Source organism: Nelusetta ayraudi, unplaced genomic scaffold (genome assembly GCF_046127955.1).
Source record: "Nelusetta ayraudi isolate G7.1 ecotype Tasmania unplaced genomic scaffold, CSIRO-AGI_Nayr_v1 ptg000128l, whole genome shotgun sequence".
Lineage (NCBI taxonomy): Eukaryota > Metazoa > Chordata > Actinopteri > Tetraodontiformes > Monacanthidae > Nelusetta > Nelusetta ayraudi.
This window is the reverse complement of record NW_027466178.1, coordinates 355535-425932: the sequence shown is the minus strand read 5'-3', so window position 1 is coordinate 425932 and position 70398 is coordinate 355535. Positions and strand designations below refer to the sequence as shown.

Below are 70398 nucleotides of genomic sequence, written 5' to 3'. Positions count from 1 at the left end.
ACAGTCGTAGATGAGACCTCATCAGTCGTACTTTCTCCTGTCGTTGGTTTTGCAGCTGATGTTTTTTCTGTAGTGGTTCTCACACGTGTTGTTATTTCTTCCCCTGTGGTTGTTTTGGCCTTCGAGACTGTAGTTTCTCGTGTCGTAGTAGTTGTAGTTTCCACAGTAATTGTTGAGACCTCATGAGGAGCAGTTTCTCCGGCAGTTGTTGCAGCTGGTGTTTTTACTCTCAAAACAGTTGTTGAGACCTCAGTTGAAGTTGGACCTTCAGTGGTTTTCACAGCTATTTCTGTTGTTTCAGCAGTTGTGGTTCTTTCCTGAGATGCAGTAGTTCCTTCAGCAAACGTTGCTTCCAAAGTAGTTGATGAGACCTCAACAGTCGTACTTGCTGCTGTAGTTGTTGTTGCAGCTGGTGTTATTTGTCCAGTAGTTGTCACATCAGTGGTGATTCTCTCCACTGTATCTGTAAAATCAACGGTTTTTGTTTCTCCAGCAGTGGTTGTCACAGCAGTTGCAGTTGTTTTTCCAGTTGAGGTTATGTCCTGAGATGCAGTAGTTTCTGATGCAGTTGATGTTGAATCTACAGTAGTTGATGAAACCTCATCAGTCGTTGTTGTTCCTGTAGTTTTTGTTGCAGCTGGTGTTGTTTCCGTGGTGGTCCTCACACCTGTAATTTCTTCCCCTGTTGTTGTTTTGGCCTTAGACACTTTAGTTTCTCCTGTAGTAGTTTTTACTCCCAAAACAGTTGTTGAGACCTCAGTTGAAGTTGGACCTTCAGTGGTTTTCACAGCAATTGCTGTTGTTTCAGCAGTTGTGCTTCTTTCCTGAGATGCAGTAGTTTCTTCAGCAGACGTTGCTTCCAAAGTAGTTGATGAGACCTCAACAGTCGTACTTGCTGCTGTAGTTGTAGTTGCAGCTGGTGTTATTTGTCCAGTAGTTGTCACATCAGTGGTGATTCTGTCCAGTATAGTTATAGAATCGGCATCTGTGGTTTTCACTTCAAAAGCAATTGTTGAGGCCTCAGTTGAAGTTCCTCCTGCAGTGGTTGTCACAGCAGGTACTGTTGTTTCCCCAGCTGTGGTAATGTCCTGAGATGTAGTATTTTCTGCTGCAGATGTTTCTTCAATAGCGGTGGATGAGATCTCATCAGTCGTACTTGCTCCCGAAGTTGTTGTTGTAGCTGGAGTTATTTGTCTATTCGTCACATCAGTGGTGATTCTCTCCAATGTATCTGTAGAATCAATGGTTGTTGTTTCTCCAGCAGTGGTTGTCACAGCAGTTGCTGTTGATTTTGCAGTTGAGTTTATGTCCTGAGATGCAGTAGTTTCTGATGCAGTTGATGTTGAATGTACAGAAGTTGATGAAGTTAATTTCACAGTAGATGATGGGACCTCATCAGTCGTAATTGCATTTTTAGTTGTTGTTGGAGCTGATGTTGTTTCTATGGTGGTTCTCTCCAATGTAGTTGTAGAATCAGCTGCTGTTGTTGCTCCTGCTGTGCTTTTAACATTAAAATCATTTGTTGAGAACTCAGCTGAAGGTGCTCCAAGAGTAGTTGTTACAGCAGTTGCTGTTGTTTCCCTAGTTGTGGTTATGTCCTTGGATGTAGTAGTTTCTGCTGCAGATGTTGATTCCACAGTAGATGATGGGACCTCATCAGTTGTAGTTGTTCCTGTAGTTGTTGTTGCAGGTGGTGTTTTTTCTGTAGTGGTTCTTATACCTGTTGTTTTTGCATCCCCTGTAGTCGTTTGGGCCTGAAACATTGTTGTTTTCCCTGTAGTAGTTGTGGCTTCCACAGTAATTGTTGAGATCTCATGAATTGTAGATTTGCCCACAATTGTTGCAGTTGGTGTTATTTGTCCAGTAGTTGTCACATCAATGGTGACTCTGTCCAATATAGTTGTAGAAACAGCAGTGGATTTTACTTCAAAATCACTTGTTGAGGCCTCAGTTGAAGTTCCTCCTGTAATTGTTGTGACAGCAGTTGCTGTTGTTCCCTTGGTTGTGGTTCTGTCCTGGGATGTAGCAGTTTCTGCTCCAGTTGTTCTTGATTGTATAGTAGTTGACGAGACCTCATAAGTCTTACTTGCTCCTAAAGCTGTTGTTGCATCTGGTGTTATTTGCCCAGTAATTGTCACTTCAGTGGTGATTCCCTCAAAAGTGGTTGTAGAATCAGCGGCCTTTGTTGCTGCTGTTGTGGTTTTTACTTCAAAATCTGTTTTTGAGGCCTCAGTTGAAGTTCCCGCTGCAGTGGTTTTCACAAATGTTGCTGTTTTTCTCCCAGCTGTGGTTATGTCCTGATATGTAGTACTTTCTGTTCCAGCTGTTGTTGAAACTACAGCAGTTGATGAGATCTCATCAGTCGTACTTGTTCTTGAAGCAATTGCTTCCCCAGTCATCGTTCTGGCCTGAGAAGTTGTAGTTTCTGCTTTACCTTTTGTTGCTTCCACAATAGTTGTTGTCAAGGCCTCACCACCCGTAGTTTTTCCTGCAGTTAGTTTCACAACTTGTTTTGTTTTTGCATTGATTACATTAGAAGTTGAACTGGTTTCGTAAATTTGCATTGGAGCCTCTGTTGTGGATTTTGCAGGAGTTCTTTTGGATGTTGTTGATGTTGTGCCCCCCCTTGATGATTTGTCCTCACTTGTTGTTTCAGAGGTTTTACGGGTCTGTAAACTGGTAACTGGAGTTGATGCTGTAGTTGCTGGGCTTGCTGTTGATAGTACAACACTTTTTGTCATACTGGTAGTTGATGAGGCCGTACCGACTGTGATGGATTCCTTTTCAATGCCAAATCCAATGACAGTTGCAGATGCATCAGTCAAAACTGCTCTAATCTGATTGTCATTTGGGACATTTTTGATATCAAAGTTGATCTTCATTTCAGTAATCACTGACCCACGCCTGTAAAAAGGAATAAAATATTATTTTTCAAAATGCAAATGAGAGCATTTTCTTTCAGTTGGAATACTGGTCTTCACACTTTACCTGAATGACAGCACTGTCAAGGTCTTGAAAGAAGTGAATGCTGCTTGGAATTTAGGTTCAAGCTGTATTGAAAGAAGCACAGTTTACTTTGTTATATTTTCTCTCAGACAATATGGGATAAGTTTTACAGTTGATAACTTCATGGCATTTAAAATAAAAACAAACAAACAATGAAAATAGAACATTGATGAGTAGTTTCTGTAAGAGTTTCAGATTTTCTATTGAAACCAGCCTCAGCCACAGGGCATTCTATTGTCATGTTCACATCACTAATAAAAGCGTTGGTCAAGGAGAAGGCCAAGCTATATATTTTAGTTTCAGATTCAGGGGTGAATTAAACTATCACGGCTTGATTGTTGGTGGACAGGAAAATAAAAATAAGACTTATGAATATAAGACAGACCTTCTTAAAATCCTAACTTTGCTGTCTGTGGTGCAACAGTGGTGAGTGAGCGAGTTAGAGAGCAAAATGGCATGCTGTATTGTGCATTTCAAATGACATTGCCCTTGATGATGCACATTCATTTATTTGGCTCAGTCAAGGTGTGTGTGACATTCATTATGCGCTGTGATTTAGTGTCACAGTTTGTACATTCTGGTCCCGTTTGGACATTCTGTTTCCCCACTTTAGTCTTTTCTGATCCCTTCCGTCATCAAAGAGACTCCATTCTGCGAATAAGATAGGAGCACTGGCCCAAGTCCATGTGTGCCTGTGTGCCTCTGACAACATGAGCAACGTCATGGCTCTGGGCCTGCCTGGTTATTGCGCAAAGCCCTTACATACGGAAATGATCAAGTATATTGAGACTAAGTTATAGATTCCAGTTCGCCACTGGAAGCTATCACCTACATTTGTACAATTTGGTTAGTGTTAAGGTGTGTCTTTAAATTCCCCCACAAATCATCACCTTAAGGTCTAGAAAAAATAAAACCTCTATAAGAATATTAACTAGGTGCATTTGCTAGCAACGTATTTTGTAATGACACCTACCTGTGTCTGTATCATTGATGCACGATTGATGAAAGCTTCAGAAGACGAATTCAGCAAATCAATTGTGAACGTGCTCTGCGAAGATGTGAAACCAACGCTCACAGTTGTAGTTATTGTCTCTTGTTGTGTTGTAGTAGTTGTGGCAAATTTGGCTGCACTCGTTTGGTAAGTTGTCGTTGGGGTGTCTGTTGTAGTTCCTACTGTAGTTGTTGAAGTTGATGCTACAGAACTTTTTGATGTAACCAGAGTAGCTGTTAGAGTGGTTCTGCTGTTTTGAGAAGTTGTGGTTGGAGTGTCTGTTGTGGATGGAATTGTTCTAATTGTTTGTGATGCTGTTAATGTTGAAACACTTGTTGATATTTCCGCAGTTGTTGGTGGAGAGGCCGTACTAGCTCTGGAAGTTGTGGTTGGAGCATCTATCGTTGTTACAGTAATTGTTGGTGTTGATACTGTAGCGCTTGTTGATGTTACCACAGTGGTTGCTGGGAAGACTCTACTAGTTTGGGAAGTTGAGGTTTGAGTTTCCGACAACATTCCCAGTGATGTCAATGTTGCAACACTTGATGGTTCCACAGTTATTGCTGGAGAGTCTGAACTGGTTTGGTGAGCAGTGTTTGGAGTGTATATTGTTGATAATATAGTCGTACTTTGGGAGGTTTTGGGTCTTGAAGCATTTGTTGGTGTTTTCACAACAGTTGTTGGTGATGTATCATTTTGGAAAGTTGTGGCTGGAGTTTTTGACATAGTTGTTGAGGATCTTGCTGTTGCAATGCTTGTTGATGTCACCACAGTTGTTGCTAGAGACACTAGACTAGTTTGGGAAGTTGTGGTTCTAGCACTTGTCGTAGTTGCTACAGTAGTTGATGGTGATGGTGTTAATACTGCAGCACTTGTTGTCACTGTTGTTGTCACCGTGGCTATACTTGCAGTTGTTTCTGCAGGTGTTGTCTCCCCAGTAGTTGTCATAACCTTAGATTTAATCTTTTCTTCTGTTGGTTTTTCTTCCACAGAGGTTGATTTTAAAACCTCAACAATCACAATTGCAGTTGTCTTGGCAACTTGTCTTATTTCTGCAGTTGTTGTTGCAGCTACTTTTGTTTGTCCAGTCCTTGTTACAGCAGTTGTGATTATTTCCAATGTAGTTGGAGAAGCAGTGGGTGTTGTTGCTTCTGCTGTGTTTTTAACATCCAAATCAGTTGTTGGGACCTCAGTTGAAGTTGCTCCAAGAGTGGTTGTTAGGGCAGCTGCTGTTGTTTCCCCAGTTGTGGTTATTTCTTCAGATGTAGTAGTTTCTGTAGCAGACATTGATTCCACAGTAGTTGGTGGGACCTCATGAGTCGTAATTGCTTCTGTAGTTGTTTTTTGACCTGGTGTTTTTTCTGTGGCGGTTCCCACACCTGTTGTTATAGCTTCTGCCTGAGTTGTTTTGGCCTTTGAGACTGTAGTTTCTCGTGTAGTGGTTGTGGCTTCCACAGTATTTGTTGAGACCTCTTGAGTCATAGTTTTGCCGTTGGTTGTTATTGTAGCTGGTATTGTTTGTCCAGTAGTTGTCACGCCAGTGGTGATTCTCTCCAATGTTGTAGAACCAACTGCTGCTGCTTTTGCTGTGATTTTAATATCAAAATCAGTTGTTGAGGCCTCAGTTGAAGTTGCTTCAAGAGTGGTTGTCACAGCAGTTAATGTTGTTTCCTTAGTTGTGGTTTTTTCTTCAGATGAAGTAGTTTCTGCTGCAGACGTTGATTTCACAGTAGATGATGGGACCTCATCAGTCGTACTTGCTCCTGTAGTTGTTGTAACAGATGTTGTTATTTGTCCAGTAGTTGTCACATCAGTGGTGATTCTCTCCAATGTTATTGTAAAATTGGCGGTTGTCGTTACTCCTGCTGACCTTTTTACTTCAAAATGAGTTCTTGCGGCCTCAGTATAAGTTCCTCCTACAGTGGTTGTCACAGCATTTGTTGTTTCCCCAGTTATGGTTATGTCTTGAGATGTAGTCGTTTCTGATGCAGTTGTTGACTCTGCAGCAGTTGATGAGACCTCATCAGTCGTACTTGCCTGTGCAGTGGTTGCCACAGCTGTTGCTGTCATCTCCCTAGTTGTGATGTACTGAGATGTATTAGTGTCTGCTGCAGACGTCAATTCCACAGTAGTTGAGGAAATCTCGTCCGTTGTGCTTGCTTCTTTAGTTGTTGCAGCTGGTGTTGTTTCTGTGCTGGTTCTCAAACCAGTTGTTATTGCTTCCCCTGTGGTTGCTTTGACCTGAAACAATGTAGTTTCCGCTGCCGTCATTGTTTCTGTGGTGGTAGTCACACCTCGTGTTTTTGCTGCCGCCGGAGTCATTTTGGTCTTTGAGACTGTTGTTTCTCGTTTAGTAGTTATTGCGTCAGCAGTAATTGTTGAGATCCCATGAATCGTACTTGCTCTTGTAGTTGTTGTTGTAGCTGGTGTTATTTGTCCAGTACTTGTCACATCAGTGGTTATTCTCTCCAATGTATCTGTAAAATCAACGTTTTTTGTTTCTCCATCAGTGGTTGTCACAGCAGTTGCTGTTGTTTTTCCAGATGAGGTTATGTCCTGAGATGCAGTAGTTTCTGATGCAGTTGATGTTGAATCTACAGTAGTTGATGAAATCTCATCAGTCGTTTTTGTTCCTGTAGTTTTTGTCACAGCTGGTGTCACAGCAGTTGCTGTTTTAGTTTCCCCACTTGTTGTTATGTCATTGGATGTCATAGTTTCTTCCTCAGATGTTGATTCCACAGTCGTAGATGAGACCTCATCAGTCGTACTTTCTCCTGTCGTTGGTTTTGCAGCTGATGTTGTTTCTTTAGTGGTTCTCACACGTGTTGTTATTTCTTCCCCTGTGGTCGTTTTGGCCTTCGAGACTGTAGTTTCTCGTGTCGTAGTAGTTGTGGTTTCCACAGTAATTGTTGAGACCTCATGAGGAGCAGTTTCTCCGGCAGTTGTTGCAGCTGGTGTTTTTACTCCCAAAACAGTTGTTGAGGCCTCAGTTGAAGTTGGTCCTTCAGTGGTTTTCACAGCAATTGCGGTTGTTTCAGCAGTTGTGCTTCTTTCCTGAGATTCAGTAGTTTCTTCGGCAGACGTTGCTTCCAAAGTAGTTGATGAGACCTCAACAGTCATACTTGCTGCTTCAGTTGTAGTTGCAGCTGGTGTTATTTTTCCAGTAGTTGTCACATCAGTGGTGATTCTGTCCAGTATAGTTATAGAATCGGCATCTGTGGTTTTCACTTCAAAAGCAATTGTTGAGGCCTCAGTTGAAGTTCCTCCTGCAGTGGTTGTCACAGCAGGTCCTGTTGTTTCCCCAGCTGTGGTAATGTCCTGAGATGTAGTATTTTCTGCTGCAGATGTTTCTTCAATAGCGGTGGATGAAATCTCATCAGTCGTACTTGCTCCCGAAGTTGTTGTTGCAGCTGGAGTTATTTGTCTATTCGTCACATCAGTGGTGATTCTCTCCAATGTATCTGTAGAATCAATGGTTGTTGTTTCTCCAGCAGTGGTTGTCACAGCAGTTGCTGTTGATTTTGCAGTTGAGTTTATGTCCTGAGATGCAGTAGTTTCTGATGCAGTTGATGTTGAATGTACAGAAGTTGATGACGTTAATTTCACAGTAGATGATGGGACCTCGTCAGTCTTAATTGCATTTTTAGTTGTTGTTGGAGCTGATGTTGTTTCTATGGTGGTTCTCTCCAATGTAGTTGTAGAATCAGCTGCTGTTGTTGCTCCTGCTGTGCTTTTAACATTAAAATCATTTGTTGAGAACTCAGCTGAAGGTGCTCCAAGAGTAGTTGTTACAGCAGTTGCTGTTGTTTCCCTAGTTGTGGTTATGTCCTTGGATGTAGTAGTTTCTGCTGCAGATGTTGATTCCACAGTAGATGATGGGACCTCATCAGTTGTAGTTGTTCCTGTAGTTGTTGTTGCAGGTGGTGTTTTTTCTGTAGTGGTTCTTATACCTGTTGTTTTTGCATCCCCTGTAGTCGTTTGGGCCTGAAACATTGTTGTTTTCCCTGTAGTAGTTGTGGCTTCCACAGTAATTGTTGAGATCTCATGAATTGTAGATTTGCCCACAATTGTTGCAGTTGGTGTTATTTGTCCAGTAGTAGTCACATTAATGGTGACTCTGTCCAATATAGTTGTAGAAACAGCAGTGGATTTTACTTCAAAATCACTTGTTGAGGCCTCAGTTGAAGTTCCTCCTGTAATTGTTGTGACAGCAGTTGCTGTTGTTTCCCCAGTTATTGTTATTTCCTTATAGTTAGTATTTTCTTCTGTGGTTGTTATTGATTCTATAGTAGTTTCTGAGACCTCATCAGTTGTGGTGGCTCCTTTCATTGTTTTTGTAGTTGGTGTTGTTTCTGTAGTGGTTCTCAAACCAGTTGTTATTTCTTCCCCATTAGTCGTTTTGGCCTTAGGCACTCTAGACTTTCCTGTATTTGTTGTTGCTACCACAATAGTTGTTGGGACCTCATTAGTTGTAGTTTTTCCTGCAGTTGTTTTTTCATCTGGTGTTATTTGTTCATGAGTTGTCACATCAGTGGTGATTCTCTCAAATATCTTTGTAGAATCAGCCACTGTTGTTGCTCTTGCTGTTGTTTTTACTTCAAAATCAGTTGTTAAGGTCTCATTTTTTGTTCTTCCTGCAGATGATTTCACAGTAGTTGGTAATATTTGCCCAGTAGTCATAATGGCCTGAGACGTTGTTTTTGCTGCTGTTGTTGATTCTGATGCAGTTACTGCAGCTGTATGGACTGTGATTGATCTTATATCAATGTCGAATCCACTGATAGTCGAAGATGCTTCAGTTAAAATTGCTCTTATTTGACTGTTAATTTGGAGATTAGTTTCCTCAAAGCCGATCAACAGATCATTGATGACTGACCCACTCCTGCAACATTAGAAAAATTATTATTTCTTAAAATATGAATCTGTTTCAGACGTTAGGTTACTGTTTCCAGACATTACCTGAATGACACCACTGTAATGAACTTGAAAGAAGTGAATGCTGCTTGGAATTTAGCTGCAAGCTGTATTGAAATAAGCAAATTTTTTGTAATTTCCGTGAACTGAGACAATATGCCATAAATTTTACATTTAATCATTTTAGGTCACTTAAATTAAATAGCAATGGAATAAGAATATTGATGAGTATTTGCAGCAAAAAAAATTTGTAATTATGCCTACCTGTGTCTGTATCATTGATGCACGACTGTTGAAAGCTTCAGACGATGAATTCAGCAAATCCTTTGTGAATGAACCTTCCGGAGACGTGAAACTAACGCTCACCATTGTGACTCCTACAGTTGTCCCATTAGTAGTAGTTTTTTTCTCTTGACTTGTAGGTTTTGTGGCAAATTTAGTTGTGCTAGTTTGGTGAGTTGTAGTTGGGGTGTTTGTCGTAGTTGCTACAGTAGTTGTTGGTGTTGATGCTGCAGAATTTGTTGTTGGAGTGGTTGTACTGTTTTGAGAAGTTGTGGTTGGAGCATCTGTTGTAGATGCTACAGTAATTGTTTGTGATGCTGTTGAAGCACTTGTTGATATTTCCACAATTGTTGGTTGAGAGGCTGTACTAGTTCTGGAAGTTCTGGTTGGAGCATCTGTCGTTGCAACAGTACTTCTTGGTGTTGATGCTGTTGTGCTTGTTGATGTTACCACAGTTGTCGCTGGGAAGGCTTTACTAGTTTGGGAAGTTTGGATTTGAGTTTCTGACATTGTTGTTGATGCTGTTGATGTTCCAGTACTTGTTGATTTTTCCACAGTTATTGTTGGAAAATCTGTACTGTTCTGGTAAACGGAGGTTGGAAAGTGTTTTGTAGATGCTAAAAGAGTCGTTTGGAATATTTTTGATGTCACAAAGCCTGTTGTCTTAGTGGCTGCTGGAGAGGAAGTACTAGTTCTGGAAGATGTGGTCAGAGCATATGTCACTGTTGCCAGAATAATTGTTGGTTTTACGGCTGTACTAGTTTGGAAACTTGTGGTCAGTGCATCTGTTGTAGGTGCCATAGTAGTTGTTTCCACAGTGGTTGTTGTAGAGGCTGCACTCATTTGGGATGCTGTTGATGTTACAGCGCCTGGAGCTTCTGATGTAGCTGCTGGTGACGTTGTTGTTGAGGCATTCGTTGTTTCTGCCCCAGTAGTCGTTGCGGCCTGAGATTGTATAATTCCTTCTGTAGCTGTTGCTTCCAAAGTGGTGATTGTTGAGACTTCAGCAGTCTTAATTGCTCCTGCAAATGTTGTTGGAGCTTGTTTTGCTTCTGTACTGGTTGTTATCGCCATAGATGTTGTTTCTGCTTTCGCTGTATTTGAGTCCACAGTAGTCATCGTTGAGGCCTCACTCGTCATAGTTTGTTGAGCAGTTGTTTTTGCTTCCAGAGTAGTCCTTATGGACTGAGATGTAGTAGTTTCTGTAATTGTAGATCTTGTTGCTTCCACTGCAGTCAAAGTTTGTCTGGCAGTCGCTGTTGCAGCTAGTGTTGTTTCTGCAGCAGTTGTCATAGAATCAACAGTTTTTGTTACACCTGCAGTGGTTGTTGCTTCATAGGAAGCTGTTGGGACTTCATCAGTCATAATTGCTCCTAGAGCTGTTGCAGCTTGTGTTCTTTCTGCAGTGGTTTTCACACCAGTTGATCTTGCTTCCCCAGTAGTTGTTATGGCCTGAGCTTGTGTCCATTCTGCTATAGTAATTGTTGCTTCCAGAGAAGTCATTGGTAAGACCTCCACACTGGCAGTCTGTACAGAAGATGTTGCTACTGGTGTTGTTTCTGCAGTGGTTGTCACAGCAGTTGTGTCTCCATCCACTGTAGTTGTAGAACCAGCAGCTGTTGCTGCAGCTCCTGCATTGGTTGTTTTTTGAACAGTAGCTGTTGAAGCTTCAGCAGTCGTGGTTGCTCCTCCAATAGTAGTTATTTTAAAACAAGTTGTTGAGATCTCATTGGTGGTAGTTTTTCCTGCTGTTGATGGTGTAGCCAGTGTTGGTTGTCTTATACTTGTCATAACAGCGGTGATTCCCTCCACTGTAGTTGTGGAACCAGCAGCTGTTGTTACACCTGTAGTGGTTATTGTTTCAACACTAGTTTTTGTGGTCTCATCAGTCGTAGTTGCTCCTGCAATTCTTGTCGCAGCTGGTGTTCTTTCTTTACTGTGTGTGACACCAATTGTTGTTGCTTCATCAATCGCTGTCATAGTCTGAGACTTTGTGGATTCCTCTGTAGCTGCTGTTGATTCCACAGTAGTTGTTAAGGCCTCGCTGGCCGTAGTGTTTCCTGCAAATAATTTTGCAGCTGCTGTTGTTGCTGCAGTAGTTGTCAAAGCCGTTGATACCACAGTAGTTATTTTAGTCTGGGATGTTTTTTCCGCTGTTGCTGCTTTTACAGTAGCTGTTGTTGAGGGCTCAGCAGTCGTAATTACTCCTGCAGTTGTTGCAATTGGTGTTGTTTCTGCAGCAGTGGTTGTGTACAAGGTTTTGTTTTCCTCCACTGTTGTTGTGGAATTTCTGGCTGTTATTCCTTCTGTTGTGGCTTGTGTTTCATCAGTAGTTTTTGATGTCACAGCTGTCTTAGTTGCTTTTGCAGTTGTTGTTGCAACTTGTGTTTCTTCTGAAGTCGTTCTCACAGCAGTTGATTTTGTCTCCCCAACTGTTTTAATAGTCGTAGCCTGAGATGTAGTTTCTGTTGTAGTTGTTGGTGCTTCCACAGTAGTAGTTGAGACCTTGATAGTCACGCTTGCTCCTGCAGTTGATGTTGCTGCTGGTGTTTGTCCAGTACTTGTAACAACAGTAGTGATCTTCCCCAATGTAATTGTAGAACCAGCGGCTGTTGTTACTCCAGTGGTGGTTGTCACGTCAACACTAGTTGAGGCCTCAGTGGTCGTACTTTCTCCTTTAGAGGTTATTGCATTTTGTGTTGTTTTTGCATTGGTTGTAACAGCAGTTGCTCTAGTGGTTATCGTTCCAACATTAGTTGCGGAGCCACCAGCAGTCAAAATTTCTCCAGCAGTTGTGATTGCAGTTGGTGTAGTTTCTGCAATAGTTGTCAATGTAGTTGTCTTTCCCTCCACAGTATTGGTTATATCATTTGTAGTTTCTGCTCTAGTTTTTGTTGCTTCCAAAGTAGTTCTTGTTAAGACCTTAGCAGTGATAATTTCTCCTCCAGTTAATGTTGCAACTGATGTTATTTTTTCACTAGTTGTCAATGCAGTTGTCAGTGCCTCCACAGTCATTGTAGAATTAGGTAAATTTTCTCCTGTAGTGGTTGATGTTTCAACAGTAGTCGTGTAGGCCTTTGCAGTCGTAGATGCTTCTGTAGTTGTTGTTTCTGGTGTTGTTTCTGCAGCTGCTTTCACACCAGCTGTTGTCTCTTCCTCAATAGTGATTTTAGCCTCAGAAGTTGTAGTTTCAGCTGTTGCTGTTGTTGCTTCATCAGTAGTCGCTGTTGAGGACTCACTTTTCGTAGGTCGTATTGCAGCAGTTGTTGCAGTGGCTTCTGTAGTTGTTTTCACTGCTATTGTCATTCCCTCCACTATTGGTGTAAAATCAGTAGCTGTTGTTACTGCTGCAGTGGGTGTTGCTACAGAAGTAGCTGTTGAGGACTCAGCATTCACGGTTGCTCTTGCATTTGTTGTTGCAGCTAATGTGGTTTCTGCAGTGATTGTCACATCAGTAGTGATTCCCTGAGGTGTAGTTGTCAAATCAGCACCTTTTGTTATTCCTACTGTGGGTGTTGTTTCAAAAGCTGTTGCTGAGGCATCACCAGAAGTAGTTGATTCTTCTGTTGGTATCACAGCTTGTGTTGTTTCTGTCATGATTGCAGGGGAGGCTGAACTTGTTTGGTAAATTGTTCCTGAAGCTTCTGTTGTGGATTCTACAGCAGTTCTTTGCCATGTTGTTGTTGTTGTTGTTGTTTGGAAAGTTGTGTCTGAAACATTTGTTTTACTTGCTACTGTAGGAGTTGGTGATGTCATTGAAGTTGTGTCCCTTGTTGATTTTTTCATAGTCTTTGTTGCAGAGGGTGTATGGGTTTGGGAAGTTGTGTCTAGGCTTGCTGTTGAGGTTGAATCGCTTGTTGATGTTTCCACAGCGGTTGTTGGGTAGGCTGAACTCATTTGGGACATTGTTGGTGTTACAGCGCCTGTTGTCAATGTGCTGTTTGTAGAGGATGTATCTGTTATGTTAATTGTGGTTGCTCGTGATTTTGATGCAGCTGGTCTTCTTATTTCCAAAGTGGTTGTTGGAGAGGCTGAACTAGTTTGGGAAGTTATAGTTAGAGCCTCTGATGTAGTTGCTGGTGACGTTGTTGAATTTGTAGTTTCTGCCCCAGTAGTCGTTGATGTAGTTGCTGGTGACGTTGCTGATGACGTTGTTGGTGACGTTGTTGAATTTGTAGTTTCTGCCCCAGTAGTCGTTATGGCGTGATATGTTGTTGTATCTCCTGTATTTGTTCCTTCAAGAGAAATCATCAAGACTTCATTAGTCATAGTTTGTGCTTCAGTTGTTTTTGGGGCTAGTGCTATTTGTCCATTACTTGTCAGAGCAGTGGTGATTCCCTCCACTGTAGTTGCGGAATAAGTAGCTGTTGTGGTTGTAGCTTCAACTTTAGTTGTTGAGGCCTCATCTGTCATAGTTGCTGGTGCAGTTCTTTTTGCAGCTAGTGTTGTTTCGTCAATGGTTATCACAACAGTTGGATCCGTAGTTGTCATTTTAGCGGGAAATGTATTTTCTGCTGTAGATGCTTTTGCTTTCACAATATTTGTTTCTGCAGTAGTTGTCACAGCTGTTGCAGTTCCCTCCACTTCAGTTGCAGAATCAATGGTTGTTGTATTTCCTAATATGGTTGCTGCTTTCACAGTAGTTGTTGAGGTCTCAGCAGTCATAGTTACTTCTCCAGTTATTTTTGCAACTGGTGTTATTTCTGCAGTGGATGTCGCACTAATTGCGTCACCAATCGTCACCATTACCTGAGATTTTGTCATTTCGGCTGTAGCTGATGTTACGTCCACAATAGTCATTGAGGCCTTACTCATCATAATTTGTCCTGTTTTTTCAGCTGGTGTTGTTGCTGCAGTTGTTATGGCTGCAGTTGTTGCTCCCTCCTTTGTAGTCATAGAATTTGTAGCTATTTTTACTCTTGCTGTGGTTCTTGCTTTGAAAATAGTTGTTGAGGTTTTAGCAAAAAAAAATTCTGCTGCAGTGTTTTTCATATTTGTTATTGTTGCTTCCCCAGTCGTCGTTTTAACTGGCAATGTTGTAGTTTCTTCTGTAGTTGCCTCAATAGTAGTTGTTGAGACCTCACTCATCGCATTTTGTCCTGTAGTTGATTTTTCGGCTGGTGTTGTTTCTGCAGTAGTTGTCACTGCAGTTGATCCCTCCACAAGAGCCATTGAATCTGCACCTGTTGTTCCCCTTGCCGTGGATGTTTTTTCGAGAGTGGTTATGGAGGCCTCAGTAGTAGTTTCAGTAGTTGTTTTTCCAGCTGGTGCTCCTTCTGTTGTGGTTGTCACAACAGTTGCTACCATAGTTGTCATTTTAGTCTGAGATGTAGTTGTGGAATCAGTTACTCCCTCAATGGTTGTTGCTTCGACGCAAGTTTTTGAGGCCTCAAAGTTTGTACTTGCCCCTGCAAATACTGTTTCTGCTGGTGTTGTTTCTGTACTAGTTGTTGAGACCTCAGCAGTTGTAGTTTCTCCTGCAGTTGTTGATGCATTTGGTGTTGTTTCTTCAGTGCTTGTCAATGCAGTTGTGATTTTCTCCACCGTAGCTGTGGAGACAGCAGCTGTTGTTACTCCTGCAGTGGTTGTTGTTTCAACAATATTTTTTGAGGTATCAATAGTTGAAGTTTGTCCTGCAGTTGTTTTTGCAGCCTGTGTTCTTTCTGCAGTTTTTTTCACAACAGTTGGTTTTGCTTTCCCAGTCGTCACTATGGCTTGTGATTCTGTCATTAAGCATAAAGCTGCTGTTCCTTCCAAAGCAGTCATTGTTGAGCCCTCACTAGTTGTGGTTTGTTCAGCATTTTTGGGAGCAGCTAATGTTGATTCAACAGTAGTTATTACAGCAGTTATGATCCCCTCCACTGTAGTCACAGAACCACCAGTTGTTTTAAGTTCTGCTATTGTTGTTCTAATAGTAGCTGTTAAGGTATCAGTAGTGCTGGTTGTTACTTCAGTTGTTGCAACTGGTGTTGCTTCTGCAGTCATCACAGCAGTTGTGATTCCATCCACCGTGGTTTTGGAATCAGCAGCTGTTGTTACTCCTGCGGTGGTTGTTTTTGGAGTTATTGAGGCCTCAGCAATCGTAGTTGCTCTTGCAGTTGTTTTTGCAGCTTGTGTTGTTTCTGCAGTGGTTGTCACAGCAGTTATTACTTTCATACTTGCCACTTTGTCCAGAGATGTAGTCATATCTTGTGTAGTCGTTATTACCTCCACAGTCTTTGGTGGGGCTTCAGAAGTCATAGTTTTTCCTTTAGTCATTATGGCAGTTTGTTTGTTTTTTGTTGTGGTTGTTTCTTCCACAACTGTTCTTGTCTTCGCACCTTTTGTAATGTCTTCTGAAGCCTTTGTGTTATAGTCATTGTCTACATTCATTCCTGAGGCTGCAGTAGCTGTAGTTTCTCCAGCAGAGGTTGTTGCTTCCACAGCTGCAGTTATGTTTTCTGATAAAACTGTTGAGGCTGATGTTGTTGCCAAGTATGTAATGTAAACAATATTTTAATTAGTTCATTCAACCATTCAATATTTTCATGTAATAACATGTTACCTGAGAGTATGCTTTATCCAAAATATGCACTCCCAAAAAAAACTAAATTTTAGCTGAGTTTTTTTTTTTTCTTTTTTTTTTTGAGATTAGAGAAGCAATGAGTGGTTCACCATAATGTTTTGGCTTCGCCCGTTTTTGGCTGTCCTCGTGTGCAATTGCAGTACAAACATTAGCAGTTTAATGCATACACTAATTTTTAAAGTGTGGGTGGAAATGGTCTGGAAAATGGTCTAGATTAGACCCAGTTAATGTCCCAGTGACACATAACCCTAGTGCAAATATGGAGAAGTTTTAAATAAGGTTTAACTAATGAAGCACATTGGATTTGACCAGTAATTGTGTTTTCATGTTTTTGAATCATGACACGTAGCAATGAGTAAAAATGTGTGTGGCTTACGACACAAATTGCCATATTTTAAATGATCAGTAGAAATCATAATGTCCCAAAGAGCTATATCTTTGTAATCACATTCACTTTTCACAGTGGATGTCTTTTGAAGACCATATGAAGACATTAAATGCGGATATATTATAATCTACTTCGGAAATTTTTAAACACAAACATCCACCAGCACCACCATCTAGAAAGGGCTGTTTGGCCATTTTTATGAACAGTCAACTAGTGCCTAGAGCACCTAGAGCTTGTCATGGCATTTCGAAATTTGTAATTTATATCATCTAGCTCGGTTTTAGAAGAATAAAGAAAAAAAACATGTCTACAAAATAGTTCCTGTGAGAAGACATCGCCCGGTTCACACTGGACCGTGAGCTTCCATCCGGCGCCCACGTCAATCTATGTGGTGGTTCACACTAGACGCGAACAGGCCCGCGGCTCGCGCCATGCATTTGTCGTTTCGCCGTCTGCGTCAGCGATCCTCGTCAATAGTACAGGAAGTCACTCAAAAAAAAACAGAAAATTTTCAAAATTTTCAAAATAAAAACCGAATGACAAATTCGATCATATTTGTATGTTATAGAGAGAGATTAAACAAATACACACACACACACACACACAGAGGAAGACTTGATCAAAATACGTCTGTTTGATCATTATGAAAGAGGTCTTGAGATGCACACCTGAGTGCGTGTTTCTATTTACACACACACACACACACACACCTACGAAAGTGAGCTACGGAGCGGGCTGGCTACAGGGCAGGGAGGGGTTGGGGGGGCGATGATGAAAATTATGTAAAAAAAAAAAAAAAGAAGCTCAAGTGGGAGCGAAAAAAAGACTGCAGCTGAGCAGAAGCGTTTGTTGACCGTTGCGGAGCTGTTCGCGGCTGGTGTGAACCAGTTCGAGCCTCACTCGCGAGTTTCGTCGGCGCTCCGCTTCTCGGCACTTCCGCTTCCATTGAAATGAATGGCACAAGCCGCGTGCCCTTTCGCGTCTGGTGTGAACAACTACATTGATTAACATGGGCACCGAACTGAAGCGCTCGGCGGCGCTTCCGTGTCCAGTGTGAACCGGGCATTAGTTTTCTCAAATGTAATCAGGATCTTGTCAATTTGGATTCGGATCTGATCTTTTCGATTCCATTTATAGAGCAAAATAAAAATGCCCGATGGTTTCCTATCAACACACAGCATAGGTATTCTGTGTAACATCACTGAGCTTACCCATGAAAATCAGGACGACTGATGCAATTTTTCCAAAATCCATCTCGTCTCCCTTTAGATTGAAACAGGCAAACAATTTTTGTGAGCAATACTTTTTTAGAAGGAACCTGTGAGAACCGTTTAGATTTAAAATGTAAACATTTAAATTTTGGAAAAAAAAATATTTCAAATTAAGCAAAACAAGACTATATGAGATGTACGTATGATATTTGAAAATGTCATTACATCCACATTTTACTTTAAGGTATACTATTAACACAATTACGATACAGTAGGAAGTGCAAAACTATAATTTTTTTACTAATTCACACATGACACAACATATCCTACATTATTGTTTTGAAAAGAATTATTTCCATGTTATAATTTATTAGTTGAATTAGAATGCATTCTGGTATAATGCACAAATTTGTGCTCATAAGTCTCTTATTTACAGCTAGAAAATTTAAAGACAACTCCATTTGTAATTGAATTATATAATTGTATCTAATTTGTAAAACACATTACCATATTTAAGATTTCTGTATTCTGCATTTAAATGTTCTCAAAAAGTTTAAATGTAAAAACAATAATGTACTTACTCGAGATGAAAAGATATACATTCCCACTTTGTCCTGTGAACTGTTTTCATTTAATCCATTTTCCTTTTTATTAATTCCTTTGCAATTCCTTCACAAGTGTGGTGTTCTCTCTCTAATGTGTTCTCCACCTTTTTTGGAGGCTTCATAAATATAGACAGGGAAGGAATCTAGTTGTGTGTCTCTGTCGTGACGCGTTCGGCTGTCATCTTAAAATTGCAAAGATAATTTGTACTTGTTTGTTTGCATTTTTTGCATTTGCTAGAAGTCTAACAAGTCCTTCTGGTCATAAATGACAAGTTGCTAAAAAGCTAAAGCTAAAGGTTGATTAGATAATTACTAAACAGAACAAAGAAAACTATATTCAACTATTTAATTCATTTAAAGAAAAATTGGAAGAAACAACTGTTTTGCTAATCCCATTGCAGTTTGTGTGTGCTATCAGTCAACCAGTCTTCCGTGTCTCTTTTGCATTCTTTGCATTTTCAAGAAGTCGAACAAGTCCTGTAGCTCATAAATGACAAGTTAAATGCTGTTGATGTCATTACTAAACAGAACAAAATAAGGCTATCAATTTGAGAAAAAAAAAGAAAATTGCTAGAAACGGCTGTTTTCCTTTAACCATTTCCATTTTTGTGTGCGGTCAATCAACCAGTCCTCTGAGTCCTTTTAACATTATATTATAATATTTGCATTTTCAAGAAGAAGAAGAAGAACAAGTCTTTCAGGTCTTAAATGACAAGTAAAGGTTAAAGAGTGATTAGGTAATTACTAAACACAGCAAATAAATGTTATTTTCTCCATTATTTATCTAAAGTATCTCATTGTAAAGGGAAATACTGTAAATGGTGCATTATGGGTGTAGCAAATAATGTCAGCGAGAACACATGAAATTAACTAAGCATTCCTCCCAGTTCATTGCAATGATTATATTTAAAAAAAATTTTTTCCAATAATCAGATATGAAATGATCATGACTTATTTTCATTGTGTTCCACAAAGTACAAATGTCATTTTTACATGTCCACACTAAATCTAATCAAATGACAATTAATTTTCAATATTAATTAATTGGTAAAAGCATTAAAGGTTGATGGAAAGTGCAAACCATATGGCTTCGTGCTACTCAACATTGAGTTTTAAAGCAGAGTTAATCCCCCAAAGGTAGGTGGCTCCTGGTGTAGCTGCTGTCTCGGCAGGGTGTGTGACGATCTGGTGCCGACGTCGTTTCCAAGCTCTGGCTCAGTAGCAAGTGTGCTCTGGTTTTTTAGACTTTTATTTGGATCCCCATTAGCGTTGCAAAACCATGACCATGACTTCAGATCTTTATTATCTTATCCCCCAGGGTATTATATCACCAGTATTTGCTAAATCCCTACCAACCCACACCCACAACCATAGCATAAGCAAAAACCTGGCAATTTTACCATAGCAAATATTAGCAATTCCTTGACAAACTATTCTGTTGGTTGGGATCAAAGACAGTTAATTATATAGTATAAATGGGGTTGAGAGACTAAAATATTTCAGAAAAATACCAGCGTGTCAAATTGACACATTGGTATACTTCTGAAATATTTACAAAAACATATCAGAAAAAAATCTTAAACTGTGAATGTCTAAGATTTTTTTTTAATAAATGTTAAGGGATTGTGGAGAACAGACATTTTGCAGTGTACACAGATATTGTTACGATTTTACTTGAGGCCAGTAAACCCCACTTTAATCAAGAGGGAAGGAAGGAAAAAAAGGAAAAGGTAGGCCTGACTCGTGCATGTGAGACTGAATTTTATGCTGAAGCCCGTGAAAAATGGTAAATGGACTGCACATATATAGCGCTTTCCAGCACCTTCATGGTACCCCAAAGCGCTTTATAATGGCCTCTCATTCACCCATTTACTCGCACACTCATACACCAATCAGTGGCTGCTGCCGTGCAGCCCCATTGAGAGCAATTTAGGGTTAAGTGTCTTATTGAAGGACACAACGGTAGACTGGGATGGAGTGGGATTTGAACTGCCTGAACTGCCAACCATTCAGTCAACCCACTCTACCTCCTGAGCTACAGTCACCCCTACAGTCGCCCATGAAGCTACTAAATCCTGGGCAATGGATTTAGTTAAGACAGGGACTCTTTTTTGAATATAAGAAGCATACAAATGCAACATATAATAAATATACAGTACCTTTTATCTCAAACAAAGTGTTGAGCATCATTATCATGATTATCACTGTTTAATTGTGTCCCGTCTGAATGCTCCAAGTTTATATTGTTGACAGTGTATGTATAATAAATTCTAAAGAGGTCTTATCAAGCTATCAAAAAACTTAGCAGTGAAAAAAATCAACTGTTATGGACTCTGTCTCCACTGAACGTCTTAATTATGCTCTATGCGTGTCGGCCCCATCAATGGTTTTCTCTTTGATGACAGTGCTGCTGCTTCCTGTGGTCGAAGATACAGCAGGAATAATCGGTTGCTCAAATAATTAGATTATCATAGACCTATCGCTGTTGCTAGCATATTGTCTGAAGATGTCTGAACAAATTTTCCTGGGAAGGATCAATAAAATAATTGTCTCAACGATTAATCAAATTGGCGTTAAACCCATGCATATATCATAAAGGAACTATTGAGTAACTAAAAGAGAGAGAATGAAACAGTTTATGTGCCTTTTAAATGCCTCTTGGGCAATTGATTGCGTGAATCATCGGAAATTATCAGAAATATTCAGTGTCCCTGAATATTTTGTCAGAATCCTGTCTTATATATCATGACCCGTCAAGTCTGTTAAATTAAGTAATGTCCAAATTTAGTGTTGTGTTGTTTGACTTTGTCTACTCTTGTCTGCAACTTCCTGTTTTATTTTATTAGCTTTATTTTGTTAGCTCTATAGCTTCTGATTCTGAATTCCTCAAATTCAAACAAAAATAGCAAAGATCACACATACAGAAGCTTTGCTGTTTTGACTGATCCATTGATTTAGATCTACTTTGGCCGTGTGAGTGCTCTCTCTGGTTGCTAACTTGTCTCTTTCTCACACATGACACAAAATGTTGCTTGACAACATTCTAGTTGCAGCTGGATGGCATGTTTGCATATATTTAGCCTTGGGCTATGCACTTAAGCAGTCTCATTCGAAGTTCCACTCTGCTCATTTAAGAGTTACAGTCCACGCACCATAAATCAGATGTCATTGTCTTGAGAGAAAAAAATGTAACCACCCATAAACTGGAAACAGGGATTTTTACTAAATCCCAACAAAAAGAAAAATAATTATTTTTGACCAACTGATAATGAAACTTATTATTATTCACTTATATGGATATATTATTATACTCTGGGCAAAGCAATCTATTGTTCACACGTTAAGTCACTGCATATGTTACGTAACCTGCATGCGCCGTGACGTAGATGTCATGGACGTGCAGAGTGGCGAGCGTAACCACAACAACAACAAACAAGGAGGAAAAAGAGGAGCGAGTTTTAGGACCATAGTCGGACAGATTTTTTAAGGGTTTTATTCTCTGACTTGGTTTGCCCAAAGAAAGATGTTGGGGTTAAAGTGGTAAATGTGTTTTGTTACTGTGTTCTGTTGGTTGTTGATTCATGCATTTGGCACTTGGATATGACATTAGCCTATTAAGACTATTTACAACTAAAACTACAAACCATTTAATGACAGTGGGTTGCGGGATGGGGCGAGTTGTAAAAATGTATGCCGTTGTGCTGGGATGAGTCAAATCAATAGTAACTATGGGACCCGCGATTCATCAAATACCTTGAGCCGCACACCGCTAATGCACGTCAGTGTCGAAACAAATGTAGATTTCATGTATTTGTCAAGGATCTCATGAAACCCATTGTTTTTCCACATCAATTATTGCCCATCCAGTTCATGTGACAAAACATTTGTTCTTAATTAGTTTAAAGATTTTGTAATCAACCTTTATTAATTGATATTCATGATGTTGGACTTCCCACATGTCTGGATGGGGAGAAAAGCAAAGTGGGAGTGAGAGTTTTCACTTAATTGTAAGCATCACAGATGCACTAACCATGTATGTATGTATGTATGTATGAACAAAATAAAAAAGAGGTATGCAATTTTCAATGCTTCAAGATAGTTTATTTTAGTATTAAGATCAATGACAGATTTCTGAAAGGTACAATTCTCACAAAATATAGAAGTGCAAGATAACAAAAATATGCTTTGTATAAGTACGAAAGTGGACAGTTGGGTCACACATCACATTGTCTATGACAATGAATAAAATGACAGTGCTTCATGAGTTCCTTCATTGAATTAAAAACATTTGAACCCTGTGATATATACTCCATATAGCTGATGCCAAAGAGTACTACATTGTAAGAAAAATACATTACAAGATTTCAGATTAGTTAAAATAAAATATTTTTTTTTAAATAATTTTCTACAAGTGCAAAATACCATTAATTTATAATAAGTTTGTTGAAGAATACATACATTGAGAGTCAATGATAGAAATAAACATCCATGATAGCAGCCTTTTAGTGTAAAGTCTACTAATCTCTACTGCTGGCTTGACAGTATCCAAGACAACAGCACTAGGCAAAATGCAGTGACGAGGCTGATCTTGTTGGTTGTTCCACTGGAAACTGTCAATTTAGGAGATGGGAGAGGAAATTAATGAATGTGTATCAAATCAACACCCAGTGTGAAGGCCCCCAGTGAAGAAACACTGGAGCTAAGAACTGAAAAACTCAACTAAAGGACTGAGGGATAAAAAAAAACTAAATGATAATAGAAGACAATAGAATAACCTAAATTCCTGAAGAAAGTAAAACAATAGTAGTTTAAAGCTAAAAGACAATATTTATTGCGAGGGTTTACAGAAATCAGTTACAGGCCAAACTAAAAGGATGAGTCCGGAGCATCCTTTTAAAAATGGGGTGTAGCACTTACCAATGCCGTTCACAATGATTGATGTCCCATCAATGTCGAATCCAGTGACAGTCGAGGACGCCTTAATCAAAACTTCTGCAATCTGAGTGTTGTTAGGCACATTTGTGCTTTCAAAGATGAGCTTCAGTTCATTGACTACTGACCCGGACCTGTGAAAAGTAATAAAAAACTAATTTGGTGAAATCCAAACAGCATATTTTTGCTTCAGGCATTAGATTGCTGATTTCCACAAGTTACCTGAATGACACTACTGTAAGGTTCTTCAAAGAAGTGAATGTTGCACGGAATTCAGGTTCAAGCTGTATTGAAAGAAAAATAGTTTGCTTCATTGTCAATTCAATCCATTCACAAAATTAAGGTGGCACAGGCGAAAACTTCATGATGATTAAAATATTGAGCAAAAGAAAAAAACACTATTGGTGAGTATTTGCAGCAAAGGTTTCAGAATTGTTTAAGAATGTTCCTTTACACATGTGACTAAAAGTTGAGGTATATATATATTTCAATTCCCAGTACTAAAACTTTCCTACCTACACAACTTGCTGTGACAACAAAAAGCAGCAACAAAAGCAGATTAATGAAACCTTTTTGAAATCAGATTTACCTGTGTCTTTATCATTGACGCTCGACGAATGAAAGAAGCAGATGATGGATCCATCAGGTCATTTGTGAATACGCTAAGTCGAGATCTAAAGCTAACGCTGACTGTTGTAAGAGCAACAGTTGTGGTAGTTGTTGCGGTTGTTGGTGTGGCAACTTTGCTTGTACTAGTATCAGAGGTTATGACTGGAACCTCTGTCATACTTGCTACAGTAGTTGTTAATGTTGTTGTCGGTGTTACAACACTTGTAGATGTTTTCACAGTGTTTGCTGCAGTGGTCATACTAGTTTGGGCAGTGGTGCTTGGAGTGAGTGTCACAGTTGCTATGTCTGCTGTTGGTGATGCTGTTGATGTAGCAGCGCTTGTTGCTGATTCCACAGTAGATGAAGGAGAGGCACTGCTGGTTTGGGAAGATGTGATTGGAGAACCTGTTGTACCCTCCACAGTTGTTGATAATGTAGCAATTGTTGTCACACTTGTCGTTGGAGACACTGTGCCAACTGTGACGGATTCCTTTTCAATGTCAAACCCTATGACAGTCGAAGATGCCTCCGTCAAAACTGCCCTAATCTCATTGTCGATTGGGACATTTGTACTGTCATAGGTCATTGCCAACTCATTGACAACTGACCCAGGGCTGGAAAAGATTTAAAAATATAGAAATATATATATGAATGAATATTGAAATAACATTTTGTTTCAAATGTCAAACCTGTGATTTCCACATTACCTGAATGACACCACTGAAATTGTCTTGAAAGAAGGGAATGTTGCTTGGAAATTAGGTCTAAGCTGTATTGAAAAAACACATGTTGATTTGTTATCAGTTTCCTCAACTGACATAATGGAGGAAAATTTATACTGTTCAAAACTTTCTTATTCTTAGATTATTGAACAACAGGAAAACGTTTCTGATTTTTTTTCTATGTTAAAATTGTTCATCAACAGTACAGCTATTTCTTTTACTTCCCAGGTGTATACCCCGCCAAAAAACACCTTAAAAACTGGAGAGTAAAACATCTTTGGAAATATTTTCTATAGAATTTAAAAAAAAAAAAAAATATTAGTATAATACGACCTACCTGTTTCTCTATCATTGATGCACGATTGATGAAGGCTTCAGACGACGAATTAAGCAAATCATTTGTGAACGTGCTCTGTAGAGATCTGAAGCTAGCACTGATGGTTGTGACTTTGACAGTTGTTGCTTTAGCAGTGGTTGTCTGCATGGTACTTCTTGTCGTAGATGTTATGGCAAATGTGGTGGTACCGGTTTGGGAAGTGGTGGTGGGGGCTTCTGATGTTGCTGGTGATGTTGATCTTTCAACGCTTGTTGATGTTATCACAGTGGTTGTTGGAGAATCGGTACTTCTTCTGGAAATTGTTGTTGGAGTATCTGTTGTACTTGCCACAGTGGTTGTTGGTGATGCTGTTGATGTTGCAGCACTTGTTGATGTTACCACAGTGGTTGTTGGAGAATCTGTACTAGTTCTGGAAGTTGTTGGTGATGCTCTTGATGTTGTAGTGCTTGTTGATGTTACCATAGTGGTTGTTGGAGAATCTGTTGTACTTGCCACAGTGGTTGTTGGTGATGCTGTTGATGTTGCAGCACTTGTTGATGTTACCACAGTGGTTGTTGGAGAATCTGTACTAGTTCTGGAAGTTGTTGGTGATGCTGTTGATGTTGCAGCGCTTGTTGATGTAACCACAGTGGTTGTTGGAGAATCTGTACTAGTTCTGGAAGTTGTTGTTGGAGAATCTGTTGTACTTGCCGCACTGGGTGTTGGTGATGCTGTTGATGTTGCAGCGATTGTTGATGTAACCACAGTGGTTGTTAGAGAAGCTGTTGTGCTTGCCACAGTGGTTGTTGGTGATGCTGTTGATGTTGCAGCACTTGTTGATGTTACCACAGTGGTTGTTGGAGAATCTGTACTAGTTCTGGAAGTTGTTGGTGATGCTGTTGATGTTGCAGCGCTTGTTGATGTAACCATAGTGGTGGTTGGAGAATCTGTACTAGTTCTGGAAGTTGTTGGAGAATCTGTTGCACTTGCCGCACTGGGTGTTGGTGATGCTGTTGATGTTGCAGCGCTTGTTGATGTTACCACAGTGGTTGTTGGAGAATCTGTACTAGTTCTGGAAGTTGTTGTTGGAGAATCTGTTGTACTTGCCGCACTGGGTGTTGGTGATGCTGTTGATGTTGCAGCGATTGTTGATGTAACCACAGTGGTTGTTGGAGAAGCTGTTGTACTTGCCACATTGTTTGTCGGTGATGCTCTTGATGTTGCAGCGCTTGTTGATGTTACCACAGTGGTTGTTGGAGAATCTGTAGTAGTTCTGGAAGTTGTTGTTGGAGAATCTGTTGGACTTGCCGCACTGGGTGTTGGTGATGCTGTTGATGTTGCAGCGATTGTTGATGTAACCACAGTGGTTGTTGGAGAAGCTGTTGTACTTGCCACAGTGGTTGTCGGTGATGCTCTTGATGTTGCAGCGCTTGTTGCTGTTACCACAGTGGTTGTTGGAGAATCTGTTGTACTTGCCGCAGTGGGTGTTGGTGATGCTGTTGATGTTGCAGCGATTGTTGATGTAACCACAGTGGTTGTTGGAGAATCTGTACTAGTTCTGGAAGTTGTTGGAGAATCTGTTGTACTTGCCACATTGTTTGTCGGTGATGCTCTTGATGTTGCAGCGCTTGTTGCTGTTACCACAGTGGTTGTTGGAGAATCGGTACTTGTTCTTGAAATTGTTGTTGGAGTAGCTGTTGTACTTGCCACAGTGGTTGTTGGTGATGCTGTTGATGTTGCAGCACTTGTTGATGTTACCACAGTGGTTGTTGGAGAATCTGTACTAGTTCTGGAAGTTGTTGGTGATGCTGTTGATGTTGCAGCGCTTGTTGATGTAACCACAGTGGTGGTTGGAGAATCTGTTGAACTTGCCGCACTGGGTGTTGGTGATGCTGTTGATGTTGCAGCGCTTGTTGACGTAACCACAGTGGTTGTTGGAGAATCTGTTGTACTTGCCGCACTGGGTGTTGGTGATGCTGTTGATGTTGCAGCGCTTGTTGACGTAACCACAGTGGTTGTTGGAGAATCTGTTGTACTTGCCAAAGTGTTAGTTGGTGATGCTCTTGATGTTGCAGCGCTTGTTGATGTTACCACAGTGGTTGTTGGAGAATCTGTACTAGTTCTGGAAGTTGTTGTTGGAGAATCTGTTGGACTTTCCGCACTGGGTGTTGGTGATGCTGTTGATGTTGCAGCGATTGTTGATGTAACCACAGTGGTTGTTGGAGAATCGGTACTTGTTCTTGAAATTGTTGTTGGAGTAGCTGTTGTACTTGCCACAGTGGTTGTTGGTGATGCTGTTGATGTTGCAGCACTTGTTGATGTTACCACAGTGGTTGTTGGAGAATCTGTACTAGTTCTGGAAGTTGTTGGTGATGCTGTTGATGTTGCAGCGCTTGTTGATGTAACCACAGTGGTGGTTGGAGAATCTGTCCTAGTTCTGGAAGTTGTTGGAGAATCTGTTGTACTTGCCGCACTGGGTGTTGGTGATGCTGTTGATGTTGCAGCGCTTGTTGACGTAACCACAGTGGTTGTTGGAGAATCTGTTGTACTTGCCAAAGTGTTAGTTGGTGATGCTCTTGATGTTGCAGCGCTTGTTGATGTTACCACAGTGGTTGTTGGAGAATCTGTACTAGTTCTGGAAGTTGTTGTTGGAGAATCTGTTGGACTTGCCGCACTGGGTGTTGGTGATGCTGTTGATGTTGCAGCGATTGTTGATGTAACCACAGTGGTTGTTGGAGAAGCTGTTGTGCTTGCCACAGTGGTTGTCGGTGATGCTCTTGATGTTGCAGCGCTTGTTGCTGTTACCACAGTGGTTGTTGGAGAATCGGTACTTGTTCTTGAAATTGTTGTTGGAGTAGCTGTTGTACTTGCCACAGTGGTTGTTGGTGATGCTGTTGATGTTGCAGCACTTGTTGATGTTACCACAGTGGTTGTTGGAGAATCTGTACTAGTTCTGGAAGTTGTTGGTGATGCTGTTGATGTTGCAGCGCTTGTTGATGTAACCACAGTGGTGGTTGGAGAATCTGTACTAGTTCTGGAAGTTGTTGGAGAATCTGTTGCACTTGCCGCACTGGGTGTTGGTGATGCTGTTGATGTTGCAGCGCTTGTTGACGTAACCACAGTGGTTGTTGGAGAATCTGTTGTACTTGCCAAAGTGTTAGTTGGTGATGTTCTTGATGTTGCAGCGCTTGTTGATGTTACCACAGTGGTTGTTGGAGAATCTGTACTAGTTCTGGAAGTTGTTGTTGGAGAATCTGTTGGACTTGCCGCACTGGGTGTTGGTGATGCTGTTGATGTTGCAGCGATTGTTGATGTAACCACAGTGGTTGTTGGAGAAGCTGTTGTACTTGCCACATTGTTTGTCGGTGATGCTCTTGATGTTGCAGCGCTTGTTGCTGTTACCACAGTGGTTGTTGGAGAATCGGTACTTGTTCTTGAAATTGTTGTTGGAGTAGCTGTTGTACTTGCCACAGTGGTTGTTGGTGATGCTGTTGATGTTGCAGCACTTGTTGATGTTACCACAGTGGTTGTTGGAGAATCTGTACTAGTTCTGGAAGTTGTTGGTGATGCTGTTGATGTTGCAGCGCTTGTTGATGTAACCACAGTGGTGGTTGGAGAATCTGTACTAGTTCTGGAAGTTGTTGGAGAATCTGTTGTACTTGCCGCACTAGGTGTTGGTGATGCTCTTGATGTTGCAGCGCTTGTTGATGTTACCACAGTGGTTGTTGGAGAATCTGTACTAGTTCTGGAAGTTGTTGTTGGAGAATCTGTTGGACTTGCCGCACTGGGTGTTGGTGATGCTGTTGATGTTGCAGCGATTGTTGATGTAACCACAGTGGTTGTTGGAGAAGCTGTTGTGCTTGCCACAGTGGTTGTCGGTGATGCTCTTGATGTTGCAGCGCTTGTTGCTGTTACCACAGTGGTTGTTGGAGAATCGGTACTTGTTCTTGAAATTGTTGTTGGAGTAGCTGTTGTACTTGCCACAGTGGTTGTTGGTGATGCTGTTGATGTTGCAGCACTTGTTGATGTTACCACAGTGGTTGTTGGAGAATCTGTACTAGTTCTGGAAGTTGTTGGTGATGCTGTTGATGTTGCAGCGCTTGTTGATGTAACCACAGTGGTGGTTGGAGAATCTGTACTAGTTCTGGAAGTTGTTGGAGAATCTGTTGCACTTGCCGCACTGGGTGTTGGTGATGCTGTTGATGTTGCAGCGCTTGTTGACGTAACCACAGTGGTTGTTGGAGAATCTGTTGTACTTGCCAAAGTGTTAGTTGGTGATGTTCTTGATGTTGCAGCGCTTGTTGATGTTACCACAGTGGTTGTTGGAGAATCTGTACTAGTTCTGGAAGTTGTTGTTGGAGAATCTGTTGGACTTGCCGCACTGGGTGTTGGTGATGCTGTTGATGTTGCAGCGATTGTTGATGTAACCACAGTGGTTGTTGGAGAAGCTGTTGTACTTGCCACATTGTTTGTCGGTGATGCTCTTGATGTTGCAGCGCTTGTTGCTGTTACCACAGTGGTTGTTGGAGAATCGGTACTTGTTCTTGAAATTGTTGTTGGAGTAGCTGTTGTACTTGCCACAGTGGTTGTTGGTGATGCTGTTGATGTTGCAGCACTTGTTGATGTTACCACAGTGGTTGTTGGGGAATCTGTACTAGTTCTGGAAGTTGTTGGTGATGCTGTTGATGTTGCAGTGCTTGTTGATGTAACCACAGTGGTGGTTGGAGAATCTGTCCTAGTTCTGGAAGTTGTTGGAGAATCTGTTGTACTTGCCGCACTGGGTGTTGGTGATGCTGTTGCTGTTGCAGCGCTTGTTGACGTAACCACAGTGGTTGTTGGAGAATCTGTTGTACTTGCCACAGTGGTTGTTGGTGATGCTCTTGATGTTGCAGCGCTTGTTGATGTTACCACAGTGGTTATTGGAGAATCTGTACTAGTTCTGGAAGTTGTTGTTGGAGAATCTGTTGGACTTGCCGCACTGGGTGTTGGTGATGCTGTTGATGTTGCAGCGATTGTTGATGTAACCACAGTGGTTGTTGGAGAATCGGTACTTGTTCTTGAAATTGTTGGTGATGCTGTTGATGTTGCAGCGCTTGTTGATGTAACCACAGTGGTGGTTGGAGAAGCTGTTGTACTTGCCACATTGTTTGTCGGTGATGCTCTTGATGTTGCAGCGCTTGTTGATGTTACCACAGTGGTTGTTGGAGAATCTGTACTAGTTCTGGAAGTTGTTGTTGGAGAATCTGTTGGACTTGCCGCACTGGGTGTTGGTGATGCTGTTGATGTTGCAGCGATTGTTGATGTAACCACAGTGGTTGTTGGAGAAGCTGTTGTGCTTGCCACAGTGGTTGTCGGTGATGCTCTTGATGTTGCAGCGCTTGTTGCTGTTACCACAGTGGTTGTTGGAGAATCGGTACTTGTTCTTGAAATTGTTGTTGGAGTAGCTGTTGTACTTGCCACAGTGGTTGTTGGTGATGCTGTTGATGTTGCAGCACTTGTTGATGTTACCACAGTGGTTGTTGGAGAATCTGTACTAGTTCTGGAAGTTGTTGGTGATGCTGTTGATGTTGCAGCGCTTGTTGATGTAACCACAGTGGTGGTTGGAGAATCTGTACTAGTTCTGGAAGTTGTTGGAGAATCTGTTGCACTTGCCGCACTGGGTGTTGGTGATGCTGTTGATGTTGCAGCGCTTGTTGACCTAACCACAGTGGTTGTTGGAGAATCTGTTGTACTTGCCAAAGTGTTAGTTGGTGATGTTCTTGATGTTGCAGCGCTTGTTGATGTTACCACAGTGGTTGTTGGAGAATCTGTACTAGTTCTGGAAGTTGTTGTTGGAGAATCTGTTGGACTTGCCGCACTGGGTGTTGGTGATGCTGTTGATGTTGCAGCGATTGTTGATGTTACCACAGTGGTTGTTGGAGAATCTGTACTAGTTCTGGAAGTTGTTGTTGGAGAATCTGTTGGACTTGCCGCACTGGGTGTTGGTGATGCTGTTGATGTTGCAGCGATTGTTGATGTAACCACAGTGGTTGTTGGAGAAGCTGTTGTGCTTGCCACAGTGGTTGTCGGTGATGCTCTTGATGTTGCAGCGCTTGTTGCTGTTACCACAGTGGTTGTTGGAGAATCGGTACTTGTTCTTGAAATTGTTGTTGGAGTAGCTGTTGTACTTGCCACAGTGGTTGTTGGTGATGCTGTTGATGTTGCAGCACTTGTTGATGTTACAACAGTGGTTGTTGGAGAATCTGTACTAGTTCTGGAAGTTGTTGGTGATGCTGTTGATGTTGCAGCGCTTGTTGATGTAACCACAGTGGTGGTTGGAGAATCTGTACTAGTTCTGGAAGTTGTTGGAGAATCTGTTGCACTTGCCGCACTGGGTGTTGGTGATGCTGTTGATGTTGCAGCGCTTGTTGACCTAACCACAGTGGTTGTTGGAGAATCTGTTGTACTTGCCAAAGTGTTAGTTGGTGATGTTCTTGATGTTGCAGCGCTTGTTGATGTTACCACAGTGGTTGTTGGAGAATCTGTACTAGTTCTGGAAGTTGTTGTTGGAGAATCTGTTGGACTTGCCGCACTGGGTGTTGGTGATGCTGTTGATGTTGCAGCGATTGTTGATGTAACCACAGTGGTTGTTGGAGAAGCTGTTGTACTTGCCACATTGTTTGTCGGTGATGCTCTTGATGTTGCAGCGCTTGTTGCTGTTACCACAGTGGTTGTTGGAGAATCGGTACTTGTTCTTGAAATTGTTGTTGGAGTAGCTGTTGTACTTGCCACAGTGGTTGTTGGTGATGCTGTTGATGTTGCAGCACTTGTTGATGTTACCACAGTGGTTGTTGGAGAATCTATACTAGTTCTGGAAGTTGTTGGTGATGCTGTTGATGTTGCAGCGCTTGTTGATGTAACCACAGTGGTGGTTGGAGAATCTGTCCTAGTTCTGGAAGTTGTTGGAGAATCTGTTGTACTTGCCGCACTGGGTGTTGGTGATGCTGTTGCTGTTGCAGCGCTTGTTGACGTAACCACAGTGGTTGTTGGAGAATCTGTTGTACTTGCCACAGTGGTTGTTGGTGATGCTCTTGATGTTGCAGCGCTTGTTGATGTTACCACAGTGGTTATTGGAGAATCTGTACTAGTTCTGGAAGTTGTTGTTGGAGAATCTGTTGGACTTGCCGCACTGGGTGTTGGTGATGCTGTTGATGTTGCAGCGATTGTTGATGTAACCACAGTGGTTGTTGGAGAATCGGTACTTGTTCTTGAAATTGTTGGTGATGCTGTTGATGTTGCAGCGCTTGTTGATGTAACCACAGTGGTGGTTGGAGAAGCTGTTGTACTTGCCACATTGTTTGTCGGTGATGCTCTTGATGTTGCAGCGCTTGTTGCTGTTACCACAGTGGTTGTTGGAGAATCGGTACTTGTTCTTGAAATTGTTGTTGGAGTAGCTGTTGTACTTGCCACAGTGGTTGTTGGTGAAGCTGTTGATGTTGCAGCACTTGTTGATGTTACAACAGTGGTTGTTGGAGAATCTGTACTAGTTCTGGAAGTTGTTGATGATGCTGTTGATGTTGCAGCGCTTGTTGATGTAACCACAGTGGTGGTTGGAGAATCTGTACTAGTTCTGGAAGTTGTTGGAGAATCTGTTGTACTTGCCGCACTGGGTGTTGGTGATGCTGTTGATGTTGCAGCGCTTGTTGACGTAACCACAGTGGTTGTTGGAGAATCTGTTGTACTTGCCAAAGTGTTAGTTGGTGATGCTCTTGATGTTGCAGCGCTTGATGATGTTGCCACAGTGGTTGTTGGAGAATCTATACTAGTTCTGGAAGTTGTTGGTGATGCTGTTGATGTTGCAGCGCTTGTTGATGTAACCACAGTGGTGGTTGGAGAATCTGTCCTAGTTCTGGAAGTTGTTGGAGAATCTGTTGTACTTGCCGCACTGGGTGTTGGTGATGCTGTTGCTGTTGCAGCGCTTGTTGACGTAACCACAGTGGTTGTTGGAGAATCTGTTGTACTTGCCACAGTGGTTGTTGGTGATGCTCTTGATGTTGCAGCGCTTGTTGATGTTACCACAGTGGTTATTGGAGAATCTGTACTAGTTCTGGAAGTTGTTGTTGGAGAATCTGTTGGACTTGCCGCACTGGGTGTTGGTGATGCTGTTGATGTTGCAGCGATTGTTGATGTAACCACAGTGGTTGTTGGAGAATCGGTACTTGTTCTTGAAATTGTTGGTGATGCTGTTGATGTTGCAGCGCTTGTTGATGTAACCACAGTGGTGGTTGGAGAAGCTGTTGTACTTGCCACATTGTTTGTCGGTGATGCTCTTGATGTTGCAGCGCTTGTTGCTGTTACCACAGTGGTTGTTGGAGAATCGGTACTTGTTCTTGAAATTGTTGTTGGAGTAGCTGTTGTACTTGCCACAGTGGTTGTTGGTGAAGCTGTTGATGTTGCAGCACTTGTTGATGTTACAACAGTGGTTGTTGGAGAATCTGTACTAGTTCTGGAAGTTGTTGATGATGCTGTTGATGTTGCAGCGCTTGTTGATGTAACCACAGTGGTGGTTGGAGAATCTGTACTAGTTCTGGAAGTTGTTGGAGAATCTGTTGTACTTGCCGCACTGGGTGTTGGTGATGCTGTTGATGTTGCAGCGCTTGTTGACGTAACCACAGTGGTTGTTGGAGAATCTGTTGTACTTGCCAAAGTGTTAGTTGGTGATGCTCTTGATGTTGCAGCGCTTGTTGATGTTACCACAGTGGTTGTTGGAGAATCTGTACTAGTTCTGGAAGTTGTTGTTGGAGAATCTGTTGGACTTGCCGCACTGGGTGTTGGTGATGCTGTTGATGTTGCAGCGATTGTTGATGTAACCACAGTGGTTGTTGGAGAAGCTGTTGTACTTGCCACATTGTTTGTCGGTGATGCTCTTGATGTTGCAGCGCTTGTTGCTGTTACCACAGTGGTTGTTGAAGAATCGGTACTTGTTCTTGAAATTGTTGTTGGAGTAGCTGTTGTACTTGCCACAGTGGTTGTTGGTGATGCTGTTGATGTTGCAGCACTTGTTGATGTTACCACAGTGGTTGTTGGAGAATCTGTACTAGTTCTGGAAGTTGTTGGTGATGCTGTTGATGTTGCAGCGCTTGTTGATGTAACCACAGTGGTTGTTGGAGAATCTGTACGAGTTCTGGAAGTTGTTGTTGGAGAATCTGTTGGACTTGCCGCACTGGGTGTTGGTGATGCTGTTGATGTTGCAGCGATTGTTGATGTAACCACAGTTGTTGTTGGAGAAGCTGTTGTGCTTGCCACAGTGGTTGTCGGTGATGCTCTTGATGTTGCAGCGCTTGTTGCGGTTACCACAGTGGTTGTTGGAGAATTGGTACTTGTTCTTGAAATTGTTGTTGGAGTAGCTGTTGTACTTGCCACAGTGGTTGTTGGTGAAGCTGTTGATGTTGCAGCACTTGTTGATGTTACCACAATGGTTGTTGGAGAATCTGTACTAGTTCTGGAAGTTGTTGGTGATGCTGTTGATGTTGCAGCGCTTGTTGATGTAACCACAGTGGTGGTTGGAGAATCTGTACTAGTTCTGGAAGTTGTTGGAGAATCTGTTGCACTTGCCGCACTGGGTGTTGGTGATGCTGTTGATGTTGCAGCGCTTGTTGACGTAACCACAGTGGTTGTTGGAGAATCTGTTGTACTTGCCAAAGTGTTAGTTGGTGATGTTCTTGATGTTGCAGCGCTTGTTGATGTTACCACAGTGGTTGTTGGAGAATCTGTACTAGTTCTGGAAGTTGTTGTTGGAGAATCTGTTGGACTTGCCGTACTGGGTGTTGGTGATGCTGTTGATGTTGCAGCGATTGTTGATGTAACCACAGTGGTTTTTGGAGAAGCTGTTGGACTTGCCACATTGTTTGTCGGTGATGCTCTTGATGTTGCAGCGCTTGTTGCTGTTACCACAGTGGTTGTTGGAGAATCGGTACTTGTTCTTGAAATTGTTGTTGGAGTAGCTGTTGTACTTGCCACAGTGGTTGTTGGTGATGCTGTTGATGTTGCAGCACTTGTTGATGTTACCACAGTGGTTGTTGGAGAATCTGTACTAGTTCTGGAAGTTGTTGGTGATGCTGTTGATGTTGCAGCGCTTGTTGATGTTACCACAGTGGTGGTTGGAGAATCTGTCCTAGTTCTGGAAGTTGTTGGAGAATCTGCTGTACTTGCCGCACTGGGTGTTGGTGATGCTGTTGATGTTGCAGCGCTTGTTGACGTAACCACAGTGGTTGTTGGAGAATCTGTTGTACTTGCCAAAGTGTTAGTTGGTGATGCTCTTGATGTTGCAGCGCTTGTTGATGTTACCACAGTGGTTGTTGGTGAATCTGTACTAGTTCTGGAAGTTGTTGTTGGAGAATCTGTTGGACTTGCCGCACTGGGTGTTGGTGATGCTGTTGATGTTGCAGCGATTGTTGATATAACAAAAGTGGTTGTTGGAGAAGCTGTTGTACTTGCCACATTGCTTGTCGGTGATGCTCTTGATTTTGCAGCGCTTGTTGCTGTTACCACAGTGGTTGTTGGAGAATCGGTACTTGTTCTTGAAATTGTTGTTGGAGTAGCTGTTGTACTTGCCACAGTGGTTGTTGGTGATGCTCTTGATGTTGCAGCACTTGTTGATGTTACCACAGTGGTTGTTGGAGAATCTGTACTAGTTCTGGAAGTTGTTGGTGATGCTGTTGATGTTGCAGCGCTTGTTGATGTAAGCACAGTGGTGGTTGGAAAATCTGTACTAGTTCTGGAAGTTGTTGGAGAATCTGTTGTACTTGCCGCACTGGGTGTTGGTGATGCTGTTGATGTTGCAGCGCTTGTTGACGTAACCACAGTGGTTGTTGGAGAATCTGTTGTACTTGCCAAAGTGTTAGTTGGTGATGCTCTTGATGTTGCAGCGCTTGTTGATGTTACCACAGTGGTTGTTGGAGAATCTTTACTAGTTCTGGAAGTTGTTGTTGGAGAATCTGTTGGACTTGCCGCACTGGGTGTTGGTGATGCTGTTGATGTTGCAGCGATTGTTGATGTAACCACAGTTGTTGTTGGAGAAGCTGTTGTGCTTGCCACAGATGCTCTTGATGTTGCAGCGCTTGTTGCTGTTACCACAGTGGTTGTTGGAGAATTGGTACTTGTTCTTGAAATTGTTGTTGGAGTAGCTGTTGTACTTGCCACAGTGGTTGTTGGTGAAGCTGTTGATGTTGCAGCACTTGTTGATGTTACCACAGTGGTTGTTGGAGAATCTGTACTAGTTCTGGAAGTTGTTGGTGATGCTGTTGATGTTGCAGCGCTTGTTGATGTAACCACAGTGGTGGTTGGAGAATCTGTAGTAGTTCTGGAAGTTGTTGGAGAATCTGTTGCACTTGCCGCACTGGGTGTTGGTGATGCTGTTGATGTTGCAGCGCTTGTTGACGTAACCACAGTGGTTGTTGGAGAATCTGTTGTACTTGCCAAAGTGTTAGTTGGTGATGTTCTTGATGTTGCAGCGCTTGTTGATGTTACCACAGTGGTTGTTGGAGAATCTGTACTAGTTCTGGAAGTTGTTGTTGGAGAATCTGTTGGACTTGCCGTACTGGGTGTTGGTGATGCTGTTGATGTTGCAGCGATTGTTGATGTAACCACAGTGGTTGTTGGAGAAGCTGTTGTGCTTGCCACATTGTTTGTCGGTGATGCTCTTGATGTTGCAGCGCTTGTTGCTGTTACCACAGTGGTTGTTGGAGAATCGGTACTTGTTCTTGAAATTGTTGTTGGAGTAGCTGTTGTACTTGCCACAGTGGTTGTTGGTGATGCTGTTGATGTTGCAGCACTTGTTGATGTTACCACAGTGGTTGTTGGAGAATCTGTACTAGTTCTGGAAGTTGTTGTTGGAGAATCTGTTGGACTTGCCGCACTGGGTGTTGGTGATGCTGCTGATGTTGCAGAGATTGTTGATGTAACCACAGTGGTTGTTGGAGAAGCTGTTGTACTTGCCACATTGTTTGTCGGTGATGCTCTTGATGTTGCAGCGCTTGTTGCTGTTACCACAGTGGTTGTTGGAGAATCTGTACTAGTTCTGGAAGTTGTTGGTGATGCTGTTGATGTTGCAGCGCTTGTTGATGTAACCACAGTGGTGGTTGGAGAATCTGTACTAGTTCCGGAAGTGGTTGGAGAATCTGTTGTACTTGCCGCACTGGGTGTTGGTGATGCTGTTGATGTTGCAGCGCTTGTTGATGTTACCACAGTGGTTGTTGGAGAATCTGTTGTACTTGCCGCACTGGGTGTTGGTGATGCTGTTGATGTTGCAGCGCTTGTTGACGTAACCACAGTGGTTGTTGGAGAATCTGTTGTACTTGCCAAAGTGTTAGTTGGTGATGCTCTTGATGTTGCAGCGCTTGTTGATGTTACCACAGTGGTTGTTGGAGAATCTGTACTAGTTCTGGAAGTTGTTGTTGGAGAATCTGTTGGACTTGCCGCACTGGGTGTTGGTGATGCTGTTGATGTTGCAGCGATTGTTGATGTAACCACAGTGGTTGTTGGAGAATCTGTACTAGTTCTGGAAGTTGTTGTTGGAGAATCTGTTGGACTTGCCGCACTGGGTGTTGGTGATGCTGTTGATGTTGCAGCGATTGTTGATGTAACCACAGTGGTTGTTGGAGAATCGGTACTTGTTCTTGAAATTGTTGTTGGAGTAGCTGTTGTACTTGCCACAGTGGTTGTTGGTGATGCTGTTGATGTTGCAGCACTTGTTGATGTTACCACAGTGGTTGTTGGAGAATCTGTACTAGTTCTGGAAGTTGTTGGTGATGCTGTTGATGTTGCAGCGCTTGTTGATGTAACCACAGTGGTGGTTGGAGAATCTGTCCTAGTTCTGGAAGTTGTTGGAGAATCTGTTGTACTTGCCGCACTGGGTGTTGGTGATGCTGTTGATGTTGCAGCGCTTGTTGACGTAACCACAGTGGTTGTTGGAGAATCTGTTGTACTTGCCAAAGTGTTAGTTGGTGATGCTCTTGATGTTGCAGCGCTTGTTGCTGTTACCACAGTGGTTGTTGGAGAATCTGTTGTACTTGCCGCAGTGGGTGTTGGTGATGCTGTTGATGTTGCAGCGATTGTTGATGTAACCACAGTGGTTGTTGGAGAATCTGTACTAGTTCTGGAAGTTGTTGGAGAATCTGTTGTACTTGCCACATTGTTTGTCGGTGATGCTCTTGATGTTGCAGCGCTTGTTGCTGTTACCACAGTGGTTGTTGGAGAATCGGTACTTGTTCTTGAAATTGTTGTTGGAGTAGCTGTTGTACTTGCCACAGTGGTTGTTGGTGATGCTGTTGATGTTGCAGCACTTGTTGATGTTACCACAGTGGTTGTTGGAGAATCTGTACTAGTTCTGGAAGTTGTTGGTGATGCTGTTGATGTTGCAGCGCTTGTTGATGTAACCACAGTGGTGGTTGGAGAATCTGTTGTACTTGCCGCACTGGGTGTTGGTGATGCTGTTGATGTTGCAGCGCTTGTTGACGTAACCACAGTGGTTGTTGGAGAATCTGTTGTACTTGCCGCACTGGGTGTTGGTGATGCTGTTGATGTTGCAGCGCTTTTTGACGTAACCACAGTGGTTGTTGGAGAATCTGTTGTACTTGCCAAAGTGTTAGTTGGTGATGCTCTTGATGTTGCAGCGCTTGTTGATGTTACCACAGTGGTTGTTGGAGAATCTGTACTAGTTCTGGAAGTTGTTGTTGGAGAATCTGTTGGACTTGCCGCACTGGGTGTTGGTGATGCTGTTGATGTTGCAGCGATTGTTGATGTAACCACAGTGGTTGTTGGAGAATCGGTACTTGTTCTTGAAATTGTTGTTGGAGTAGCTGTTGTACTTGCCACAGTGGTTGTTGGTGATGCTGTTGATGTTGCAGCACTTGTTGATGTTACCACAGTGGTTGTTGGAGAATCTGTACTAGTTCTGGAAGTTGTTGGTGATGCTGTTGATGTTGCAGCGCTTGTTGATGTAACCACAGTGGTGGTTGGAGAATCTGTCCTAGTTCTGGAAGTTGTTGGAGAATCTGTTGTACTTGCCGCACTGGGTGTTGGTGATGCTGTTGATGTTGCAGCGCTTGTTGACGTAACCACAGTGGTTGTTGGAGAATCTGTTGTACTTGCCAAAGTGTTAGTTGGTGATGCTCTTGATGTTGCAGCGCTTGTTGATGTTACCACAGTGGTTGTTGGAGAATCTGTACTAGTTCTGGAAGTTGTTGTTGGAGAATCTGTTGGACTTGCCGTACTGGGTGTTGGTGATGCTGTTGATGTTGCAGCGATTGTTGATGTAACCACAGTGGTTGTTGGAGAAGCTGTTGTACTTGCCACATTGTTTGTCGGTGATGCTCTTGATGTTGCAGCGCTTGTTGCTGTTACCACAGTGGTTGTTGGAGAATCGGTACTTGTTCTTGAAATTGTTGTTGGAGTAGCTGTTGTACTTGCCACAGTGGTTGTTGGTGATGCTGTTGATTTTGCAGCACTTGTTGATGTTACCACAGTGGTGGTTGGAGAATCTGTACTAGTTCTGGAAGTTGTTGGAGAATCTGTTGTACTTGCCGCACTAGGTGTTGGTGATGCTCTTGATGTTGCAGCGTTTGTTGATGTTACCACAGTGGTTGTTGGAGAATCTGTACTAGTTCTGGAAGTTGTTGTTGGAGAATCTGTTGGACTTGCCGCACTGGGTGTTGGTGATGCTGTTGATGTTGCAGCGATTGTTGATGTAACCACAGTGGTTGTTGGAGAAGCTGTTGTGCTTGCCACAGTGGTTGTCGGTGATGCTCTTGATGTTGCAGCGCTTGTTGCTGTTACCACAGTGGTTGTTGGAGAATCGGTACTTGTTCTTGAAATTGTTGTTGGAGTAGCTGTTGTACTTGCCACAGTGGTTGTTGGTGATGCTGTTGATGTTGCAGCACTTGTTGATGTTACCACAGTGGTTGTTGGAGAATCTGTACTAGTTCTGGAAGTTGTTGGTGATGCTGTTGATGTTGCAGCGCTTGTTGATGTAACCACAGTGGTGGTTGGAGAATCTGTACTAGTTCTGGAAGTTGTTGGAGAATCTGTTGCACTTGCCGCACTGGGTGTTGGTGATGCTGTTGATGTTGCAGCGCTTGTTGACGTAACCACAGTGGTTGTTGGAGAATCTGTTGTACTTGCCAAAGTGTTAGTTGGTGATGTTCTTGATGTTGCAGCGCTTGTTGATGTTACCACAGTGGTTGTTGGAGAATCTGTACTAGTTCTGGAAGTTGTTGTTGGAGAATCTGTTGGACTTGCCGCACTGGGTGTTGGTGATGCTGTTGATGTTGCAGCGATTGTTGATGTAACCACAGTGGTTGTTGGAGAAGCTGTTGTACTTGCCACATTGTTTGTCGGTGATGCTCTTGATGTTGCAGCGCTTGTTGCTGTTACCACAGTGGTTGTTGGAGAATCGGTACTTGTTCTTGAAATTGTTGTTGGAGTAGCTATTGTACTTGCCACAGTGGTTGTTGGTGATGCTGTTGATGTTTCAGCACTTGTTGATGTTACCACAGTGGTTGTTGGAGAATCTGTACTAGTTCTGGAAGTTGTTGGTGATGCTGTTGATGTTGCAGCGCTTGTTGATGTAACCACAGTGGTGGTTGGAGAATCTGTCCTAGTTCTGGAAGTTGTTGGAGAATCTGTTGTACTTGCCGCACTGGGTGTTGGTGATGCTGTTGCTGTTGCAGCGCTTGTTGACGTAACCACAGTGGTTGTTGGAGAATCTGTTGTACTTGCCAAAGTGTTAGTTGGTGATGCTCTTGATGTTGCAGCGCTTGTTGATGTTACCACAGTGGTTATTGGAGAATCTGTACTAGTTCTGGAAGTTGTTGTTGGAGAATCTGTTGGACTTGCCGCACTGGGTGTTGGTGATGCTGTTGATGTTGCAGCGATTGTTGATGTAACCACAGTGGTTGTTGGAGAATCGGTACTTGTTCTTGAAATTGTTGGTGATGCTGTTGATGTTGCAGCGCTTGTTGATGTTACCACAGTGGTTGTTGGAGAATCTGTTGTACTTGCCAAAGTGTTAGTTGGTGATGCTCTTGATGTTGCAGCGCTTGTTGATGTTACCACAGTGGTTATTGGAGAATCTGTACTAGTTCTGGAAGTTGTTGTTGGAGAATCTGTTGGACTTGCCGCACTGGGTGTTGGTGATGCTGCTGATGTTGCAGCGATTGTTGATGTAACCACAGTGGTTTTTGGAGAAGCTGTTGTACTTGCCACATTGTTTGTCGGTGATGCTCTTGATGTTGCAGCGCTTGTTGCTGTTACCACAGTGGTTGTTGGAGAATCGGTACTTGTTCTTGAAATTGTTGTTGGAGTAGCTGTTGTACTTGCCACAGTGGTTGTTGGTGATGCTGTTGATGTTGCAGCACTTGTTGATGTTACCACAGTGGTTGTTGGAGAATCTGTACTAGTTCTGGAAGTTGTTGGTGATGCTGTTGATGTTGCAGCGCTTGTTGATGTAACCACAGTGGTGGTTGGAGAATCTGTACTAGTTCTGGAAGTTGTTGGAGAATCTGTTGTACTTGCCGCACTGGGTGTTGGTGATGCTGTTGATGTTGCAGCGCTTGTTGACGTAACCACAGTGGTTGTTGGAGAATCTGTTGTACTTGCCAAAGTGTTAGTTGGTGATGCTCTTGATGTTGCAGCACTTGTTGATGTTACCACAGTGGTTGTTGGAGAATCTGTACTAGTTCTGGAAGTTGTTGGTGATGCTGTTGATGTTGCAGCGCTTGTTGATGTAACCACAGTGGTGGTTGGAGAATCTGTCCTAGTTCTGGAAGTTGTTGGAGAATCTGTTGTACTTGCCGCACTGGGTGTTGGTGATGCTGTTGATGTTGCAGCGCTTGTTGACGTAACCACAGTGGTTGTTGGAGAATCTGTTGTACTTGCCAAAGTGTTAGTTGGTGATGCTCTTGATGTTGCAGCGCTTGTTGCTGTTACCACAGTGGTTGTTGGAGAATCTGTTGTACTTGCCGCAGTGGGTGTTGGTGATGCTGTTGATGTTGCAGCGATTGTTGATGTAACCACAGTGGTTGTTGGAGAATCTGTACTAGTTCTGGAAGTTGTTGGAGAATCTGTTGTACTTGCCACATTGTTTGTCGGTGATGCTCTTGATGTTGCAGCGCTTGTTGCTGTTACCACAGTGGTTGTTGGAGAATCGGTACTTGTTCTTGAAATTGTTGTTGGAGTAGCTGTTGTACTTGCCACAGTGGTTGTTGGTGATGCTGTTGATGTTGCAGCACTTGTTGATGTTACCACAGTGGTTGTTGGAGAATCTGTACTAGTTCTGGAAGTTGTTGGTGATGCTGTTGATGTTGCAGCGCTTGTTGATGTAACCACAGTGGTGGTTGGAGAATCTGTTGTACTTGCCGCACTGGGTGTTGGTGATGCTGTTGATGTTGCAGCGCTTGTTGACGTAACCACAGTGGTTGTTGGAGAATCTGTTGTACTTGCCGCACTGGGTGTTGGTGATGCTGTTGATGTTGCAGCGCTTTTTGACGTAACCACAGTGGTTGTTGGAGAATCTGTTGTACTTGCCAAAGTGTTAGTTGGTGATGCTCTTGATGTTGCAGCGCTTGTTGATGTTACCACAGTGGTTGTTGGAGAATCTGTACTAGTTCTGGAAGTTGTTGTTGGAGAATCTGTTGGACTTGCCGCACTGGGTGTTGGTGATGCTGTTGATGTTGCAGCGATTGTTGATGTAACCACAGTGGTTGTTGGAGAATCGGTACTTGTTCTTGAAATTGTTGTTGGAGTAGCTGTTGTACTTGCCACAGTGGTTGTTGGTGATGCTGTTGATGTTGCAGCACTTGTTGATGTTACCACAGTGGTTGTTGGAGAATCTGTACTAGTTCTGGAAGTTGTTGGTGATGCTGTTGATGTTGCAGCGCTTGTTGATGTAACCACAGTGGTGGTTGGAGAATCTGTCCTAGTTCTGGAAGTTGTTGGAGAATCTGTTGTACTTGCCGCACTGGGTGTTGGTGATGCTGTTGATGTTGCAGCGCTTGTTGACGTAACCACAGTGGTTGTTGGAGAATCTGTTGTACTTGCCAAAGTGTTAGTTGGTGATGCTCTTGATGTTGCAGCGCTTGTTGATGTTACCACAGTGGTTGTTGGAGAATCTGTACTAGTTCTGGAAGTTGTTGTTGGAGAATCTGTTGGACTTGCCGTACTGGGTGTTGGTGATGCTGTTGATGTTGCAGCGATTGTTGATGTAACCACAGTGGTTGTTGGAGAAGCTGTTGTACTTGCCACATTGTTTGTCGGTGATGCTCTTGATGTTGCAGCGCTTGTTGCTGTTACCACAGTGGTTGTTGGAGAATCGGTACTTGTTCTTGAAATTGTTGTTGGAGTAGCTGTTGTACTTGCCACAGTGGTTGTTGGTGATGCTGTTGATTTTGCAGCACTTGTTGATGTTACCACAGTGGTTGTTGGAGAATCTGTACTAGTTCTGGAAGTTGTTGGTGATGCTGTTGATGTTGCAGCGCTTGTTGATGTAACCACAGTGGTGGTTGGAGAATCTGTACTAGTTCTGGAAGTTGTTGGAGAATCTGTTGTACTTGCCGCACTAGGTGTTGGTGATGCTCTTGATGTTGCAGCGTTTGTTGATGTTACCACAGTGGTTGTTGGAGAATCTGTACTAGTTCTGGAAGTTGTTGTTGGAGAATCTGTTGGACTTGCCGCACTGGGTGTTGGTGATGCTGTTGATGTTGCAGCGATTGTTGATGTAACCACAGTGGTTGTTGGAGAAGCTGTTGTGCTTGCCACAGTGGTTGTCGGTGATGCTCTTGATGTTGCAGCGCTTGTTGCTGTTACCACAGTGGTTGTTGGAGAATCGGTACTTGTTCTTGAAATTGTTGTTGGAGTAGCTGTTGTACTTGCCACAGTGGTTGTTGGTGATGCTGTTGATGTTGCAGCACTTGTTGATGTTACCACAGTGGTTGTTGGAGAATCTGTACTAGTTCTGGAAGTTGTTGGAGAATCTGTTGCACTTGCCGCACTGGGTGTTGGTGATGCTGTTGATGTTGCAGCGCTTGTTGACGTAACCACAGTGGTTGTTGGAGAATCTGTTGTACTTGCCAAAGTGTTAGTTGGTGATGTTCTTGATGTTGCAGCGCTTGTTGATGTTACCACAGTGGTTGTTGGAGAATCTGTACTAGTTCTGGAAGTTGTTGTTGGAGAATCTGTTGGACTTGCCGCACTGGGTGTTGGTGATGCTGTTGATGTTGCAGCGATTGTTGATGTAACCACAGTGGTTGTTGGAGAAGCTGTTGTACTTGCCACATTGTTTGTCGGTGATGCTCTTGATGTTGCAGCGCTTGTTGCTGTTACCACAGTGGTTGTTGGAGAATCGGTACTTGTTCTTGAAATTGTTGTTGGAGTAGCTATTGTACTTGCCACAGTGGTTGTTGGTGATGCTGTTGATGTTTCAGCACTTGTTGATGTTACCACAGTGGTTGTTGGAGAATCTGTACTAGTTCTGGAAGTTGTTGGTGATGCTGTTGATGTTGCAGCGCTTGTTGATGTAACCACAGTGGTGGTTGGAGAATCTGTCCTAGTTCTGGAAGTTGTTGGAGAATCTGTTGTACTTGCCGCACTGGGTGTTGGTGATGCTGTTGCTGTTGCAGCGCTTGTTGACGTAACCACAGTGGTTGTTGGAGAATCTGTTGTACTTGCCGCACTGGGTGTTGGTGATGCTGTTGATGTTGCAGCGCTTTTTGACGTAACCACAGTGGTTGTTGGAGAATCTGTTGTACTTGCCAAAGTGTTAGTTGGTGATGCTCTTGATGTTGCAGCGCTTGTTGATGTTACCACAGTGGTTGTTGGAGAATCTGTACTAGTTCTGGAAGTTGTTGTTGGAGAATCTGTTGGACTTGCCGCACTGGGTGTTGGTGATGCTGTTGATGTTGCAGCGATTGTTGATGTAACCACAGTGGTTGTTGGAGAATCGGTACTTGTTCTTGAAATTGTTGTTGGAGTAGCTGTTGTACTTGCCACAGTGGTTGTTGGTGATGCTGTTGATGTTGCAGCACTTGTTGATGTTACCACAGTGGTTGTTGGAGAATCTGTACTAGTTCTGGAAGTTGTTGGTGATGCTGTTGATGTTGCAGCGCTTGTTGATGTAACCACAGTGGTGGTTGGAGAATCTGTCCTAGTTCTGGAAGTTGTTGGAGAATCTGTTGTACTTGCCGCACTGGGTGTTGGTGATGCTGTTGATGTTGCAGCGCTTGTTGACGTAACCACAGTGGTTGTTGGAGAATCTGTTGTACTTGCCAAAGTGTTAGTTGGTGATGCTCTTGATGTTGCAGCGCTTGTTGATGTTACCACAGTGGTTGTTGGAGAATCTGTACTAGTTCTGGAAGTTGTTGTTGGAGAATCTGTTGGACTTGCCGTACTGGGTGTTGGTGATGCTGTTGATGTTGCAGCGATTGTTGATGTAACCACAGTGGTTGTTGGAGAAGCTGTTGTACTTGCCACATTGTTTGTCGGTGATGCTCTTGATGTTGCAGCGCTTGTTGCTGTTACCACAGTGGTTGTTGGAGAATCGGTACTTGTTCTTGAAATTGTTGTTGGAGTAGCTGTTGTACTTGCCACAGTGGTTGTTGGTGATGCTGTTGATTTTGCAGCACTTGTTGATGTTACCACAGTGGTTGTTGGAGAATCTGTACTAGTTCTGGAAGTTGTTGGTGATGCTGTTGATGTTGCAGCGCTTGTTGATGTAACCACAGTGGTGGTTGGAGAATCTGTACTAGTTCTGGAAGTTGTTGGAGAATCTGTTGTACTTGCCGCACTAGGTGTTGGTGATGCTCTTGATGTTGCAGCGTTTGTTGATGTTACCACAGTGGTTGTTGGAGAATCTGTACTAGTTCTGGAAGTTGTTGTTGGAGAATCTGTTGGACTTGCCGCACTGGGTGTTGGTGATGCTGTTGATGTTGCAGCGATTGTTGATGTAACCACAGTGGTTGTTGGAGAAGCTGTTGTGCTTGCCACAGTGGTTGTCGGTGATGCTCTTGATGTTGCAGCGCTTGTTGCTGTTACCACAGTGGTTGTTGGAGAATCGGTACTTGTTCTTGAAATTGTTGTTGGAGTAGCTGTTGTACTTGCCACAGTGGTTGTTGGTGATGCTGTTGATGTTGCAGCACTTGTTGATGTTACCACAGTGGTTGTTGGAGAATCTGTACTAGTTCTGGAAGTTGTTGGAGAATCTGTTGCACTTGCCGCACTGGGTGTTGGTGATGCTGTTGATGTTGCAGCGCTTGTTGACGTAACCACAGTGGTTGTTGGAGAATCTGTTGTACTTGCCAAAGTGTTAGTTGGTGATGTTCTTGATGTTGCAGCGCTTGTTGATGTTACCACAGTGGTTGTTGGAGAATCTGTACTAGTTCTGGAAGTTGTTGTTGGAGAATCTGTTGGACTTGCCGCACTGGGTGTTGGTGATGCTGTTGATGTTGCAGCGATTGTTGATGTAACCACAGTGGTTGTTGGAGAAGCTGTTGTACTTGCCACATTGTTTGTCGGTGATGCTCTTGATGTTGCAGCGCTTGTTGCTGTTACCACAGTGGTTGTTGGAGAATCGGTACTTGTTCTTGAAATTGTTGTTGGAGTAGCTATTGTACTTGCCACAGTGGTTGTTGGTGATGCTGTTGATGTTTCAGCACTTGTTGATGTTACCACAGTGGTTGTTGGAGAATCTGTACTAGTTCTGGAAGTTGTTGGTGATGCTGTTGATGTTGCAGCGCTTGTTGATGTAACCACAGTGGTGGTTGGAGAATCTGTCCTAGTTCTGGAAGTTGTTGGAGAATCTGTTGTACTTGCCGCACTGGGTGTTGGTGATGCTGTTGCTGTTGCAGCGCTTGTTGACGTAACCACAGTGGTTGTTGGAGAATCTGTTGTACTTGCCAAAGTGTTAGTTGGTGATGCTCTTGATGTTGCAGCGCTTGTTGATGTTACCACAGTGGTTATTGGAGAATCTGTACTAGTTCTGGAAGTTGTTGTTGGAGAATCTGTTGGACTTGCCGCACTGGGTGTTGGTGATGCTGTTGATGTTGCAGCGATTGTTGATGTAACCACAGTGGTTGTTGGAGAATCGGTACTTGTTCTTGAAATTGTTGGTGATGCTGTTGATGTTGCAGCGCTTGTTGATGTTACCACAGTGGTTGTTGGAGAATCTGTACTAGTTCTGGAAGTTGTTGTTGGAGAATCTGTTGGACTTGCCGCACTGGGTGTTGGTGATGCTGCTGATGTTGCAGCGATTGTTGATGTAACCACAGTGGTTTTTGGAGAAGCTGTTGTACTTGCCACATTGTTTGTCGGTGATGCTCTTGATGTTGCAGCGCTTGTTGCTGTTACCACAGTGGTTGTTGGAGAATCGGTACTTGTTCTTGAAATTGTTGTTGGAGTAGCTGTTGTACTTGCCACAGTGGTTGTTGGTGATGCTGTTGATGTTGCAGCACTTGTTGATGTTACCACAGTGGTTGTTGGAGAATCTGTACTAGTTCTGGAAGTTGTTGGTGATGCTGTTGATGTTGCAGCGCTTGTTGATGTAACCACAGTGGTGGTTGGAGAATCTGTACTAGTTCTGGAAGTTGTTGGAGAATCTGTTGTACTTGCCGCACTGGGTGTTGGTGATGCTGTTGATGTTGCAGCGCTTGTTGACGTAACCACAGTGGTTGTTGGAGAATCTGTTGTACTTGCCAAAGTGTTAGTTGGTGATGCTCTTGATGTTGCAGCGCTTGTTGATGTTACCACAGTGGTTGTTGGAGAATCTGTACTAGTTCTGGAAGTTGTTGTTGGAGAATCTGTTGGACTTGCCGCACTGGGTGTTGGTGATGCTGTTGATGTTGCAGCGATTGTTGATGTAACCACAGTTGTTGTTGGAGAAGCTGTTGTGCTTGCCACAGATGCTCTTGATGTTGCAGCGCTTGTTGCTGTTACCACAGTGGTTGTTGGAGAATTGGTACTTGTTCTTGAAATTGTTGTTGGAGTAGCTGTTGTACTTGCCACAGTGGTTGTTGGTGAAGCTGTTGATGTTGCAGCACTTGTTGATGTTACCACAGTGGTTGTTGGAGAATCTGTACTAGTTCTGGAAGTTGTTGGTGATGCTGTTGATGTTGCAGCGCTTGTTGATGTAACCACAGTGGTGCTTGGAGAATCTGTACTAGTTCTGGAAGTTGTTGGAGAATCTGTTGCACTTGCCGCACTGGGTGTTGGTGATGCTGTTGATGTTGCAGCGCTTGTTGACGTAACCACAGTGGTTGTTGGAGAATCTGTTGTACTTGCCAAAGTGTTAGTTGGTGATGCTCTTGATGTTGCAGCGCTTGTTGATGTTACCACAGTGGTTGTTGGAGAATCCGTACTAGTTCTGAAAGTTGTTGTTGGAGAATCTGTTGGACTTGCCGCACTGGGTGTTGGTGATGCTGTTGATGTTGCAGCGATTGTTGATGTAACCACAGTGGTTGTTGGAGAATCGGTACTTGTTCTTGAAATTGTTGGTGATGCTGTTGATGTTGCAGCGCTTGTTGATGTTACCACAGTGGTTGTTGGAGAATCTGTACTAGTTCTGGAAGTTGTTGTTGGAGAATCTGTTGGACTTGCCGCACTGGGTGTTGGTGATGCTGCTGATGTTGCAGCGATTGTTGATGTAACCACAGTGGTTGTTGGAGAAGCTGTTGTACTTGCCACATTGTTTGTCGGTGATGCTCTTGATGTTGCAGCGCTTGTTGCTGTTACCACAGTGGTTGTTGGAGAATCGGTACTTGTTCTTGAAATTGTTGTTGGAGTAGCTGTTGTACTTGCCACAGTGGTTGTTGGTGATGCTGTTGATGTTGCAGCACTTGTTGATGTTACCACAGTGGTTGTTGGAGAATCTGTACTAGTTCTGGAAGTTGTTGGTGATGCTGTTGATGTTGCAGCGCTTGTTGATGTAACCACAGTGGTGGTTGGAGAATCTGTACTAGTTCTGGAAGTTGTTGGAGAATCTGTTGTACTTGCCGCACTGGGTGTTGGTGATGCTGTTGATGTTGCAGCGCTTGTTGACGTAACCACAGTGGTTGTTGGAGAATCTGTTGTACTTGCCAAAGTGTTAGTTGGTGATGCTCTTGATGTTGCAGCGCTTGTTGATGTTACCACAGTGGTTGTTGGAGAATCTGTACTAGTTCTGGAAGTTGTTGTTGGAGAATCTTTTGGACTTGCCGCACTGGGTGTTGGTGATGCTGTTGATGTTGCAGCGATTGTTGATGTAACCACAGTTGTTGTTGGAGAAGCTGTTGTGCTTGCCACAGATGCTCTTGATGTTGCAGCGCTTGTTGCTGTTACCACAGTGGTTGTTGGAGAATTGGTACTTGTTCTTGAAATTGTTGTTGGAGTAGCTGTTGTACTTGCCACAGTGGTTGTTGGTGAAGCTGTTGATGTTGCAGCACTTGTTGATGTTACCACAGTGGTTGTTGGAGAATCTGTACTAGTTCTGGAAGTTGTTGGTGATGCTGTTGATGTTGCAGCACTTGTTGATGTAACCACAGTGGTGCTTGGAGAATCTGTACTAGTTCTGGAAGTTGTTGGAGAATCTGTTGCACTTGCCGCACTGGGTGTTGGTGATGCTGTTGATGTTGCAGCGCTTGTTGACGTAACCACAGTGGTTGTTGGAGAATCTGTTGTACTTGCCAATGTGTTAGTTGGTGATGTTCTTGATGTTGCAGCGCTTGTTGATGTTACCACAGTGGTTGTTGGAGAATCTGTACTAGTTCTGGAAGTTGTTGTTGGAGAATCTGTTGGACTTGCCGTACTGGGTGTTGGTGATGCTGTTGATGTTGCAGCGATTGTTGATGTAACCACAGTGGTTGTTGGAGAATCGGTACTTGTTCTTGAAATTGTTGGTGATGCTGTTGATGTTGCAGCGCTTGTTGATGTTACCACAGTGGTTGTTGGAGAATCTGTACTAGTTCTGGAAGTTGTTGTTGGAGAATCTGTTGGACTTGCCGCACTGGGTGTTGGTGATGCTGCTGATGTTGCAGCGATTGTTGATGTAACCACAGTGGTTGTTGGAGAAGCTGTTGTACTTGCCACATTGTTTGTCGGTGATGCTCTTGATGTTGCAGCGCTTGTTGCTGTTACCACAGTGGTTGTTGGAGAATCGGTACTTGTTCTTGAAATTGTTGTTGGAGTAGCTGTTGTACTTGCCACAGTGGTTGTTGGTGAAGCTGTTGATGTTGCAGCACTTGTTGATGTTACAACAGTGGTTGTTGGAGAATCTGTACTAGTTCTGGAAGTTGTTGATGATGCTGTTGATGTTGCAGCGCTTGTTGATGTAACCACAGTGGTGGTTGGAGAATCTGTACTAGTTCTGGAAGTTGTTGGAGAATCTGTTGTACTTGCCGCACTGGGTGTTGGTGATGCTGTTGATGTTGCAGCGCTTGTTGACGTAACCACAGTGGTTGTTGGAGAATCTGTTGTACTTGCCAAAGTGTTAGTTGGTGATGCTCTTGATGTTGCAGCGCTTGTTGATGTTACCACAGTGGTTGTTGGAGAATCTGTACTAGTTCTGGAAGTTGTTGTTGGAGAATCTGTTGGACTTGCCGCACTGGGTGTTGGTGATGCTGTTGATGTTGCAGCGATTGTTGATGTAACCACAGTTGTTGTTGGAGAAGCTGTTGTGCTTGCCACAGATGCTCTTGATGTTGCAGCGCTTGTTGCTGTTACCACAGTGGTTGTTGGAGAATTGGTACTTGTTCTTGAAATTGTTGTTGGAGTAGCTGTTGTACTTGCCACAGTGGTTGTTGGTGAAGCTGTTGATGTTGCAGCACTTGTTGATGTTACCACAGTGGTTGTTGGAGAATCTGTACTAGTTCTGGAAGTTGTTGGTGATGCTGTTGATGTTGCAGCGCTTGTTGATGTAACCACAGTGGTGCTTGGAGAATCTGTACTAGTTCTGGAAGTTTTTGGAGAATCTGTTGCACTTGCCGCACTGGGTGTTGGTGATGCTGTTGATGTTGCAGCGCTTGTTGACGTAACCACAGTGGTTGTTGGAGAATCTGTTGTACTTGCCAAAGTGTTAGTTGGTGATGTTCTTGATGTTGCAGCGCTTGTTGATGTTACCACAGTGGTTGTTGGAGAATCTGTACTAGTTCTGGAAGTTGTTGTTGGAGAATCTGTTGGACTTGCCGTACTGGGTGTTGGTGATGCTGTTGATGTTGCAGCGATTGTTGATGTAACCACAGTGGTTGTTGGAGAAGCTGTTGGACTTGCCACATTGTTTGTCGGTGATGCTCTTGATGTTGCAGCGCTTGTTGCTGTTACCACAGTGGTTGTTGGAGAATCGGTACTTGTTCTTGAAATTGTTGTTGGAGTAGCTGTTGTACTTGCCACAGTGGTTGTTGGTGATGCTGTTGATGTTGCAGCACTTGTTGATGTTATCACAGTGGTTGTTGGAGAATCTGTACTAGTTCTGGAAGTTGTTGGTGATGCTGTTGATGTTGCAGCGCTTGTTGATGTAACCACAGTGGTGGTTGGAGAATCTGTACTAGTTCTGGAAGTTGTTGGAGAATCTGTTGTACTTGCCGCACTGGGTGTTGGTGATGCTGTTGATGTTGCAGCGCTTGTTGATGTTACCACAGTGGTTGTTGGAGAATCTGTTGTACTTGCCGCACTGGGTGTTGGTGATGCTGTTGATGTTGCAGCGCTTGTTGACGTAACCACAGTGGTTGTTGGAGAATCTGTTGTACTTGCCGCACTGGGTGTTGGTGATGCTGTTGATGTTGCAGCGCTTGTTGACGTAACCACAGTGGTTGTTGGAGAATCTGTTGTACTTGCCAAAGTGTTAGTTGGTGATGCTCTTGATGTTGCAGCGCTTGTTGATGTTACCACAGTGGTTGTTGGAGAATCTGTACTAGTTCTGGAAGTTGTTGTTGGAGAATCTGTTGGACTTGCCGCACTGGGTGTTGGTGATGCTGTTGATGTTGCAGCGATTGTTGATGTAACCACAGTTGTTGTTGGAGAAGCTGTTGTGCTTGCCACAGATGCTCTTGATGTTGCAGCGCTTGTTGCTGTTACCACAGTGGTTGTTGGAGAATTGGTACTTGTTCTTGAAATTGTTGTTGGAGTAGCTGTTGTACTTGCCACAGTGGTTGTTGGTGAAGCTGTTGATGTTGCAGCACTTGTTGATGTTACCACAGTGGTTGTTGGAGAATCTGTACTAGTTCTGGAAGTTGTTGGTGATGCTGTTGATGTTGCAGCGCTTGTTGATGTAACCACAGTGGTGCTTGGAGAATCTGTACTAGTTCTGGAAGTTGTTGGAGAATCTGTTGCACTTGCCGCACTGGGTGTTGGTGATGCTGTTGATGTTGCAGCGCTTGTTGACGTAACCACAGTGGTTGTTGGAGAATCTGTTGTACTTGCCAATGTGTTAGTTGGTGATGTTCTTGATGTTGCAGCGCTTGTTGATGTTACCACAGTGGTTGTTGGAGAATCTGTACTAGTTCTGGAAGTTGTTGTTGGAGAATCTGTTGGACTTGCCGTACTGGGTGTTGGTGATGCTGTTGATGTTGCAGCGATTGTTGATGTAACCACAGTGGTTGTTGGAGAATCGGTACTTGTTCTTGAAATTGTTGGTGATGCTGTTGATGTTGCAGCGCTTGTTGATGTTACCACAGTGGTTGTTGGAGAATCTGTACTAGTTCTGGAAGTTGTTGTTGGAGAATCTGTTGGACTTGCCGCACTGGGTGTTGGTGATGCTGCTGATGTTGCAGCGATTGTTGATGTAACCACAGTGGTTGTTGGAGAAGCTGTTGTACTTGCCACATTGTTTGTCGGTGATGCTCTTGATGTTGCAGCGCTTGTTGCTGTTACCACAGTGGTTGTTGGAGAATCGGTACTTGTTCTTGAAATTGTTGTTGGAGTAGCTGTTGTACTTGCCACAGTGGTTGTTGGTGAAGCTGTTGATGTTGCAGCACTTGTTGATGTTACAACAGTGGTTGTTGGAGAATCTGTACTAGTTCTGGAAGTTGTTGATGATGCTGTTGATGTTGCAGCGCTTGTTGATGTAACCACAGTGGTGGTTGGAGAATCTGTACTAGTTCTGGAAGTTGTTGGAGAATCTGTTGTACTTGCCGCACTGGGTGTTGGTGATGCTGTTGATGTTGCAGCGCTTGTTGACGTAACCACAGTGGTTGTTGGAGAATCTGTTGTACTTGCCAAAGTGTTAGTTGGTGATGCTCTTGATGTTGCAGCGCTTGTTGATGTTACCACAGTGGTTGTTGGAGAATCTGTACTAGTTCTGAAAGTTGTTGTTGGAGAATCTGTTGGACTTGCCTCACTGGGTGTTGGTGATGCTGTTGATGTTGCAGCGATTGTTGATGTAACCACAGTGGTTGTTGGAGAATCGGTACTTGTTCTTGAAATTGTTGGTGATGCTGTTGATGTTGCAGCGCTTGTTGATGTTACCACAGTGGTTGTTGGAGAATCTGTACTAGTTCTGGAAGTTGTTGTTGGAGAATCTGTTGGACTTGCCGCACTGGGTGTTGGTGATGCTGCTGATGTTGCAGCGATTGTTGATGTAACCACAGTGGTTGTTGGAGAAGCTGTTGTACTTGCCACATTGTTTGTCGGTGATGCTCTTGATGTTGCAGCGCTTGTTGCTGTTACCACAGTGGTTGTTGGAGAATCGGTACTTGTTCTTGAAATTGTTGTTGGAGTAGCTGTTGTACTTGCCACAGTGGTTGTTGGTGATGCTGTTGATGTTGCAGCACTTGTTGATGTTACCACAGTGGTTGTTGGAGAATCTGTACTAGTTCTGGAAGTTGTTGGTGATGCTGTTGATGTTGCAGCGCTTGTTGATGTAACCACAGTGGTGGTTGGAGAATCTGTACTAGTTCTGGAAGTTGTTGGAGAATCTGTTGTACTTGCCGCACTGGGTGTTGGTGATGCTGTTGATGTTGCAGCGCTTGTTGACGTAACCACAGTGGTTGTTGGAGAATCTGTTGTACTTGCCAAAGTGTTAGTTGGTGATGCTCTTGATGTTGCAGCGCTTGTTGATGTTACCACAGTGGTTGTTGGAGAATCTGTACTAGTTCTGGAAGTTGTTGTTGGAGAATCTGTTGGACTTGCCGCACTGGGTGTTGGTGATGCTGTTGATGTTGCAGCGATTGTTGATGTAACCACAGTTGTTGTTGGAGAAGCTGTTGTGCTTGCCACAGATGCTCTTGATGTTGCAGCGCTTGTTGCTGTTACCACAGTGGTTGTTGGAGAATTGGTACTTGTTCTTGAAATTGTTGTTGGAGTAGCTGTTGTACTTGCCACAGTGGTTGTTGGTGAAGCTGTTGATGTTGCAGCACTTGTTGATGTTACCACAGTGGTTGTTGGAGAATCTGTACTAGTTCTGGAAGTTGTTGGTGATGCTGTTGATGTTGCAGCGCTTGTTGATGTAACCACAGTGGTGCTTGGAGAATCTGTACTAGTTCTGGAAGTTTTTGGAGAATCTGTTGCACTTGCCGCACTGGGTGTTGGTGATGCTGTTGATGTTGCAGCGCTTGTTGACGTAACCACAGTGGTTGTTGGAGAATCTGTTGTACTTGCCAAAGTGTTAGTTGGTGATGTTCTTGATGTTGCAGCGCTTGTTGATGTTACCACAGTGGTTGTTGGAGAATCTGTACTAGTTCTGGAAGTTGTTGTTGGAGAATCTGTTGGACTTGCCGCACTGGGTGTTGGTGATGCTGTTGATGTTGCAGCGCTTGTTGATGTAACCACAGTGGTTGTTGGAGAATCGGTACTTGTTCTTGAAATTGTTGTTGGAGTAGCTTTTGTACTTGCCACAGTGGTTGTTGGTGATGCTGTTGATGTTGCAGCGCTTGTTGATGTAACCAAAGTGGTGGTTGGAGAATCTGTCCTAGTTCTGGAAGTTGTTGGAGAATCTGTTGTACTTGCCGCACTGGGTGTTGGTGATGCTGTTGATGTTGCAGCGCTTGTTGACGTAACCACAGTGGTTGTTGGAGAATCTGTTGTACTTGCCAAAGTGTTAGTTGGTGATGCTCTTGATGTTGCAGCGCTTGTTGATGTTACCACAGTGGTTGTTGGAGAATCTGTACTAGTTCTGGAAGTTGTTGTTGGAGAATCTGTTGGACTTGCCGCACTGGGTGTTGGTGATGCTGTTGATGTTGCAGCGCTTGTTGCTGTTACCACAGTGGTTGTTGGAGAAGCTGTTGTGCTTGCCACAGTGGTTGTCGGTGATGCTCTTGATGTTGCAGCGCTTGTTGCTGTTACCACAGTGGTTGTTGGAGAATTGGTACTTGTTCTTGAAATTGTTGTTGGAGTAGCTGTTGTACTTGCCACAGTGGTTGTTGGCGAAGCTGTTGATGTTGCAGCGATTGTTGATGTTACCACAGTGGTTGTTGGAGAATCTGTACTAGTTCTGGAAGTTGTTGGTGATGCTGTTGATGTTGCAGCGCTTGTTGATGTTACCACAGTGGTGGTTGGAGAATCTGTACTAGTTCTGGAAGTTGTTGGAGAATCTGTTGCACTTGCCGCACTGGGTGTTGGTGATGCTGTTGATGTTGCAGCGCTTGTTGACGTAACCACAGTGGTTGTTGGAGAATCTGTTGTACTTGCCAAAGTGTTAGTTGGTGATGTTCTTGATGTTGCAGCGCTTGTTGATGTTACCACAGTGGTTGTTGGAGAATCTGTACTAGTTCTGGAAGTTGTTGTTGGAGAATCTGTTGGACTTGCCGCACTGGGTGTTGGTGATGCTGTTGATGTTGCAGCGATTGTTGATGTAACCACAGTGGTTGTTGGAGAAGCTGTTGTACTTGCCACATTGTTTGTCGGTGATGCTCTTGATGTTGCAGCGCTTGTTGCTGTTACCACAGTGGTTGTTGGAGAATCTGTACTTGTTCTTGAAATTGTTGGTGATGCTGTTGATGTTGCAGCGCTTGTTGATGTTACCACAGTGGTTGTTGGAGAATCTGTACTAGTTCTGGAAGTTGTTGTTGGAGAATCTGTTGGACTTGCCGCACTGGGTGTTGGTGATGCTGTTGATGTTGCAGCGATTGTTGATGTAACCACAGTGGTTGTTGGAGAATCGGTACTTGTTCTTGAAATTGTTGTTGGAGTAGCTGTTGTACTTGCCACAGTGGTTGTTGGTGATGCTGTTGATGTTGCAGCACTTGTTGATGTTACCACAGTGGTTGTTGGAGAATCTGTACTAGTTCTGGAAGTTGTTGGTGATGCTGTTGATGTTGCAGCGCTTGTTGATGTAACCACAGTGGTGGTTGGAGAATCTGTCCTAGTTCTGGAAGTTGTTGGAGAATCTGCTGTACTTGCCGCACTGGGTGTTGGTGATGCTGTTGATGTTGCAGCGCTTGTTGACGTAACCACAGTGGTTGTTGGAGAATCTGTTGTACTTGCCAAAGTGTTAGTTGGTGATGCTCTTGATGTTGCAGCGCTTGTTGATGTTACCACAGTGGTTGTTGGAGAATCTGTACTAGTTCTGGAAGTTGTTGTTGGAGAATCTGTTGGACTTGCCGCACTGGGTGTTGGTGATGCTGTTGATGTTGCAGCGATTGTTGATGTAACCACAGTGGTTGTTGGAGAAGCTGTTGTGCTTGCCACAGTGGTTGTCGGTGATGCTCTTGATGTTGCAGCGCTTGTTGCTGTTACCACAGTGGTTGTTGGAGAATTGGTACTTGTTCTTGAAATTGTTGTTGGAGTAGCTGTTGTACTTGCCACAGTGGTTGTTGGCGAAGCTGTTGATGTTGCAGCACTTGTTGATGTTACCACAGTGGTTGTTGGAGAATCTGTACTAGTTCTGGAAGTTGTTGGTGATGCTGTTGATGTTGCAGCGCTTGTTGATGTAACCACAGTGGTGGTTGGAGAATCTGTACTAGTTCTGGAAGTTGTTGGAGAATCTGTTGCACTTGCCGCACTGGGTGTTGGTGATGCTGTTGATGTTGCAGCGCTTGTTGACGTAACCACAGTGGTTGTTGGAGAATCTGTTGTACTTGCCAAAGTGTTAGTTGGTGATGTTCTTGATGTTGCAGCGCTTGTTGATGTTACCACAGTGGTTGTTGGAGAATCTGTACTAGTTCTGGAAGTTGTTGTTGGAGAATCTGTTGGACTTGCCGCACTGGGTGTTGGTGATGCTGTTGATGTTGCAGCGATTGTTGATGTAACCACAGTGGTTGTTGGAGAAGCTGTTGTGCTTGCCACAGTGGTTGTCGGTGATGCTCTTGATGTTGCAGCGCTTGTTGCTGTTACCACAGTGGTTGTTGGAGAATTGGTACTTGTTCTTGAAATTGTTGTTGGAGTAGCTGTTGTACTTGCCACAGTGGTTGTTGGCGAAGCTGTTGATGTTGCAGCACTTGTTGATGTTACCACAGTGGTTGTTGGAGAATCTGTACTAGTTCTGGAAGTTGTTGGTGATGCTGTTGATGTTGCAGCGCTTGTTGATGTAACCACAGTGGTGGTTGGAGAATCTGTACTAGTTCTGGAAGTTGTTGGAGAATCTGTTGCACTTGCCGCACTGGGTGTTGGTGATGCTGTTGATGTTGCAGCGCTTGTTGACGTAACCACAGTGGTTGTTGGAGAATCTGTTGTACTTGCCAAAGTGTTAGTTGGTGATGTTCTTGATGTTGCAGCGCTTGTTGATGTTACCACAGTGGTTGTTGGAGAATCTGTACTAGTTCTGGAAGTTGTTGTTGGAGAATCTGTTGGACTTGCCGCACTGGGTGTTGGTGATGCTGTTGATGTTGCAGCGATTGTTGATGTAACCACAGTGGTTGTTGGAGAAGCTGTTGTACTTGCCACATTGTTTGTCGGTGATGCTCTTGATGTTGCAGCGCTTGTTGCTGTTACCACAGTGGTTGTTGAAGAATCGGTACTTGTTCTTGAAATTGTTGTTGGAGTAGCTGTTGTACTTGCCACAGTGGTTGTTGGTGATGCTGTTGATGTTGCAGCACTTGTTGATGTTACCACAGTGGTTGTTGGAGAATCTGTACTAGTTCTGGAAGTTGTTGGTGATGCTGTTGATGTTGCAGCGCTTGTTGATGTAACCACAGTGGTTGTTGGAGAATCTGTACGAGTTCTGGAAGTTGTTGTTGGAGAATCTGTTGGACTTGCCGCACTGGGTGTTGGTGATGCTGTTGATGTTGCAGCGATTGTTGATGTAACCACAGTTGTTGTTGGAGAAGCTGTTGTGCTTGCCACAGTGGTTGTCGGTGATGCTCTTGATGTTGCAGCGCTTGTTGCGGTTACCACAGTGGTTGTTGGAGAATTGGTACTTGTTCTTGAAATTGTTGTTGGAGTAGCTGTTGTACTTGCCACAGTGGTTGTTGGTGAAGCTGTTGATGTTGCAGCACTTGTTGATGTTACCACAATGGTTGTTGGAGAATCTGTACTAGTTCTGGAAGTTGTTGGTGATGCTGTTGATGTTGCAGCGCTTGTTGATGTAACCACAGTGGTGGTTGGAGAATCTGTACTAGTTCTGGAAGTTGTTGGAGAATCTGTTGCACTTGCCGCACTGGGTGTTGGTGATGCTGTTGATGTTGCAGCGCTTGTTGACGTAACCACAGTGGTTGTTGGAGAATCTGTTGTACTTGCCAAAGTGTTAGTTGGTGATGTTCTTGATGTTGCAGCGCTTGTTGATGTTACCACAGTGGTTGTTGGAGAATCTGTACTAGTTCTGGAAGTTGTTGTTGGAGAATCTGTTGGACTTGCCGTACTGGGTGTTGGTGATGCTGTTGATGTTGCAGCGATTGTTGATGTAACCACAGTGGTTGTTGGAGAAGCTGTTGGACTTGCCACATTGTTTGTCGGTGATGCTCTTGATGTTGCAGCGCTTGTTGCTGTTACCACAGTGGTTGTTGGAGAATCGGTACTTGTTCTTGAAATTGTTGTTGGAGTAGCTGTTGTACTTGCCACAGTGGTTGTTGGTGATGCTGTTGATGTTGCAGCACTTGTTGATGTTACCACAGTGGTTGTTGGAGAATCTGTACTAGTTCTGGAAGTTGTTGGTGATGCTGTTGATGTTGCAGCGCTTGTTGATGTTACCACAGTGGTGGTTGGAGAATCTGTCCTAGTTCTGGAAGTTGTTGGAGAATCTGCTGTACTTGCCGCACTGGGTGTTGGTGATGCTGTTGATGTTGCAGCGCTTGTTGACGTAACCACAGTGGTTGTTGGAGAATCTGTTGTACTTGCCAAAGTGTTAGTTGGTGATGCTCTTGATGTTGCAGCGCTTGTTGATGTTACCACAGTGGTTGTTGGTGAATCTGTACTAGTTCTGGAAGTTGTTGTTGGAGAATCTGTTGGACTTGCCGCACTGGGTGTTGGTGATGCTGTTGATGTTGCAGCGATTGTTGATATAACAAAAGTGGTTGTTGGAGAAGCTGTTGTACTTGCCACATTGTTTGTCGGTGATGCTCTTGATTTTGCAGCGCTTGTTGCTGTTACCACAGTGGTTGTTGGAGAATCGGTACTTGTTCTTGAAATTGTTGTTGGAGTAGCTGTTGTACTTGCCACAGTGGTTGTTGGTGATGCTCTTGATGTTGCAGCACTTGTTGATGTTACCACAGTGGTTGTTGGAGAATCTGTACTAGTTCTGGAAGTTGTTGGTGATGCTGTTGATGTTGCAGCGCTTGTTGATGTAACCACAGTGGTGGTTGGAGAATCTGTACTAGTTCTGGAAGTTGTTGGAGAATCTGTTGTACTTGCCGCACTGGGTGTTGGTGATGCTGTTGATGTTGCAGCGCTTGTTGACGTAACCACAGTGGTTGTTGGAGAATCTGTTGTACTTGCCAAAGTGTTAGTTGGTGATGCTCTTGATGTTGCAGCGCTTGTTGATGTTACCACAGTGGTTGTTGGAGAATCTTTACTAGTTCTGGAAGTTGTTGTTGGAGAATCTGTTGGACTTGCCGCACTGGGTGTTGGTGATGCTGTTGATGTTGCAGCGATTGTTGATGTAACCACAGTGGTTGTTGGAGAATCGGTACTTGTTCTTGAAATTGTTGGTGATGCTGTTGATGTTGCAGCGATTGTTGATGTAACCACAGTGGTTGTTGGAGAATCGGTACTTGTTCTTGAAATTGTTGTTGGAGTAGCTGTTGTACTTGCCACAGTGGTTGTTGGTGATGCTGTTGATGTTGCAGCACTTGTTGATGTTACCACAGTGGTTGTTGGAGAATCTGTACTAGTTCTGGAAGTTGTTGGTGATGCTGTTGATGTTGCAACGCTTGTTGATGTAACCACAGTGGTTGTTGGAGAATCGGTACTTGTTCTTGAAATTGTTGGTGATGCTGTTGATGTTGCAGCGCTTGTTGATGTTACCACAGTGGTTGTTGGAGAATCTGTACTAGTTCTGGAAGTTGTTGTTGGAGAATCTGTTGGACTTGCCGCACTGGGTGTTGGTGATGCTGTTGATGTTGCAGCGATTGTTGATGTAACCACAGTGGTTGTTGGAGAATCGGTACTTGTTCTTGAAATTGTTGTTGGAGTAGCTGTTGTACTTGCCACAGTGGTTGTTGGTGATGCTGTTGATGTTGCAGCACTTGTTGATGTTACCACAGTGGTTGTTGGAGAATCTGTACTAGTTCTGGAAGTTGTTGGTGATGCTGTTGATGTTGCAGCGCTTGTTGATGTAACCACAGTGGTGGTTGGAGAATCTGTCCTAGTTCTGGAAGTTGTTGGAGAATCTGTTGTACTTGCCGCACTGGGTGTTGGTGATGCTGTTGATGTTGCAGCGCTTGTTGACGTAACCACAGTGGTTGTTGGAGAATCTGTTGTACTTGCCAAAGTGTTAGTTGGTGATGCTCTTGATGTTGCAGCGCTTGTTGATGTTACCACAGTGGTTGTTGGAGAATCTGTACTAGTTCTGGAAGTTGTTGTTGGAGAATCTGTTGGACTTGCCGCACTGGGTGTTGGTGATGCTTTTGATGTTGCAGCACTTGTTGACGTAACCACAGTGGTTGTTGGAGAAGCTGTTGTGCTTGCCACAGTGGTTGTCGGTGATGCTCTTGATGTTGCAGCGCTTGTTGCTGTTACCACAGTGGTTGTTGGAGAATCGGTACTTGTTCTTGAAATTGTTGTTGGAGTAGCTGTTGTACTTGCCACAGTGGTTGTTGGTGATGCTGTTGATGTTGCAGCACTTGTTGATGTTACCACAGTGGTTGTTGGAGAATCTGTACTAGTTCTGGAAGTTGTTGGTGATGCTGTTGATGTTGCAGTGCTTGTTGATGTAACCTCAGTGGTTGTTGGAGAATCTGTACTAGTTCTGGAAGTTGTTGGTGATGCTGTTGATGTTGCAGTGCTTGTTGATGTAACCACAGTGGTTGTTGGAGAATCTGTTGTACTTTCCACATTGTTTGTCGGTGATGGTCTTGATGTTGCAGCGCTTGTTGATGTTGCCACAGTGGTTGTTGGAGAATCTGTACTAGTTCTGGAAGTTGTTGGTGATGCTGTTGATGTTGCAGTGCTTGTTGATGTAACCACAGTGGTTGTTGGAGAATCTGTTGTACTTGCCACATTGTTTGTCGGTGATGCTCTTGATGTTGCAGCGCTTGTTGCTGTTACCACAGTGGTTGTTGGAGAATCGGTACTTGTTCTGGAAATTGTTGTTGGAGAATCTGTTGTACTTGCCACAGTGTTTGTTGGTGATGCTGTTGATGTTGCAGCGCTTGTTGATGTTGCCACAGTGGTTGTTGGAGAATCTGTACTAGTTCTGGAAGTTGTTGGTGATGCTGTTGATGTTGCAGCGCTTGTTGATGTAACCACAGTGGTTGTTGGAGAATCTGTACTAGTTCTGGAAGTTGTTGGTGATGCTGTTGATGTTGCAGCGCTTGTTGATGTAACCACAGTGGTTGTTGGAGAATCTGTTGTACTTGCCAAAGTGTTTGTTGGTGATGCTCTTGATGTTGCAGCGCTTGTTGCTGTTACCACAGTGGTTGTTGGAGAATCGGTACTTGTTCTGGAAATTGTTGTTGGAGAATCTGTTGTACTTGCCACAGTGTTTGTTGGTGATGCTCTTGTTGTTGCAGCACTTGTTGATGTTGCCACTGTGGTTGTTGGAGAATCTGTACTAGTTCTGGAAGTTGTTGGTGATGCTGTTGATGTTGCAGCGCTTGTTGATGTAACCACAGTGGTTGTTGGAGAATCTGTTGTACTTGCCAAAGTGTTTGTTGGTGATGCTCTTGATGTTGCAGCGCCTGTTGCTGTTACCACAGTGGTTGTTGGAGAATCGGTACTTGTTCTGGAAATTGTTGTTGGAGAATCTGTTGTACTTGCCACAGTGTTTGTTGGTGATGCTCTTGATGTTGCAGCGCTTGTTGATGTTGCCACAGTGGTTGTTGGAGAATCTGTTGTACTTGCCAAAGTGTTTGTTGGTGATGCTCTTGATGTTGAAGAGCTTGTTGCTGTTACCACAGTGGTTGTTGGAGAATCTGTACTAGTTCTGGAAGTTGTTGGTGATGCTCTTGATGTTGCAGTGCTTGTTGATGTAACCACAGTGGTTGTTGGAGAATCTGTTGTCCTTGCCAAAGTGGTCGTTGGTGATGCTCTTGATGTTGCAGTGCTTGTTGATGTTACCACGGTGGTTGTTGGAGAAGCTGTACTCGTTCTGGAAGTTGTTGTTGGAGAATCTGTTGTACTTGCCACATTGTTTGTCGGTGATGCTCTTGATGTTGCAGCGCTTGTTGCTGTAACCACCGTGGTTGTCGGAGAATCGGTACTTGTTCTGGAAATTGTTGTTGGAGAATCTGTTGTACTTGCCACAGTGTTTGTTGGTGATGCTGTTGATGTTGCAGCGCTTGTTGATGTTGCCACAGTGGTTGTTGGAGAATCTGTACTAGTTCTGGAAGTTGTTGGTGATGCTGTTGAATTTGCAGCGCTTCTGGATATAACCACAGTGGTTGTTGGAGAATCTGTACTAGTTCTGGATGTTGTTGGCGATGCTGTTGATGTTGCAGCGCTTATTGATGTAACCACAGTGGTTGTTGGAGAATCTGTTGTACTTGCCAAAGTGTTTGTTGGTGATGCTCTTGATGTTGCAGCGCTTGTTGCTGTTACCACAGTGGTTGTTGGAGAATCGGTACTTGTTCTGGAAATTGTTGTTGGAGAATCTGTTGTACTTGCCACAGTGTTTGTTGGTGATGCTCTTGTTGTTGCAGCGCTTGTTGATGTTGCCACAGTGGATGTTGGAGAATCTGTACTAGTTCTGGAAGTTGTTGGTGATGCTGTTGATGTTGCAGCGCTTGTTGATGTAACCACAGTGGTTGTTGGAGAATCTGTTGTACTTGCCAAAGTGTTTGTTGGTGATGCTCTTGATGTTGCAGCGCCTATTGCTGTTACCACAGTGGTTGTTGGAGAATCGGTACTTGTTCTGGAAATTGTTGTTGGAGAATCTGTTGTACTTGCCACATTGTTTGTCGGTGATGCTCTTGATGTTGCAGCGCTTGTTGCTGTAACCACCGTGGTTGTTGGAGAATCGGTACTTGTTCTGGAAATTGTTGTTGGAGAATCTGTTGTACTTGCCACAGTGTTTGTTGGTGATGCTGTTGATGTTGCAGCGCTTGTTGATGTTGCCACAGTGGTTGTTGGAGAATCTGTACTAGTTCTGGAAGTTGTTGGTGATGCTGTTGATGTTGCAGCGCTTGTTGATGTAACCACAGTGGTTGTTGGAGAATCTGTACTAGTTCTGGATGTTGTTGGCGATGCTGTTGATGTTGCAGCGCTTATTGATGTAACCACAGTGGTTGTTGGAAAATCTGTTGTACTTGCCAAAGTGTTTGTTGGTGATGCTCTTGATGTTGCAGCGCTTGTTGCTGTTACCACAGTGGTTGTTGGAGAATCGGTACTTGTTCTGGAAATTGTTGTTGGAGAATCTGTTGTACTTGCCACAGTGTTTGTTGGTGATGCTCTTGTTGTTGCAGCGCTTGTTGATGTTGCCACAGTGGATGTTGGAGAATCTGTACTAGTTCTGGAAGTTGTTGGTGATGCTGTTGATGTTGCAGCGCTTGTTGATGTAACCACAGTGGTTGTTGGAGAATCTGTTGTACTTGCCAAGGTGTTTGTTGGTGATGCTGTTGATGTTGCAGCGCTTGTTGCTGTTACCACAGTGGTTGTTGGAGAATCGGTACTTGTTCTGGAAATTGTTGTTGGAGAATCTGTTGTACTTGCCACAGTGTTTGTTGGTGATGCTCTTGTTGTTGCAGCGCTTGTTGATGTTGCCACAGTGGTTGTTGGAGAATCTGTACTAGTTCTGGAAGTTGTTGGTGATGCTGTTGATGTTGCAGCGCTTGTTGATGTAACCACAGTGGTTGTTGGAGAATCTGTTGTACTTGCCAAAGTGTTTGTTGGTGATGCTCTTGATGTTGCAGTGCTTGTTGATGTTACCACGGTGGTTGTTGGAGAAGCTGTACTCATTCTGGAAGTTGTTGTTGGAGAATCTGTTGTACTTGCCACATTGTTTGTCGGTGATGCTCTTGATGTTGCAGCGCTTGTTGCTGTAACCACCGTGGTTGTTGGAGAATCGGTACTTGTTCTGGAAATTGTTGTTGGAGAATCTGTTGTACTTGCCACAGTGTTTGTTGGTGATGCTGTTGATGTTGCAGCGCTTGTTGATGTTGCCACAGTGGTTGTTGGAGAATCTGTACTAGTTCTGGAAGTTGTTGGTGATGCTGTTGATGTTGCAGCGCTTGTTGATGTAACCACAGTGGTTGTTGGAGAATCTGTACTAGTTCTGGATGTTGTTGGCGATGCTGTTGATGTTGCAGCGCTTATTGATGTAACCACAGTGGTTGTTGGAGAATCTGTTGTACTTGCCAAAGTGTTTGTTGGTGATGCTCTTGATGTTGCAGCGCTTGTTGCTGTTACCACAGTGGTTGTTGGAGAATCGGTACTTGTTCTGGAAATTGTTGTTGGAGAATCTGTTGTACTTGCCACAGTGTTTGTTGGTGATGCTCTTGTTGTTGCAGCGCTTGTTGATGTTGCCACAGTGGATGTTGGAGAATCTGTACTAGTTCTGGAAGTTGTTGGTGATGCTGTTGATGTTGCAGCGCTTGTTGATGTAACCACAGTGGTTGTTGGAGAATCTGTTGTACTTGCCAAGGTGTTTGTTGGTGATGCTGTTGATGTTGCAGCGCTTGTTGCTGTTACCACAGTGGTTGTTGGAGAATCGGTACTTGTTCTGGAAATTGTTGTTGGAGAATCTGTTGTACTTGCCACAGTGTTTGTTGGTGATGCTCTTGTTGTTGCAGCGCTTGTTGATGTTGCCACAGTGGTTGTTGGAGAATCTGTACTAGTTCTGGAAGTTGTTGGTGATGCTGTTGATGTTGCAGCGCTTGTTGATGTAACCACAGTGGTTGTTGGAGAATCTGTTGTACTTGCCAAAGTGTTTGTTGGTGATGCTCTTGATGTTGCAGTGCTTGTTGATGTTACCACGGTGGTTGTTGGAGAAGCTGTACTCGTTCTGGAAGTTGTTGTTGGAGAATCTGTTGTACTTGCCACATTGTTTGTCGGTGATGCTCTTGATGTTGCAGCGCTTGTTGCTGTAACCACCGTGGTTGTTGGAGAATCGGTACTTGTTCTGGAAATTGTTGTTGGAGAATCTGTTGTACTTGCCACAGTGTTTGTTGGTGATGCTGTTGATGTTGCAGCGCTTGTTGATGTTGCCACAGTGGTTGTTGGAGAATCTGTACTAGTTCTGGAAGTTGTTGGTGATGCTGTTGATGTTGCAGCGCTTGTTGATGTAACCACAGTGGTTGTTGGAGAATCTGTACTAGTTCTGGATGTTGTTGGCGATGCTGTTGATGTTGCAGCGCTTATTGATGTAACCACAGTGGTTGTTGGAGAATCTGTTGTACTTGCCAAAGTGTTTGTTGGTGATGCTCTTGATGTTGCAGCGCTTGTTGATGTTGCCACAGTGGTTGTTGGAGAATCTGTACTAGTTCTGGAAGTTGTTGGTGATGCTGTTGATGTTGCAGCGCTTGTTGATGTAACCACAGTGGTTGTTGGAGAATCGGTACTTGTTCTGGAAATTGTTGTTGGAGAATCTGTTGTACTTGCCACAGTGTTTGTTGGTGATGCTCTTGTTGTTGCAGCGCTTGTTGATGTTGCCACAGTGGATGTTGGAGAATCTGTACTAGTTCTGGAAGTTGTTGGTGATGCTGTTGATGTTGCAGCGCTTGTTGATGTAACCACAGTGGTTGTTGGAGAATCTGTTGTACTTGCCAAGGTGTTTGTTGGTGATGCTGTTGATGTTGCAGCGCTTGTTGCTGTTACCACAGTGGTTGTTGGAGAATCGGTACTTGTTCTCGAAATTGTTGTTGGAGAATCTGTTGTACTTGCCACAGTGTTTGTTGGTGATGCTCTTGTTGTTGCAGCGCTTGTTGATTTTGCCACAGTGGTTGTTGGAGAATCTGTACTAGTTCTGGAAGTTGTTGGTGATGCTGTTGATGTTGCAGCGCTTGTTGATGTAACCACAGTGGTTGTTGGAGAATCTGTTGTACTTGCCAAAGTGTTTGTTGGTGATGCTCTTGATGTTGCAGCGCCTGTTGCTGTTACCACAGTGGTTGTTGGAGAATCGGTACTTGTTCTGGAAATTGTTGTTGGAGAATCTGTTGTACTTGCCACAGTGTTTGTTGGTGATGCTCTTGATGTTGCAGCGCTTGTTGATGTTGCCACAGTGGTTGTTGGAGAATCTGTACTATTTCTGGAAGTTGTTGGTGATGCTATTGATGTTGCAGCGCTTGTTGATGTAACCACAGTGGTTGTTGGAGAATCTGTTGTACTTGCCAAAGTGTTTGTTGGTGATGCTCTTGATGTTGCAGTGCTTGTTGATGTTACCACGGTGGTTGTTGGAGAAGCTGTACTCGTTCTGGAAGTTGTTGTTGGAGAATCTGTTGTACTTGCCACATTGTTTGTCGGTGATGCTCTTGATGTTGCAGCGCTTGTTGCTGTTACCACAGTGGTTGTTGGAGAATCGGTACTTGTTCTGGAAATTGTTGTTGGAGAATCTGTTGTACTTGCCACAGTGTTTGTTGGTGATGCTGTTGATGTTGCAGCGCTTGTTGATGTAACCACAGTGGTTGTTGGAGAATCTGTACTAGTTCTGGAAGTTGTTGGTGATGCTCTTGATGTTGCAGCGCTTGTTGCTGTTACCACAGTGGTTGTTGGAGAATCGGTACTTGTTCTGGAAATTGTTGTTGGAGAATCTGTTGTACTTGCCAAAGTGTTTGTTGGTGATGCTCTTAATGTTGCAGCGCTTGTTGCTGTTACCACAGTGGCTGTTGGAGAATCGGTACTTGTTCTGGAAATTGTTGTTGGAGAATCTGTTGTACTTGCCACATTGTTTGTCGGTGATGCTCTTGATGTTGCAGCGCTTGTTGATGTTACCACCGTGGTTGTTGGAGAATCTGTACGAGTTCTGGAAGTTGTTGGTGGAGAATCTGTTGTACTTGCCGCAGTGGGTGTTGGTGATGCTGTTGATGTTGCAGCACGTGTTGATGTTACCACAGTGGTTGTCGGAGAATCTGTACTAGTTCTGGAAGTTGTTAGTGATGCTGTTGATGTTGCAGCGCTTGTTGACGTAACCACAGTGGTTGTTGGAGAATCTGTTGTACTTGCCAAAGTGTTCGTTGGTGATGCTCTTGATGTTGCAGTGCTTGTTGATGTTACCACGGTGGTTGTTGGAGAAGCTGTACTCGTTCTGGAAGTTGTTGTTGGAGAATCTGTTGTACTTGCCACATTGTTTGTCGGTGATGCTCTTGATGTTGCAGCGCTTGTTGCTGTTACCACAGTGGTTGTTGGAGAATCGGTACTTGTTCTGGAAATTGTTGTTGGAGAATCTGTTGTACTTGCCACAGTGTTTGTTGGTGATGCTGTTGATGTTGCAGCGCTTGTTGATGTTGCCACAGTGGTTGTTGGAGAATCTGTACTAGTTCTGGAAGTTGTTGGTGATGCTGTTGATGTTGCAGCGCTTGTTGATGTAACCACAGTGGTTGTTTGAGAATCTGTTGTACTTGCCAAAGTGTTTGTTGGTGATGCTCTTGATGTTGCAGCGCCTTTTGCTGTTACCACAGTGGTTGTTGGAGAATCGGTACTTGTTCTGGAAATTGTTGTTGGAGAATCTGTTGTACTTGCCACATTATTTGTCGGTGATGCTGTTGATGTTGCAGCGCTTGTTGATGTTGCCACAGTGGTTGTTGGAGAATCTGTACTAGTTCTGGAAGTTGTTGGTGATGCTGTTGATGTTGCAGCGCTTGTTGATGTAACCACAGTGGTTGTTGGAGAATCTGTTGTACTTGCCAAAGTGTTTGTTGGTGATGCTCTTGATGTTGCAGCGCTTGTTGCTGTTACCACAGTGGTTGTTGGAGAATCTGTACTAGTTCTGGAAGTTGTTGGTGATGCTGTTGATGTTGCAGCGCTTGTTGATGTAACCACAGTGGTTGTTGGAGAATCTGTTGTACTTGCCAAAGTGTTTGTTGGTGATGCTGTTGATGTTGCAGCGCTTGTTGCTGTTACCACAGTGGTTGTTGGAGAATCGGTACTTGTTCTGGAAATTGTTGTTGGAGAATCTGTTGTACTTGCCACAGTGTTTGTTGGTGATGCTGTTGATGTTGCAGCGCTTGTTGATGTTGCCACAGTGGTTGTTGGAGAATCTGTACTAGTTCTGGAAGTTGTTGGTGATGCTGTTGATGTTGCAGCGCTTGTTGATGTAACCACAGTGGTGGTTGGAGAATCTGTTGTACTTGCCGCAGTGGGTGTTGGTGATGCTCTTGATGTTGCAGGGCTTGTTGATGTTACCACAGTGGTTGTTGGAGAATCGGTACTTGTTCTGGAAATTGTTGTTGGAGAATCTGTTGTACTTGCCACAGTGTTTGTTGGTGATGCTCTTGTTGTTGCAGCGCTTGTTGATGTTGCCACAGTGGTTGTTGGAGAATCTGTACGAGTTCTGGAAGTTGTTGGTGATGCTGTTGATGTTGCAGCGCTTGTTGATGTAACCACAGTGGTGGTTGGAGAATCTGTTGTACTTGCCAAAGTGGTCGTTGGTGATGCTCTTGATGTTGCAGCGCTTGTTGATGTTACCACAGTGGCTGTTGGAGAATCGGTACTTGTTCTGGAAATTGTTGTTGGAGAATCTGTTGTACTTGCCACATTGTTTGTCGGTGATGCTCTTGATGTTGCAGCGCTTGTTGATGTTACCACAGTGGTTGTTGGAGAATCTGTACGAGTTCTGGAAGTTGTTGTTGGAGAATCTGTTGTACTTGCCGCAGTGGGTGTTGGTGATGCTGCTGATGTTGCAGCACTTGTTGATGTTACCACAGTGGTTGTTGGAGAATCTGTACTAGTTCTGGAAGTTGTTGGTGATGCTCTTGATGTTGCAGGGCTTGTTGATGTTACCACAGTGGTTGTTGGAGAATCGGTACTTGTTCTGGAAATTGTTGTTGGAGAATCTGTTGTACTTGCCACAGTGTTTGTTGGTGATGCTCTTGTTGTTGCAGCTGTTGTTGATGTTGCCACAGTGGTTGTTGGAGAATCTGTACTAGTTCTGGAAGTTGTTGGTGATGCTGTTGATGTTGCAGCGCTTGTTGATGTAACCACAGTGGTTGTTGGAGAATCTGTTGTACTTGCCAAAGTGTTTGTTGGTGATGCTCTTGATGTTGCAGCGCCTATTGCTGTTACCACAGTGGTTGTTGGAGAATCGGTACTTGTTCTGGAAATTGTTGTTGGAGAATCTGTTGTACTTGCCACATTGTTTGTCGGTGATGCTCTTGATGTTGCAGCGCTTGTTGATGTTGCCACAGTGGTTGTTGGAGAATCTGTACTAGTTCTGGAAGTTGTTGGTGATGCTGTTGATGTTGCAGCGCTTGTTGATGTAACCACAGTGGTTGTTGGAGAATCTGTTGTACTTGCCAAAGTGTTTGGTGGTGATGCTCTTGATGTTGCAGCGCTTGTTGCTGTTACCACAGTGGTTGTTGGAGAATCTGTACTAGTTCTGGAAGTTGTTGTTGGAGAATCTGTTGGACTTGCCACAGTGTTTGTTGGTGATGCTGTTGATGTTGCAGCGCTTGTTGATGTTGCCACAGTGGTTGTTGGAGAATCTGTACTAGTTCTGGAAGTTGTTTGTGATGCTGTTGATGTTGCAGCGCTTGTTGATGTAACCACAGTGGTGGTTGGAGAATCTGTTGTACTTGCCAAAGTGTTTGTTGGTGATGCTGTTGATGTTGCAGCGCTTGTTGATGTTACCACAGTGGTTGTTGGAGAATCTGTACGAGTTCTGGAAGTTGTTGTTGGAGAATCTGTTGTACTTGCCGCAGTGGGTGTTGGTGATGCTGTTGATGTTGCAGCACTTGTTGATGTTACCACAGTGGTTGTTGGAGAATCGGTACTTGTTCTGGAAATTGTTGTTGGAGAATCTGTACTATTTCTGGAAGTTGTTGGTGATGCTATTGATGTTGCAGCGCTTGTTGATGTTGCCACAGTGGTTGTTGGAGAATCTGTACTAGTTCTGGAAGTTGTTGGTGATGCTGTTGATGTTGCAGCGCTTGTTGATGTAACCACAGTGGTTGTTGGAGAACCTGTTGTACTTGCCAAAGTGTTTGTTGGTGATGCTCTTAATGTTGCAGCGCTTGTTGCTGTTACCACAGTGGCTGTTGGAGAATCGGTACTTGTTCTGGAAATTATTGTTGGAGAATCTGTTGTACTTGCCACATTGTTTGTCGGTGATGCTCTTGATGTTGCAGCGCTTGTTGATGTTACCACCGTGGTTGTTGGAGAATCTGTACGAGTTCTGGAAGTTGTTGTTGGAGAATCTGTTGTACTTGCCGCAGTGGGTGTTGGTGATGCTGTTGATGTTGCAGCACGTG

The 70398-nt window shown here is 43.5% G+C and overlaps 1 protein-coding gene across 1 annotated transcript; it reads right to left on the bottom strand.

The window, feature by feature from the left end:
• Nucleotides 1–22044: 22044 nt before the first annotated feature.
• On the bottom strand, nt 22045–67677 carry LOC142904460 (uncharacterized). The gene is made up of 11 exons (XM_076050566.1): nt 67673–67677; nt 60311–60404; nt 54557–54607; nt 49961–50095; nt 39580–39736; nt 24563–26235; nt 24211–24272; nt 23484–24117; nt 23117–23178; nt 22880–23028; nt 22045–22572 (listed from the first exon to the last, which is right to left on the bottom strand). Exons 1-11 carry the CDS (start codon nt 67675–67677, stop codon nt 22487–22489), a joined length of 3108 nt encoding a protein of 1035 aa, XP_075906681.1. The 3' UTR covers nt 22045–22486.
• Between the last annotated feature and the right edge of the window lie 2721 nt (nt 67678–70398).

Coding starts and splice junctions, on each gene's coding strand:
- LOC142904460 (XM_076050566.1), bottom strand. Junction 54,608..60,310: donor TGGCAAGTACAACAGATTCT/CCAACAACCACT, acceptor ACTGTGGTAACA/TCAACAAGCGCTGCAACATC. Junction 22,573..22,879: donor AATCATTGTGAACGGCATTG/GTAAGTGCTACA, acceptor CTAAATTGACAG/TTTCCAGTGGAACAACCAAC.